This window comes from Heterocephalus glaber, unplaced genomic scaffold (assembly GCF_053883595.1).
Source record: "Heterocephalus glaber isolate CG9 unplaced genomic scaffold, H.glaber_assembly_v1.0 deba00001553, whole genome shotgun sequence".
Lineage (NCBI taxonomy): Eukaryota > Metazoa > Chordata > Mammalia > Rodentia > Bathyergidae > Heterocephalus > Heterocephalus glaber.
This window is the reverse complement of record NW_028258344.1, coordinates 2,152,899-2,224,987: the sequence shown is the minus strand read 5'-3', so window position 1 is coordinate 2,224,987 and position 72,089 is coordinate 2,152,899. Positions and strand designations below refer to the sequence as shown.

At 39.0% G+C, this 72,089-nt stretch overlaps 1 pseudogene across 1 annotated transcript; it reads right to left on the bottom strand.

The window, feature by feature from the left end:
- Nucleotides 1-17,938: 17,938 nt before the first annotated feature.
- Nucleotides 17,939-45,984, bottom strand: LOC147824116 (heterogeneous nuclear ribonucleoprotein F-like; annotated as a pseudogene). The gene is made up of 3 exons (XR_015442700.1): nucleotides 45,927-45,984; nucleotides 33,534-33,706; nucleotides 17,939-33,470 (listed from the first exon to the last, which is right to left on the bottom strand). The product of XR_015442700.1 is annotated as a heterogeneous nuclear ribonucleoprotein F-like (transcript).
- Between the last annotated feature and the right edge of the window lie 26,105 nt (nucleotides 45,985-72,089).

The following is a 72,089-nucleotide window of genomic DNA, read 5'->3' as shown; positions in this document are numbered from 1 at the left end:
TAAATCCCTGAGCTAAATCCCTGGGCCCCCAGCCCTATGTTTTTAAAGTAAAAATTAGTTTTGATGGGATTTTATTTCTGTGAAATGCTTCCCTCTCCCCCAATTCTCCTCTCACTTCTTTTCTTCTCTCTCCAGTGCTGCAGACTGAACCCAGGGCCTTGTGCATGCTAGGCAAGTGCTCTACCACTGAGCTATACCCTCACCCCTTGAAATGATTTCTTCCAAAAGACGATCTTGTGGTCTAAAAAGAATTGAGATATATGAACTTTAACAATGAGTAACTGACTGAGAAGTATAACATCATCAATACGTCCATATTATAACTTTCTCAAAGTTTTTGTAACATATCATTAAATTTAAAATGCTTACACTTCTCCCTCAATGAGTGTCTTTTCAAATTGCCATATAATTTTGATCATTATTTTGTTGTTAATCCATTTAAGACACCAAATTGAATAATCCTACAGTAAAATGATAGCTGCTAATAGGACAAAGAATGACAAGGGAAAGAAAAGTCATGTGGATAGAAAAAGGTAATGTCTTTGAGCTCAGATTTTATTATATCTTTTTGTAGGAAGCAAAAACCAGGAACTCACAAATAGATAAAAGCCAGAAAACTAAATTAGTGTGAATTGAAGACACCATGTTTTTAAGCACTACAACTAAGGAAAGCAGCAGTCAAGTAAAACTATTAATATCTACCTCTAGGTCCCCAATGCAAATGATAAGGTTGATAGAGAGCTCCGATTTTCTCAGAACCTTAAAAATTATAGCTTAGCTATAGATGACCTTCAAGTGACAAAATATTTTATGATCCTTATACACTAACATTCACTGATTCATGTGGCTGAATCAGTGAAAAAGGCACATGGGAAAGGCAGTATTAAGACCCCATGCTTGATGTGAAATAAAATCACTCACCCATGAAGGTTTTTATTTTAGCTTCTCCTTTCTTTGTTGGACCATTTGATTGTCATCTTAAAACTTCAAAGCTTTACTGCAGTTTTTTACCACTGCTAAACGAATATTCATGGCACTAGTCTCTTACCCTGTCAAAGGCAGTATTTATGTTCATGCAAATACAAAACTGCTGTAACAAGTGAAAATGCCACTGATTTACAAGGGATCAGACTTACAAGGTAGCAAGTTGATGTGCACTGGATTCACCTTGTGAGCTCTCTGATCAAAAAGCTAGGATGAAAAGCAAAAAAGTCTGTTCTTGATGGTTTCTGGACAAAGTATCACTTCACCTCTACCCTGCTCCTCTTACTCTATGGATGCCACCAAACCAAGAACGAAGGCATAACTCCAAGGTGGTGTTCAATTTCCTTGTGACTTCTGCATAAATTCTAGTGCACATCATCAACTGAGAATCATAAAACTTTCTAAGGTTTGAGGAATGAAAATATAATTTGGTTTATTAAACTGAGTGTTCATATTCATAGCATTCCATAAAAAGAAACATAAGCAATTCCTCTACTTACATCTCTTCCAGGAATGGAGAGAACACAGACAATGTAGTATAGAAAAAAACCAAGGAATTCAAAAGTCAGAATTTAACTGTGAATGCTATAAAATCCTGCCTAGAAATATCATTTTATTACGGAAGTTCTAAACTAGATACATTACTTTAAACATCATTTGGACTGGGAATTCATTCTGTAAGTAAAATAATGCAGACAGTAGGGAGTGACCAGGCAAGAGGGAAGAGTTTTTGTTTTATACAGATTCATTCAATATATGTATACATATAGTAATGTGAATAATGTAATAATGTGAGATTTAATGGAGAAATTAAAATTCTGAGTATTCTTTGAAGTAAAATTTGAAATATTTATAATCCTAGCTTATTAGAACAGGAGTAAATATTGACATATGCATTGCTTAAAATATATATCATAATAAAATTTATTTCCTTATTCAATTCCATTTTATCAACATTTATTGGCCCTGTTTCTGAGGCAAGTTAAAGGCTTGAAGAAATATTGGGGACTGAGCTAGGTATTGGGGCAGTTTATCTCTGGTGGCTTCATTCCACAGTTTTATTTTTAGAAAGCTTCAAATTAATTCTGTAAGCCACATAATATTTTCACATTGACAATTTAGCCATTTTAAAAATTTCTTTAATTTTTTAAATTGGCACTAGCCAAGGATAGAGCTTAAAATGCAATAAAAACTTGATGCTCAGTGTTCTTGAAAGTATTTTTTAACAGTACAGGTTTCTCTAAGTAAAGATGATGTGAAAGATCACTATGTAAAATAAATGTAGAGTGGGGTTGGCTAAAGGAGTGCCCTGAATTTCAATCCCTGTCAGTCACAATATCCTTAACACTCTAGGCCACTGAGTCTGACATTCACTGATGATCAAGTTCGTTTGGTCTACTGATGAGCTGATGGCATGGCACTGGTCTCAGTGACACATTTAGTTTTGGAGCTGTGAAAAGTTTGGCTTTTCCAATTATGACCCATCAAGAGAGTCACATTTGTCTTAGGTTTCTGTATCTATTAAGCTAACATTTCACCCCATTCATCAAGGCTGTTGAAAAGGAAGTGCTTTGTAAAATATATAATCCTCCGAAAAATCCACATTTTTATAGCTGCTGCTGGACCTACAGCCGCATTCAGACAGCTGGGAGTGAAGCACAGTGATGGGCTTACCAGATGGCTGTGTGACCCATCCGTAGGCTCAGATGAGGATGAGGGTATGAAGAGCACTGATCTCTTTAAGGCTTATGTGATAAGCACAACTGAAGCAGAGCTTTGGTTAGTGTTAGTCATCTTTCTGTCACTGTGAGAAAAATACCTAAGATAACTTCAAAAAGAAAAGATGATTTAGACTGATAGCTTCAGAGATTTCAGTCCCTGGTCACTCGGTCACATTGCTCTGGGCCTGTGGTGACACAGTATATTAACTTGGAACCATTTCGTTGAGGAGCTCCGTTCATCTCACAGTGGCTGGGAAGCAGATAAAGAAGGGGTGGGTGCACTTCCAGTGACCTAACATCCTCCACTAGGCAACACTTCCTAAAGGCTCTATCACCTCTGAATAGTGCCGTAAGTTGCCAACCAACTCTTAAACACATGGGCCTTTGGAGGACACTTCTGAATCTTTGCACCTGGCCTCAGTAGTAGCAAGTTCTGTTCCTCAGAGAAAACTTCAGTAAATCTCATCTGCCTAAAGAATACTGTATCCAAATAGGAAGAAACTGTTTACCTCCAAAGTCTGTGAAGCACCTGGCAACTGAAACCATCACACCAAACAATGTTCGGCAAAGGTAGTTAAGAGGGACAAATCTACAGCCAGACAAGATGAGCTTGAGTCTCATGTTTTGCCTCATGATGACCTGCTATGTGCCCGTTGTGAAAATTAAAGACAGTGATGCACATAAAAGGCTCTTGATCATGACGAGTCCGAGAAACATGTGATGAGTGCTCAGCAAACACAACCTCCACCATCTTCTACTTGTGCAAATTTCTGTAAGTCATTACACTACAGAGCTGTTACTCCAGTAACATTCCATTGTTTTTACTGGGAAATAAACCACTACTGAAATGTACTCTTAGGAAATCACCATCCATCTCTCATAAGTGAGGGGACTGGAAACTGAAGATGGCAGTTTGTATTTTGTACTTCTCAGTAACACTGCACAACTTCACAACCAAATTAGCAATCTCTGTGGAAGCCTAAGAAGCACAGTGGTCCTACTTATGGAGGAGGGCAAGTACCAATAAATAGATGATTTATTAGTTTGAGGTATGAGAATCCTTCAGAGAGCACTTCAAATCTTGGTTTCAGTAGCCTTTAAAAAAAGATACTAACTAGATGCAATGTCTGATAATTGCAAAATGCTCTGAAACACAGCTGTTGTATTTAAAATTAACAAGACATTACAAAGATATATAAATATATATGCCAAGTATCACCATGACGGTACAATAAGAAACCCTAAAAATGCTGCAGATACGGCATAAAATGTGTTCACTGATCTCTTAATTTCCTGTTATTAATGGAAGATTTAAAGTGACATATTCATGTAATTTTTCCTTATTGTACTACCATCTCTTAATCAAATGCTTAGTAACCAAAGGCTGCTAAAAACAAAAAAGAGATGTTCTCAAAGACTCCAAATGTGCCAATTAACTTCAACCTGACACTCTTCTGACTGCCTTGGAAGGGCTGAAGATTTACCTATGAAGATGACCCCTGTGCACAGACAATGGGCATGGTGTAGTGGACGATGAGCTCTTTGTGCAAATGACCAGTGCCCAAGCAATGCAGCAGGCATAAACCATGGCATACACAATGTAGCATGTTACATAACAAGGACACAGCCTGCGGAAGGTACAGAGTAAGAGTGCCTTAAAATGCTTTACAAATAAATATGCCAGGTATATTCCAGGAAAATTATACTTTTACTCCCTAAAAACCAGTGTGGGGCTTTTTTACGCCTGAGTTCAACACATGTAGTGTCTTTTTGGTTCATAAGCCAATGGTAAAAGTCTTAAATCTATAATCAGCTTTCCAAGATTCTCTCACTGATTAAATGAAGGGATAGAAGCCCTCCCCTCAAATAAAAGGATCATTTTTTCTGAAAAATAAAGTATAAGGGAACCAAGAGTTGAAAGGAGCAGGAAGGGTTGGGAGGGGTGGGAACAAAAAAAGAATTAAGACGTGTTATGTACTTGTACCAACTGCCCATGATAAAGCTAATTGTTACATACTCCAGATATGTACTAACAAAAAATAAAAACTACAGTATGAAATGCTGAACTACAAATAAAAGTAGGAGAGTAAAAGAACATTAAGCCCGGCCTTTTCCTCCTGTGCTTGCTCTCCGCTGCCAGGTTCTTAACATTCATTTAGCCCCAGGTACACTTGGCACTGGAGTCACAGCTTTTAATGGAATGAGGAATGGATTAACATATACAGCTGGAAGCCTGGGTGGGGAGTGGACAAGAGGGACACTGGCCAGTAATCAGTATTCTTCATCAGCTCTGACCTGTGGTCTGTGGAGGTGGTGCCTGTCCAAAATTACAGGATGAAGGCAATTACTGAACATGAGGCCAATCATACATAATAGAATATTACTTTGTGTCGAGAACTTTGAATCCTTAGGTAACATGCAATTGGAGCTAAAACACAATTGTACGTGAATTGAATTCTGTAAACAAAACCTTATTTTAAATCCAGTTGAGAAGACTGTATTCAAAGAGCTTTTTTAATTCTTTTCCCAGTGCTTGCATGGAACCCAAAGCACTGAACATTGTAGACAAGTAGACAAGTGCTGTCACTGAGCTACATTCTGAGCCCTTCAAAGAGCCTTTCAGCTAATTGAGCTAATTATTCCTTGACTACTCTTTACTTTGACTAAAGATTAAGCCCAAGTTCTACAATTCGTTTTGTATTAATTTTCACAAATTTTGTTGTGTATATTTAAAGTATTCAACATGATGTCATGGAAGTCACATGGGTAATAAAATGACTACCGTAGTGAGACAAATGGACACATATCAGTCATCTCACATAGTGGCCCAGTTTTTTCCTCTTGTAGCAACAACAGTGGCAATCTACTCAATTTAGCAAAATTTTTGTGTCTGATTCACTTTTACTAACTATAGTCTTTATATCTATACCATAATGCTCAATGGACAATCAACCACCAACAATCCAATTTTTAGTTTCTTTTCTCCCCACTTTCTGTTTCTGATTTTATTTTTCCCCTTCCTCCTGCAGTGGACCAGACCTCCCTCTTCAGTAAAATCAAGTGGCTGACCTGTCAGACCCCCACAGTGCTGTGACATATCTAAAGATACTAGCCTGAGGAGGGCAGGGACCAAAAAGTTAGATAAGAGACATATAGTTACTTTCTTTCATATTTATCATTCCTATGAAATTCCACCAGCACTTTAATTTCTCTTTATTGTGACAGATTCTGGGATGGATTCTAAAGATTCAGAGTTAAGCCTAATTTCTACCCTCAGCATGCCTGTCATCTGCTAGGCTGAAGGAATCTAGTATAACATAGATCAGATTATAAGTGCCTTTTCTGTACCCACAGATTAAAAAATATACAGGACTAGGATTTAAAGGGACTCTGAGTACACAGAATATGAATTCTGAATAAAACAAGATTTAGGGACAAGAAGTCTGCACACAGGAAAGACCTCAGTGGGTCTTCACCAAAGAGTGGAGTTGTCTGAGTTTTCTACCTAGAGTGCTTCTGGCTCTGTTATTTCCACAAGACAGGCTGTTACTTTCCTCCTGATTATGTTTTCTACATATCCATTAAGATATTACTCTACTATAAATACTTAAGAGCCAACCTTAGCTTCCCATTGTGTGTGGTTGAATAAGAATTTTATTTTCAAGAAGGGCTCCCCAGGTTGGCAAACTGCTGTATTTCTCTTCAGGAAGCCGATCAGTTCACAGAAGAGTGCTGTGCTGTACAAGGATCTAACATCTTTAGGACTGCAATTCCAAACCCTGTTTCTGCAGGACACTATACAGAATGTGTGATAAGGCACTGCTTGTTTGCTAGTCCTCTCTGACACATAAGAGGATTTTGATTTAAAGGAAAATTTTGAAATGAATTCATAATTTGAGATTTAGCATATAAATGCTTTAAACAACAAAGAATAATTTCAAGACTTATAAACACCTATGGTATTATGGTTTGGATGTCAATGTCTTGCAAAGATCCATATGCAAATCCTTGGTTATCAGCATGGTGCTACTGGTTAGTCCTAGAAGTATATGAGGCAGGGCCTTATGAGAGGTCCTTAACTCATTGGGGTGTACTCTCAAAGGTGATTATGGTACCCTGCCTGTTTTCTCTCTTCGCTAATTTCAGATGCAACTAATGTCCTAAATCTACTTCCACCATTATGTGCCTCCATCTGCTGCCCTCACTAGAACTGAGCTGATGCTGGTACCATGCCTCTGGATTTCCAACTTTGGGCATTAAATAAACCACTTTTTTACTTTAGAAGTAGCTTGTGTTAGGTATTTCATTATAGTGATGGAAACTGACTAATATACATGGCATATGTTAAAATGTGAAGGAATTCATTGCGTAAATTAAGTAAATGAACAGTAAAAATTCTTGGACTGTGCTTAAGGTTTTAAAAGTGTAAATTTTGAAAAGGGCTTCAAAGGGACTCCTAGAAAAAGAAAGGAATTTACAAGGGTTTCTAGGCAAGATGCAGTCCCTCACAGGGCAAGGGAGTGGCAGAATAAAGATGCTGAATTTCTGCTGCTGGGACACACAGTGTGAGAGCACCGTTAGACAGCAAGGGTCCAGGGATCACATATAGTGCCCAAAGTCACACCCTCCACAATACACCCAGACACATCCAAAATGTGCTCTCCTAATCCCCTAATGGCTTCCAAGCCAATCAGGGTGGCACATCATGACTAGTGTTCAAACACAGATTTATGAAAAAAATAACAACTGATTATTTAGCATATTTTGTTGTTAGCTCTGAAAGAGACCAGCGTGCACAAGAAACCCCAGTGACCCCAATCATGCAGCCCTGTGAGCACCACGCCTCTCTGAGCTTCTCAGAACTCATGGACAGTTTTGTAGCCACACCTCAAATAGTAGCAGACACATTTTAGATCGAGAAGAAAATGAGGTCTCCAAATTCTAGTTTTTCTCATGGTGGAACTGCAATCACTGTATCTGTCTTCCTCTCTCCAAACTGTGTGTTTTATAGTCTCCTTTCTTCATTTCTTGACTTTTTGATTTCTTCCCTTCTCTTACTAAAGACTTTTAGGGTTTCTGTGGTACACATGCTTCTTCATAACCTTCTCATTCTATCTTCTCCATTCCCTAACGTCCCAGAGACAATTTTCCCACTGTACTTATGACCTCCTCCTCATAAGGAAATCAGTGTGCAAGATCTGATAGTGGTTTGACAGAAGAGCCTTGGGTACACTTGTGTTTAATCCCACGGTTGCCATTTGCTTTGAGGTTTAATCTCTTTGATCCCTGCTACAGTTTCACTGTCCTCCAAAGACCTGTATGTGTCAAAGGCTTGGTCTGTGGGGCTGTGCTATGGGGAGGTGACAAGCCCTTTAAGAGGCAGGGTCTAGCGGGAGGTCTGTCAGTCACTGAGGGAGTATTCTGGAAGGGGACTGTGGGAACCTAGCACGATCCTCCTCTTTTGCTTCTTAAGCACGAGATGAACAGTTTGTTCTGCCACACGTTCTACTTCATAGCCATGTGAAACCCTACCAGAGGCCTACAAGCAATGGGTCTGTCCCATTATGAAGCAGAACCTCTAATACTGTAAGCCAAAATTAACCTTTTATCTTTGTAAGTTAAATCTAAAGTATGTCAATATAGTTGACAGAAACCTGACAAATACAGTCCTATATCCTTTATCTACATAATGTAGATTCTAATACCTTCTTTGCAGGGCAAGTATGACTGCAGATGATTCATGTGCTGCCTCCAGCACTCAGGGCTCAGAGCTCTCCTTCCATGGACCATGGGTTCAAGTGCAGAATGTACTTCTTTCCTACTGACCCTTGTAAGAAAACTGGTAACTATACATTGATACTGATCTGCCTTGTGTTGCAACAGCTATGAATAATCAACCACAACTATGCACACAGTGTACCACACTTTGTGTTTCACTTGATTAGAAAAAAAACCTTTAAATATGCCAAATGACTTAATTGGTAATCTAGCAACTTAAATTGCAATCAATAATTTTTGAGCTTCATAACAAATGTGTTAAATCTTCAGACTCTTTAACTTCTCAATGTGTGTTAAATCCTCAAAATTGAAAACATATTTCCTTTCTGAGTATAGCAGTAATTTGTTTTAGAGAAGGGACCTAACCCTCCATGTATTGTTACAGAAGCCTACACAATTTCTGTGATTAAGGAGAATAAAACATCTAAAGTCCTAGCTGCTTTTCCTAGAGAATACCCTTTCTTCTTCTTCTCCTTAAAAATGAAGCAAGCAGACCTGGCTGGTCAGGGCGCATGGGTCTCATTACTGTGGCCACTGTAGCCGACTTTCCCTGGTCCCTTTTGGAGACCTTGTTCAAGGTCAGCTGAGGCAATGTGGAGGAGAAACCCCACCTGACCATATGGGGGACCTGAACTCTTGCATCAGTCTCCTGGCAGAGAGCTGATGTGGGATGAAGCAAAAGCCAGAGGTGCAGGCTGAAAGGAAGATGAGTAATAGGCAGACCACTCATCCCGGAGGAAACATCGAACTGGAAAAGAAGTGTTTGGGGAAAGTTAGCACATATTTAGGGTTAGGACCACTTAACACCAAAAAGATGTGCAAGGATTGTTTTTGCTTCCAGCAACTTCTCAAGCATCTAGCAACTCACAATATAAAAAAGCAAAAATTATCCTAGAGAAGTTTGGTAAAAAGAAACTTTTAAGAAGAAAGTAATCTTATCAGTTGCTTAAGTTTGAGTAAGATAATAAACTAAAAAGAAAGGGAACCTCGTAGCTTTTTTCCTGAAACCGAAACCACATAAACAAAGCATACAAGTTGCTGTTTATCTATTCCTTAAAAAATGACTTGCATACACATGCTTAGGAGGTTTCATGCTTTAGGATGATTAGCTCAAAAAAGTTTGACCCAAAGAACATTACAATATCATTTCATTTCATGCCTTCATTTTCCTTTTTAATTTCCTTAAGAGGCCACTTAAAAAAAAGAAGACCTCCCCCCCAAAAAAGACCCCATTTACTCTAAAAACAAGGATGACTTTAAACACACTATTGGGAATATTGAAAAATGTTAATGTGTTAATATGTATGTATCCATAAGGCTGCTTATCTGTAATTTCAGAGCTCAGAAAAGAACAAAGCTTTAATTAACTTTAAATGCAATAATAACCTGAAATGTAAGAACATTTGGATAGGGGAAAGAGAAAACTATACCTTTTGCAGCATTCTTTAGAGCACTTAAAAAAAAACAACTGTTTCCATAACATTCATAAGAAATCCTATACAAAACAACTCAAAATTATGTGCACACATTGCCCTGACATTATATGAGAATTAGAATACGGGGTTCAGATTTAGTGCCTGTATCCCAGCTGATGCTATGTACATGAATTATGTAGTTGAATCTTTTTTAACCTTCCTTACACAGGATCCAGCTAAATAATTTTATCCATAGTAATTCTTAAAAAGACTCGAGTTACTTATGCCTGTAAAGGTAACCAGCTTCATATATAGGGAATCAGAAAGGAAAGGACCCACATGCCTCCAGGGCCCATGCTGGACCAAACACCGCCCATTCTCATTTGCTATATGGGAAATTGAGACTTACAGAACTAAAGGAACCAGACCCAGTCCAGCTGCATGGTTCGTGAGCAGAGGAGTTGAGGTTACACTCAAATCTATTCAGCTTTCCAGTTCTCTCCCATCTACTGGGGCTGCATATTCAACCGCTGTCGGTAGCAACCTTAATAGCAGAAGCCCCTGAGGCCATGAAGGAGGGTATGAGAGGTAGTACTGTGTTGTTGGGTTCAATTTTTCCAGGCTTAGCAATGAAAGTCCTGTGTCCCAGGAAAAAGCTCAATGGTAGGCATACTGGGATGGGCAAGTTCCCTAGAATAATGCAAAGTGGAGAACACAAGTACCATAGGAAGGCATTCCCCATTAAATCTATTTTTGCTCCACTGCAACTTTACAACTACAGCTCTACCAGGGTGGAGATAAGAAACATTGAATGCTTTCTATTCCAGCCAACAGGAGCCCTATGCTTTCATGTCAGAACGTAAGTCTGAGATAAGAAGGTAAGAGAAATGGTGGTAAGAGGGAAGAATTTCAGGGTAGAGCACTAAGGGATATCTTTGATTCCCTCTTTCTACAGATTTCAGATTTTCACCTGGCCCAGGCTGATTTTTACTTTGCAGCCTCAGTTAGATTCTGGGGTTCTTGGAGAATGATAATATCCACCTAACAATGTCCTGCATAAGGCAATAATAATAATTTATAGAATGCTTGGTGTGCTGTATAAGCAATGGAGTACTACACATGGATGCTGGAAAGGACGCTGGAAGGCTGTCCATTAATCAAAGCCTGTGACGATTTAGAAGGTGGGCGCCATGGCGAAGACTGTCATTGTGAGGGCTGCTCTTTAGCACTTCTTGACTTGCAGCAGACATGAATTAGCTGAAAAGCTGGCTCCCATTTTCCTGAACTTTCTCAGTCTCCTCATCCATGGTATTAAGCTTAGTCCCTCTGCAGAAGGAGGAAATTATCTTTCCTTGACCACTGCTCACTCATTCACTTCCTTAGCCCCTCTATGGTAACTGAGTCTGTAAAAGAGACCTGGAAAGGCTGTTTCTGGGCTCCCACATTAGTTTATGGAAACGAGATATGAATTTCAGGGTGGCTAGCCACGGGCAAAAGCACTTCACACATTTCCAGGACTACTGGCCCAGCCCGCCTGCAACACCTGCACGGCCCTGTCCGTTTCAGTCTATGGGCTGGTATTCAGGTTCCAGTCTCTCCACTCTACCACTCTTGGTGGCCATCTGCAAAGAAACTTTCAGCTTCCTTGCTGCTGAAACTACCCCACCTTCTCATTCTCCAACCACAGACCTTATACCGTATTTCTCATTCAGGTATAAGGATGTTCATTCTTTAGGTGTCTTCAAATCAACACACATAAATAGGGCCTTCAGAATATCAGGAAGATTACTGACAAATATTACGGTGTTTAACAAACTGTAACTACTAGCAGATATACTGCTGGTGGCTGATCAGACCCTCAGACACCTGACGGGGGCCTGATGAGGAATAAAGAGAAATAGAAACAATATTCAAGATGTACGGGGGACCATGAGGAGCCTGCCTCTAGTGGACAGACTCAACAACCTTCAGGCTGACCAGCTTTTATTAGGCAACAAGAAGCCTAAGGGGTCGAGTGTCATGTGTGGAACAGTAACAGTTGAAAAGATATTTGAAAAATAGGGAAAAGATTAATTTTTACAAGGGGAGTGTATGAAAGGTAACAAGTTCTTCCATATACCCGGATGCTTGTCCAAGTTAATAAGGACTAACATTCTTCACACTGTCCTCAGCAGGTGTTATCCTGCCACAAGAATACCGTGATTGTGAGCATTCCCACACACAGCCAGAAGCACACAGCTTTCCACATGCTTTTCTGTTTCCCAAGGCAGGTCACACTGGCCTCAGGACTGTGGGACACAATCTGGACCCCAGTGTCTCCTCATACAGCCTGGTCCCCAACAATATACAGAAGAGACATCAGTGAAACCCCTGAAAAGCAAATCCATCACGGTATTTTGGTTCTGGAAGGGGCCTTAAAGTTGAGGAACTGACTTTTTCTTTCCAGATAGCAAAATATCTAACCTTGGGCTTTTTGTCTTAATATAATGACACAGGTTTTTCAGAGAGAATCAATATACCTGCTCAGAATAGATCAAAACAAAGTAATACACTTACCTGTAAGATGAACGAGTATTTTATGGATGGCAAGTAGAGGTCAAGGGAAGGCTTCCTTTCTTAAAGGGTTCTCTGTAGCAGGAAACAACTAAAAACACAGGAATAGAAGACTGCTTTTGCTTTTATAATTGACAAAAACAGGCAGACTATTAAATACATGTAGCAACAGAAAATGATAATTCCTTTAAATTGGCCAATAGATTTTTAAAAAGATATATCAATACACCCAAATATGTTAGTTTTTATTTAGAATGCAACTAATTTGCTCATTTTAACTGTTGCTTTCTTTTGATCTGCTTTCAGAGGAAAAATATGACATCAAGTAGGGTGAAGTTGCATAAATAATCTTTCGCACATTGTTACCTCTTTTCTGGAACTGTAATAAAGTGCTAGCTTTTCAGAGGGCCTTAGGGCTCTTACATCTATCTACAAAGTAGGAAACTGAAGCTTCCTCAAGGTAAGGAGCTTCTGAACACTGATCAGCTAGCTGGAAGAGAGCTCTTGATTGCCACAGAGGTACTATAGTATTCCTATGCCAGAAACCACTCATTCATTCATTCACTCAATAGGTACTGACTGAGCATTTTCTACGGACCAAGTACTGTTCAAGGCCAAGGGCCATTAAGACAAAAATATATGGCTTTATTAAATTTACATTTCAGAGAGGAGACAATGAAAAAAATGAATAGCCCACGGTTCATATGGGGGAAGCATATTCTAGGCAGAGGGAACAGCCAAGACTCTGAGGCAGCCTGTCTGGGCTGTCTAAGGAGCTCAAGAGCTCTGCAAGGGAAGGAGAAGAAGGGAATGTTGGTCCAGGTGTAGCAATGGGTGAGCAACCGATGGGAAGCAGGTGGCATGGAAAGGAAGCTTGTAAAGGATCGAACCTTGCAGCATATCTCTTAGGAGGTAGGCCGCAAAGAAGGAGGCTTGGAAAGAACAACACAGGACGATAGAAGGGAGCTGCTTCCTGAAGTCAGCAGAGTCAGAGCTGAAAGGGAATACAGCCAACTCAGCAAATGTGGTAGGGAGAGGACAATGGGAAAAGCAAAGCTGCTCATCTTACTGGTTTTGAAAAAGTACAAATGCTAGGTAAAGCATATTGGAATTAGGAAGGTTCTCTGATACAGGCCCCAGGGAAGTAGGTATGCAGTACCTACTGTTCTGTAAACACTGTATTGGTGGCAAGACCTTGTGAAAATAGGTGATCCTTAAAGTGGAATTACCCTCAAATTTGGCAATCTCTAAAAGATAGCTAAATTCAATATATTAGAAATTATTTTCAAAATGTTCACAGAAAACAGATGCCTGTTTTAAACATAGTAAGGTGAAATCCAACTGTTATAATGCAAGTCCAGATTTTGCAAGTTTGTCTTTGAAGGGCACATATAAAATAAATGACTTTCAAGAATTTACAGGCATCCAAGAGTAGAAGGATAATTTCTGGCCATGCAAACAGTTCTGAAAGTGATCACTAAATAACTTTAGAGTACAACAATAATGAAAGTGTTCTGTAGTTCTTCTACCATGCATTTTTAAGTTATTGGTTACTTTTTAATAAAATTTCAAATCTCCTGATATCGATCTATTAAAAATTAAAATATTTCCAGGCAACAATCTAGTGTATATTCTGAAAAGAGTTAACAGGAGGCAGAAGACAAATGATACTTTACATTTATTATACATCAGAAATAAGAAGACATAGTAACACTTAAAAGCATGCATCAGATATGTGGCCACACCAGCTCCTAATCAGCAGTAACAGTAGTGGTTGTGGTATCAAGATGGTAGGAAATAGTAAGTTCTGGATTGGGTCCCATCGCTTTTCCTGAAACCTTCCCTGACATCCCCATTTCCCCTTTCTAATAAACTGGTCACCTCACTTTGATGTCACCAAGCCAAGTGCCTATGTCTGTTTCATGCATACCCTATTTTTATTTAGCCATCTCTATTCTTCAGTCAGTGCTTCTTTCAGGAAGAGACTATGTCTCTCTTATCTTTCTTTCGATAAATCTTAATACATATACTAAATATCTTAATAGTTGCTCATGGCACATACCCATGATTATAGAAAATAATGCAAGAAAAAAATAAATACACTTAGAAGAGGAGCCTAATGTCTCTTTAAATATCTTTTCAATCCATGCAACTTTAGAAGGGTTAACCCTGAACTACTCATTAGTGGCTGTTAGCAGAACCATCAGTTCTTTCGAGATTGCCAATCCCTAATTCACCAGCCACAATGACACCTACAGGTATCACCTATGGCTAGTAGTCTACACTGTCCCCACTGCTCTTCCTTTTAATAATGCTTTTTCAGACCTTCACCAGACTTGCCGCTTTGTGGTACATCATTTCCTTCCTGAAATGAATTTCCATTTTTAAACTGATCACCACTTCCCATGCTGTGATTATAAGCCTTCAGGAGAAAAAGTTAGAAAGTATCGTATAACAGAAAATGTTTTATGTAGTAAGTTATTAAATGTTTATGTTCATGCTGATAAATCTATTTCTAATTGTCCAGGAATGCCATTTTCTCTTCAGTAATGAGCTATGACATTAGAAAAAGGAGAAAGAACAAAAGTTTAAAGGGTCCAAGAAATTTATGTTTATTTTCTTGCCTCAGGAAGGTGTAAACATCCTCCTTGGTAGTAAAAACAAAACAAAAAAATTAGACGTAATGTATCTAAACATAAAAGTACATATTTTGGTTACTCTGCAAAACCATAAGTAACATTTATTTAGTCCTGTTATGAAAATGTCCCTTCAGGATATGTTAAAAGGCCCTTTGGGATGCTATATAATTCAGGACCTAGGGATGTCCATGTATTACGCAATACATACATTTATATTTAAATTTTTAAGGAGTTCCTTGAGACACAAATTCTTGAAGACCTATCCCCTGAGAATGAGCATTACTGAGATCTACTTCCCACCTCTTTCTCTGCCTTATTTATGCATGGGGTGCTGGATATTCACCTGGGTCCTAGAACCTCACTTATGCTGGGCATCTCTTTACCAGGGAGCCACAGGCCAGCCCCTGCTTCCCACCTCTTTCTCTGACACCCAACACCAAGGGCTCTGCTCACAGGAGTGGGCTGTTTATGCTTACATTTGTCCAATGCTTCGGCAGTGATAAAAGACAGCGACAATTTACTTGTAAGGCATCCTACTGCTTTAGAATTTTCTAAAACCAAGGCAATTTAGATAGCATTTGAGGAGATTTATAGAGAAAGAGAAAAAGAACATATTATGGAATGACTTCAATTTATCCCTCCACAAACAAGTAAGCAAACCTAACTGCTGACAGGCAGAAAGATTTTGTCTCTGTCGTAGTAGGGAGAACAGGCAAAGAATGGCGATGGCCCAGGAGAGGGATGTGGACTTCTGAAGCAAAGCAGAACCAGTCGAGCTGAAAAGGCCCTCTTGGTCCCGGCAAGGCACGACCTGCAATGGGAGGCAGGTGTGGTTTTTATCCCGGCTAGAATATGAAGTAGGACAGCTGATCTCATGTTCATTTTACCTCCCCACATGTTAAATGCCAAAACACCACCAAGTGTTTCAAGCCATACAGACACTACTGCCTCTAATGGCTATCAAACTTTATTCTATACCAGGCTCCATTAAAACTCATGGCAAATTTCATAATGTTCCTTATGTTCTCCCCTTGAAACTGTTATTTGGGTAACCTCTGATATGGGGTGATTTATTACCCCCCAGAATGGCCGAGGCAGGGAATGTTGGGAGGGGGTGAAGCACTACTGATAATCCGAAGTCTTTCTCTAACACAGAATAAACTGAGCCCCTGTAGCCAGGACATAGTTTTAGATCAGAACAGTTATTTTCACAAAACACACAAATTACAATGTTGGGCTTTTCAAGAGTAGGCAAATAATTCCTGATGGCTTTCAGAGACCAGCAGGACTCACCACTGACAGTAGACGCATGGTGGCAGCCAGCCAGCCCTGTGACTGGTGACTCAGTACATAAGTTTCTGTGGACCCCATGGTCTGATATGGGAAGGGCATTCAGTTCGTAAGTGTGAGGACTAAATTGAAGCTAGGGGACTTTAGGCATAAAATAGGACTCTAGAAAAAAAGGTACAATGAAAAAGCAAACATTTATGTTGCATTTGTTTGGGTTTTTTTTAGCCTTAGCCTTACTCGCTTAAATATTTCCCTTCAGAATGTGCTAAGAATTTAAGATTTTTTTATTATTTGATTTGGAAAATTATCCAGGTAACCATTAATAGAAACACACACAAACAATGTTGTCAAATAGTAGTCGAAGTAAGTGGCAAGAAAACTACCTTCCTGCGATGACAACCCCAAAAGCAATATTGCTATTAAACAAAGCCAGAAGTCAAAAATTTCATTTAGGCATAGCTGAATATATACCTATGTATATTTTGGTAGAATGGGATGTGTTAACCTTTTCTGTATTAAAAGGCCTTCCTGCAAACTACAAAAGGTGAGACAAAGAGAACCATCCATAATGAAGGCTGCACACATCTTTGAAGAAACAATAGCAAATTATTTCTGCAAAGATCTAGCATCAAATTGGGAGCACTGCTGCCCTGTCCTAATAAAATGTATTTCATTAAATTTCCTGGATCAGTCATTATTCAGAAGAGTCTGGACTGGATGCAAACAAAGTAAACTGGGTGCTGAAACACACCTACAAAGACACCCACACTGATGCAACATCGGGCTTTTCAAAACAGAAGGGAACCAATAAGAATCACTTCCAAGCACAGGCACCCCTGAATCCAGGTAAAAACAACATTCTTTCTTGAATAGATTAGCAGTTTACCAGGGAAGTTGTCTCTGGGATAATGTATTTCAGTATGGAATGCTGGAATACAAGAATATCAACAAAGGAAGATCAAATTAAACAGAACGATGAACACGCTTCTTTCATGCATGGCTGTGTTTTCTGTAAGAGATAAAGACTTAGAGTAATTACCATGAACTGAGACTCCTTCAATGACTTCCTGCTGCAGCCGGAGGTCCATAACCGCAGACGCTCTACAACAAAGATGTACGCCTGCTCTTCTGTGCCTTATTCCTTCTTTACTGTTACCAGCCAAGCACCTCTCTGTTACAAGAACACAGTACAGTACCTCTGTATCTATGTCTCTAATGCAGCATAAAGATTACTGTGGAAACCTATCAAACAGGCGAGCAGCAACGCCAACTACCAATGAGGAGAAGGCACATGCAGAATCCAGCACATGCTCTCTGAAGCTCGGGCTGTCAGCAGCGCTTAGGAGGCTGCTAATCTAATAATAGCTAGTTTGCTAGCACAGAGCTATTGGAGCAAAGCACAGGAGCAAATTAAATTTTAATAAATTAAACCCTACAGACAAAATCATTTTGATTTCTTGTCATTTTGAGGATTAATGTATCACCTTCTAAACTGTTATTTTTAAAGTACATTCTTATTTTTACCCCCAATCTAGAGAAACAAAGAATGGTTAAGTCAATAGCACTACTGGCTTACTTATATTTAACATGATATTCTTCAGCACTGAAAAATAATACCATGGAAATATGAGTGCTCTAAAATCCAAATCTCACTTTATTTATTCCTATTAGCAATCTGCCAATTATTTATCATAAGGACTGATTAATCTCTCTTCAATATAATTCAAAATGCCATGTAAATTCCTATCCATAGTATGAAAGTGCTAATCAAGGTGCCAAAAATCATAATCTTGACTACAGTGATTAATAATTCAGAACTACAAGGGATGGAAAAGAGATCTCAGAAGTCACTGTCTAAGAAAAAGGAATTTGCCCATAACACAAACTAAATGGCCAAACTATTTCAAGAAGCCAAATCCTGTGAGGGGCAGAGAGATAGCCAGGTGGAAAGTAGGTATTCTGACAGCCAGAAGGCCTAGGTTAAGTTCTCAATCTTCTACTTCCCAAGTCTGACCTTGGGCAAGTGCCTGTGTCTTGGAAATAGCAAGAAGAGCCAAATGGAAGGTTGACTGTGAATGAGCTGTAAGCACTGGCACAGGGTTCGGCACAGGGTGGTTTCTAAGTGAGTTTTAAATTGAGCAATTATTAAGAGTAGTGAGTGACCTGCTTACAACTCTGCACTGTCTTCCTTTCCAGTATCACAGTATTCAAATAAGTGCCTAAACACTTCTCCATTGCCTAGTTTTGTTAGAAGTATCATTCAGAAGTAACAAATGGTGACAGAATAATGGTAGGCTTGATTAATCACACTGGACCATCACTGGTATTCACTCTATGAAGGCAAACTCTTTCCCCTACTTCTTCTTGGCTATGTAACAGTCACTACTTTCACTTGATTCTATATGAACCAATCTTTTTGTTTGTTTGTTTGTTTGTTTGTTTTGAGACAGGTTCTCACTTTGCAGTGCAGGCTGGCCTTGAGCTCACTATGTAGCTGAGGCTGGCCTAGAACTCACGGTGATCCTCCTGCCTCAGCCTCCTGAGTGCTGAGATTACAGGCATGTGCCACCATGTCTGGCTTATGGGAACCAATGTTAAAGGGAATTTTCAGGAAATTACAGGCATCTAATTGTATGCTATTAATAATTTGCAGTATAGACTTAAGTATATACATTTCAAAAGCATTTTCTATGGATTTCAAATTTAGAGATGTTTGTAATGAGAAAATAGATTAAATTTAACTTGACAAATTTATGTGAAAAAGGGAGAGAAGTCAGCTAGTCAAATGCAACTTTTAGCACATTTTCTGTATCTATGTGTTTTTCCTTAAAGTTGTTTCTTTCTTCTCAATACCTTCTAAACAATTAACAGTCCTAGGTAGATATGAAGCAAATCTGCTAATCTGTTAAATGTAGTTTCCATAAGTCTTGGATGTTGGTATGCCTATGAATCAGAGCCATCAAATTCTAGCCTCTCATTTCTGTAGGTTTTCTTCTTTTGATATTTACTTGCAACAATTTACAAAAAACTGACATGCTGTACAGGCATTATGATTTGCCCAAATATTCTTAGGGATCCTTCAGTGGCCACAGATAACAAATAGTGACTAAGGGGCGTGACACACTCTTCAATCTTCAATCTTCGTGTATTACAAAGTATTGGGAAATAAAGCAGCAATAAACTTCAAGAGAAAGTACAGAAACTCATGGCTCATGCACTCCAGCGTGAAAAACCGCAGAAATGCCAACAAGCAGACCAACTCTGAAAAAAAAAAAAGGAGAGAGACAAGCCTGCCAAAGAAAGCCATTGCTGCCTTTGCTACAGTGAAGCATACAGCATGTGGATTATCAAAGAACAATCACCATTATCAGGAGGTAAAACTCCAGGAGGAACTGGGTTCAGCAATTTGGCCTAAGGCACAGCTCTCAGGAGGCTGCCAGGATACAGACTAGTAACAGTTCTAGGCATTTATCTAGGAAACATCAAACAGCTTCTGCCTTCCTCTTCATTTAACAGACTGCTAGCTAGAAATAGGCACTAAAAAGCTGATTAATTTGTTTCATGCTTCTTTTGTGTAAGACATCAAACAGACTTCTAAGGGAAGGAAGCAACTGTCCTTTCTTAGATCTTATCCTCTATCACATTCGGACTCCATACTTGTTTTGAAATAAGTCACAGTTCATTGGTAATCTTTCTTATGGCCACTCTGCTAGGCGTGCATGAATGCATGTGTGTGCAGCTTGGAAATAAGCACTCTTATCTTTGAACTTCAGGGAATTTATCTTTGATGCTGAAAAGTCATTCATTCATTCAGTGACTAGTTTGGAGCACATTCTAGGTGCAAGGACTTGTGTTGAGCCTTAGGAACACTGCACAGGACAATGGAAGTGTTCTGATTCTTGACAGAGCTTCCACCTAGATGAAAGAGACAAATCACTACAGCGATTAACAAATAAGCCATAATGGCCAAGTAAACTAGTGCAGGGCAAGCACTATGAAGAACATAATAGAACTGAAGGTAGGTTTTCCAGTTTCTCTGGCAGGCCTGTGGATAGTGACCTTCAAGAGCTGTGAAGGTCATGGAGGGGCTGCAGAAGCCTAGAGGACAGGATGCAGAAAGGGGGAGGAGATTTAAGAGCACATAAAAGGAGATGAAAAGGTAGCCCAAGTCTGGCAACTGTCTTGATTTGTTCCTTTTAGAGCTCCTTCCTCCTAGTAATTGAGTATAGTGATCGACCCAGTTGAACCATTCTCTGTCCCTATTTGACATGGAGGATGAGAACAAGCGTATTTTATACTTGCTACCCTGAATGAAGAAAAGGAGTCGGCACAGAGACGTCAGCTTCACTACGTGGATTTCCTCAAGTTCTGTTCGGATTGTCTAAGCCTGGAAAATGAGAGCCAGAAAGCAAGTGACCTGTGTTCTCAGAATTTCCATATAGCATCCTGTTATAGTTTTCTCCCTTCAGGAAAAAAAGGTAAAAATACTAAAAATGGGCAGGGAAGTGGGATATGCAGTGGACTGGTGGTTTAGCACAAGCCTAGGTTCCAGCCCACAAGAAGCATGGCAGGCAACTTGGGGTAGGGGCCCTAGTGAGCAGCATTTTCATCACAGGAATTCAAGCCACAGCGTAGAAGCACGCAGGTGGAGCTGGGCAGAGGCCATCAATCAACTCCCCCAGCTCATATGATCACGCCCACACCAAGGAGGAGAAAAGATACTCAGGACGGGAAAGGCTCCTCTGATCACGGGGTTAGGGCAACTGATAGGCAAGGGGCTGGCCAGCTAATGCCCCTTCCTCCTCTGTTCTCAACATCCGAACAGCAGCTTTTCTTCATTTTTGAAGAAACTGGTAGGATCTTCAAAAGACTACTCAGTTCAGGTGTATGTAACATGCTTAGGCTGGGAAAGACTGAACAGGCTGCTGGAAAGTACTTCAACTGTCCCAATGACATGCACAGCACTGGCTCCCCTCCCTCTTCGGATACTCAGTATCTTTAGCTGCTCATCAAGAGGTGACCTCACAGCTTGAGTCCTCTGTGCATCCTCACAGTACACTGTGCGGCTGAGGTCTCAGGATTCCTGGGAAACTGCCCACCAGAAGGATGATGGATCTGGACGATCATCCTGGGATGCTACATGAGCAGTCCATATGTGTTTTCTCTGGGGCACTTGGGTTAGACGCCAGCACTGCACCTAGCTATGTCCTCTCAAAATCTAGCATTTTCTTTTCTTTGATTGGGTTTTTATAGTACTGGTGGAAGGAAACATGAGAGCAGGGAAGGAGGAGCAAAAAGTATTGTGAATTTCCACAGAGGTGTTCTCTGAAAGACTAGTGGAGGCCATCATGTAAAGGTACAGAACCCTGGCTAACCTGGGCTGTCTTTCAACGTCCAACACACCATGTGTACCTATGAACTGAGGACCCACCACAGCTCAAATACCTAAGGGAATTACCAGGAGCTATACATCTTTGCATGGCTGCACAACAAAGGCTGACTGGTGGACTTTGGACCATACTGCTAATGAGGATTGTCTTCCAGGGGCAAGCTCTCACTATTGGCAAGGGTGACTTTTCTGCTTCATGCCTCTATAATAAAATTATGAAGCTTTAAGTGACCTTAGCCCCTCTTGGTGTTTGTCATTCCAACTTAGGTGCCCAATGAATCACAACAGTCAGTACTCTGAAATTTGACATGGCTTTATCAGAGGTCCACATGCCCTAGGATTATCCCAGTTATACCTATGCAACCAAGGACCTGACTCATCCTTATAGTCTTCTAGTCTAGAAGTCATGATGTAAAGAAAAATAAATACTTACATATGGGACTAATCTTCAAAAAAACCTACATAGACAAAATTTATATTGAATATGTCTCATTCTGCTCCTGTGACTTTTTTCTAATAATCTAACATCTTATACCTAGGGTGCAAAAGGAAAAAGAGGCCTCAACTTTAGCAGCCCACATAAATTTGCCTGGTCTTCAAACTTCCCCAAGTCCTGAAATTACTTAACCAGCTCCTGTGTGGCCCAGAAAATGTAACCCCTACTTCCACTTTGGTAATTCTGTAAAAGTACACAAGATACTAACCCTGACAATGAGCACTAGAACCTGTTGAAATCATGGTACCACAGCCTCTGCACAACCTTGACCAAACTAACAGCAACCCACAGGGGAGTTTTGGGCAGGCAGGCAAGAGTAAAATAAAAGCTATATCACAATCATGCAAGAACTTTTCTCCTAAACACTGAAAAAACTAAGTGATTAAGCTAACAAAGTTTTGAAATTTTGATGCAAAAAGCACCTTTTTATGCCTAAGAAACATTCAAGTTAAGAAAAATCTTCATTAAACTGGATTTAGTTAGTAGTTCAGGGTTCTAACTTACATACAATTACTCTTAGAAGTACATCTTTTTGACTGACCTGCCCTCTGGAGCCACTAACTTTTACTTGAACAATGATTTCTTAATTATAGGGTCAAATAATCAATTACAGGGAATATTTTTAATGTCTCACTGCACACAAATTTGAGAACTACATAACAAAAGAACTTCCACTATCTAGAAATAAAAACTCATATTTTCCTTTTATATCTATAGATACACACCCATCTAAAACTTAAGCATGTGCTGATCCAGCTGATAAGACAGGATGCACTTGTATTTCACATATATGTAAATACTTGTTTATATCACAACACAAATGTCCAAATATCACCTAGACAGTACAGAAACCAGCATGAATGAACATTTGGCAATTAAAAAATGAATGTTATGAACAGCAGCAGCAGCAACAATAACAAAAGCCACTGTGGTAGTTTAAGAGTGTAGTACGGTCTGGACCCTAAATGTCCTCCAAAGGCCCAGGTGATGAAGGGTTAGTCCTCATTCATGGCACTACTGGGGGGTGCTGAAACTTTTAGGAGGTGGGGCCTAGTAATAGTAAGCTAGGTCACTGGGCCACGTCCTTGAAGGGGATACTAGGACTTTGGTGTGTGCTTCCCACACCCCTTCCTGACTGCCAGGTCAGGCTCAAAAGCAACAGAGCCTAGAAAACATGTACTGAAACCCTGAGCCAAAATAAAGCTTTTCTTCCTTGTAAGTTGTTTATCTCAGATATTCTGTCACAGCAATGGAAAGCTAACACAGGCTATCAGTGATGTACACATTAATCAAAATTATTTTAAAAAGATTAATCTTTAGGGTTCTAACTTGTAGTCTTACAAAATGGAAATTTAGGACAAAGAAGAGAGGGTTATTTTAGGTGACACTGATTTGCTAATTAAAAAAACTGAGCCCCTTTATGTGATCAATGATTGGGATGTAGATCCCTTGGTACAGCTCACACTTGATTGAGCAGGAGGCCCAGAAATGGGAGTGATAAGGTTCTGTGTGAAGGCACTGAGTTCAACCCTTAGTACTGTATCACACAAAAAGAAAAAAGAAAATCATGCATCAAAAGCACGAGCCAAAGAATGTGCTAGAATGAGGCAGGCAAACCTGCCTCTTCTTTCTTGTGAAAGGAAAACATGCAACAATGCCAAGGATTAAACCTGATCAGGGCTTCACCCTTGACAAGGAAACCTCACGCACATTACTGGCTTTGAGAATACTCCAAATGCTGTCAGGTAGGTAGTTTTCTTATTAATCTCATTTTATAGATGAAGAAACAGGGTGCCCTCAATTACAAGCCTTGCTCAGGGACTCTTCATTCACTCTGTTCCTATTTTGCTTCTCTATTTACCACCACATTTTTTCCTATAGAAAAAATATTGTCCCATGTGCCTAATAATTAAATATTAATCTAATATATAATAGAAGTGTAATAATTAGATATACCAATCTATAATGATTAAACAATATAACAGATATTATCTAATAAGAGTTCTGAATTAGGCTGCAAGAGTCTTGAGCTTTTCTCTTTCCGTCTGGCCTCAAATCTCACCAAGTCCTTGCATGTTCAACGTCTCCTACATGAACAAGTGTTAAGCTCGTGTATAATCTGTTTTCCCTAAAAGACTAAGGACTGGACTTTCTCTATAATGACCAGGGGATAATTTCTCTAAAACTTTATGGGTGAATGCCCTAAATTTTAGCTCTACATCCTAAAGAGGAATACCCACAATTTCAGTTATATGATGGTCCTGCTCATTTTAAATAGTCCTGTACAGTTTCTGAATACGTCTCTGCACTTGCCCACAATCAAGTCATAAAACCATGCATGAGTAATGCATGATGCTATTTTAAGAAAATACTTCATGGGAAGCTTCAAGTTTGTATGTGCATAATTATATTTCAACGAGTAACTTCGAAAGGTTAGACTTTTACCAAACAAATATGTAACTATAGAACATCATTTGTTAGGAAATTCATCTAGGATCTTTGTGAATGTTTTTTTCTAGCTGGTAACCTTGGGTAAATTGCTTAACATCTTATGTTTCAATGTTCTCAAGGCAGCACAAAGATGATGATGACGTGTGAATGAAACAAGTTAATAGATACATAATGCTTTTCCGGAGTGTCTAGTACTTTATAAGTATCACTTAAGCTCTCCTCATTTGGCTGACAGCAAAATCAAAACATCCAGGCCAAGTGATATAATTAGTAAAAATGATTCCTCCTCTGGACAAGAGACATGTAATATAAATATATAAATCTCAAGCCCTCACCACAACCAAGATAAGAACTATGATACTGTTAAGAATTTGATGGTATATCTAGATGTTCTGAGATTCAAATAAGTGTAACTTTTTCCCTACTAGGGCAGTCTGGAAGAAACGTGAAAATTTTATAAATGTGAGTGTGTATACTGTCACCTCAGGCCATTTCACTTTGGGAAAATCACCCCAAAGAAATAAATAAGATATGTGAGGGGAAAAAAGAAAAAAGGCATTTATCACAGAATCCTTTGTAGAGCCAAGAAAACTGAAAAATCTTAATATTCAACAATAGCAAATGGTTAAGTAAATGATGGTGTATAAGTAAGATTAAGAAAACATTATTCAGTTATTCAAAAGTGGTATTATAGATTAACATGTATTAAACAGAAATACAGCTGAATATTAAGTCATAAACTGATGTATAATAGAACTGCATTTTTGTTAAATTTACCCATGTATATACATGTATCTCTGAATATACAAGGAGAAAAGGTCTAGGAGAATTACACAAATACGAACTTCACAGCAGATATGGTTGACTTCTCTGAATTGTTTAGCTTTTCTACCATTATTACTAACATTGAACATAAAAAAAATTGAACATAAATTGTTCATAAAGTTTTGTAATCTTTTCCCATTTCTAATCAATGAAAAGAAAAACAAAACTGTAGGTGCATTTTGTGTATGGAGGGTGGTGCTGGAGATGGAAACCAGAGCTTTATGCATGGTACATATGCATGTGCTTTACCATTAAGCTAACACCTCCTGCCCCAGCTGGCAAGTTTTTAACAACTTGCCAAGTAGCCCCTTGAAAGCCTCAGGCTTGCAGATCTCTCCTGCCTCAGGCCCTGGTCATCTGATCTGGACCATCGCCAGTCAACATAGTGCCACTGAGCTGTGTCATCTACTCTGTAAGTGGCAACCTCAGCAGACAGGATTTTGATGGGTTGTCCACCTCCAGCCGTGACTCAAACCACTAGGCTGGGAACCAAAAGCTTAGTTTGGAACTGTCGGCCGATTTGCTGATCATTATTAGCCAGGAGGACAAGCCTCTGCTGGCACCAGTGCAAGTTCTCATTGCTAAATAAGTCTCAGATATGTCATTCCTTAGTTATTTGGACAACCCTTTCCTTTTACCTATCGATATTATTATACACTTGGAATATATTGCCAGATTTTAGTGTCTGAAAACAAGCCAGTAAGTTGAAGTGATGCGGGCAAATGGAAAATAATTTATTTGGATATAAAGTTAGAAACATTAGCATGACTCAAAATGGAATAGAACCTTCACATATTTCTGAAGCTCTATGGATTATTACTACCATACAGAGAATAAAGCAATTATATTTCAATGTGTCAGCCTATAATGACTACATTTGTACTTCTCCAGTTTTGAACAAGTAACATAATTGTTTATTACTATCAAGTATTATGTCCTGTACATAACTGTATGTGCTACACATGTACACAAATAGGCAGATTTATGAAAGAAGAACCAAACAGAACTACTTGACTAGAACCCAGACACTATCTTGTTATTAAAGAAAAATAAACTTCAACAAATGTGTTCCAGTAATAGGTGTGGCACTTTGGGAACCAACACTTAGTGTGTATGGACTGTATATCAGGCAATACTTTATAGCAGTAAATCTGTATTACTCAGTAATTCTCATAACCCAATGAATTATTATCTTTTTTTATTCATTAAGTTGATTGATACACTTTAGGTACACACTATGATGACATTAATCATTGGGAACTTGTACCTTTACATGATATCACTTGGTTCTTATTTTTTCCCCATTCCCCTGCCCTCCCTTCAACCCCTCCACCTCTCCCTATTTACAAAGACTTTGTTTCCATTTTTTCCTTTCCCTTCTTTCCTTTCCCTTACCCACCCCCATATCCCCTTCATCTTCCCCTTTGGACCTTTTCTTCCTATTTCATATTATCTATTATATATTTTGGTCCTCATTTATACTTTCAGTTTATCACACCAGAGACTTCTACAGTTTCGAAAGTTTTGTGAATCAGTGCTCAGCATCATTAATAGAAAATGATTCAATGGGTTTCAAACATCAGAAAGATATTTCCATTTGTATACGTATGTTTTATGGTTAATTTTACTCTGTCTAGGGACTAATTTTTTAAGCTCCACAACAGAAATTAATGAGCAATTGGGTTTAATAGAAATTTGCCTTCATGCCTATTGAGCTCTACCACATGTACATCATTTGGTATGTAATTACCTGTAAAGGCAAGATTTTTCCTCCCCATGTAATCACACCCCAACCAGTTTAACTTTAGAATAAATTATGACTCTTTTTCTGTATCTGGAGTCCTTATATTTGTCCTGTTTCTATTTCATACAATAATATATGTAGAGACCCTTTTCTATGTTTTCATTTCAACAAGGAACCACTTTTTTTGTAGGCAATCCTGTTAAAGGTAGTGCCAATAATTATAGAATTTTTTCCATCTTCAGTAGTGTTATTCTCCTGGACCATTTATCACCTGGTGATTTTAAAAAGAAAAATATTGTGTCCTTAAAAACTGTGGAAGTTATTTGAAGAGAGAGAATTCTTTGAAAATATGAACCTCAGAATAGTTTCTAAAGAGAAAAATCTGTGTCACTTATTTAGGGATCTTTCTTGGGTTAACAATATATGCTTTAAAGATGTAATAAAAAATAATTTTTAAAAAGGTTCCTCCAAACATTACTGGAACAGTTTGTACATCTCTGGTGACATTTGAAAGCCAGTTTTATAGATGTGGGTTCTCCCTATGTAGGACACCCTTTCTAAGCACAGATATCAGTCTATCAGGGAGAACAAGCACAAAGGAAAAGTAAATTTTATGTCTATATTACTTTTATCATGCGGAGGACATCAGCTTTGAAACTGGAAGTGACTTGAAGGACATTACTTCACATCTTTTTAAGGAACCTTTCTTGGGCTACTCTTTTTCTTTATTTTCAAAGTGAGATTACAAGCTAATTTGAATTTCAAGTATTTGATTGCATTCCTTCTGAATGAGTGCTCAGGGTCTTTGCCAAGTCAGTGATCCCATTCAGGGAGAAGCTATTTTAATTCCATTGCAGACAGGTCTTCTCCTGAAGAAGGGGGTTTAAATTCCTCTTACATGGAAGAGAATATGATGAACATTGTTTATCATAAAGTTTGAGTCAAGCTCACGCAAGTAATTTTTGTATGAATGTATATACAAAGCTTTTAAATTAATGTCCAGAAATGTTCTGTAATAGCAACACAAATGGCCCAGAGTACCTAATGAATTAGCAGAAATGCACTACAGGAGTGCAGCGGACAATGACAGGAATTGTCCACGCAATATTTTGATGATATTATGCACATTTTACAGACTGAAAAAAGCATTTAGTTTTAATCATATTCCTTTAAATGATAAGTATGATCTTCAGGGTTCTATTGCTGTTTAAGCTTGAAAACTATCTGAATATGTAAGAAAATGTCAGGCATCACAAAGATGGTACCTGGTGTCCTATTATAGTGAGCTTTTTGTTATTGTAACAAGTATCTGAGACAAATCAACTCAAAAAGAGGAAAAGTTTATTTTGGTTCACAGTTTTAGGGATTTCAGTCCAGGACCAATTGGCCTCATTGTTTTGGGCCTTTTCCAGCACAGTACATGATGGTGTGAGTATGTGGAAATGCAGGCCAGTTAACTGCATGGCAGCCAGAAAACAAAGGAAAAGAAGAGGAAAGAACTAGGGTCCCACTATCCTCTTTAAGGGACCATCCCTATTGCCCTAAGATTTCTCAATGGCTCTACCTCTTAAAGGTTTCCTCTACCTTCCAATAGAAGGCACCAAGCTGAAGATAAACTAAATACATAAGCTGTGAGTGGAAACTCAAGATCCAATCCGTAGCATTAGCTAATTTTATTTTGTCTACAATGGGCAAAGCTTATCCACAGATAAGTAGATCCTGACCTCTCTGAGTAAAGGAAGTAGAAAATTTTACAGGTTTTGCTCCTCCATCAAAGTGACGGTGATCTGGCTGATGAAAACAAATGCTCCAATTCTCATCCCTGACATGCCCTTGGTGACAGATCCTGGGCAGGATGGTGGACAGGGGCCTTCCGCCTTATACTGCAGCTTGGGACAGGCAGAGGAGGGAGGAAAGACAGAGAAGGGAGAACTTGCTCTGATTTATAACTGTCATTTTCTTAAAATGTTCTCATTTTCAGCAATGGAACATACACAAAATTTCTTCTGTGCCCTTGTTCTTTTTGCAAAATACTTTGTTTTCCCCAAATGTACTGTACACTGTGTACCTTTTGGAGGATGTATTCTAAAAGAAAAAAAAAATCCATTGGCATCCAAGAAAAAGTAACACAAGGCACTGTCATTTAAAATACCGGTTAGTCTCAGTGGTGTAGAATTAACTGGAATTTCAGTTAATCTATCCCTTGTTTTGATTTACTAGTTTTGTGCTGCTCCATACCCTGAGCTCATTCATGCCTTTGTACATATTTCTTTTCAGCATAATTCTCTGACCTAAATTGCAGTGAAATGGAATGTACTGCACCAAATTTTTCATATCTGAACAAACTGACACCATCCAACTGCATTAACACATTCCACCTGCAGAATGCAATGTCAGAATCATGTCTTAGTGGCGTGCATTTTGTGGAATAGTGAGCTATTGTGAGGAAGCCTAGATGGGTTGTTATCAGCACACAGAGTAGTGAGAAAATACCCACCCCTGCCGCCAGGGAAAGATGGCTGAGCTCTTCGGTAAAGGGACTGTCATGCCAACATTGTGCTGTATAAACAGTCCTTGAAACGAGAGGGTCTAGAAATAGATCAGCATATGTACAACTGATTTTGAAAAATATATCCATACAAAACAGAAAATAGCATTTTCAACAAATGACAAAAAATAACTGGATTATCCATTTGAGGAGTAAATTCAGACCCCTAACTCACACTGAAAATAACCTGAGAAAAACCACAGACTTTAAAGTTAAAAACCACACAGTATCTAGAATAAATCAGGAGAATATTTTTTACAACTTCAGAGGAGGTAAAAGTTTTTCAAAGTCTCATAAAAATACCAATTGTAAAAGTGACAAGTTGGTCTCTTAAAAATTTTAAATGTCTGCTCATCAAATGATACTTTTATAATCGGAAAGGCAAAGATTCTAACTGACAGCAAATAAATTCAGTACATATACAATATCTGAAAAAAGATTTAGGGAGAAATAACAAAGGACTGCTACAAATAAGTTACAAAAGCACAATAACTCAACTTACAAAAAGAAAAAAGAAAAAAAAAGAACAAAAGACTTGAATGCTAATTTGACAGAAAAGGAAAGAAAAATCTGTAACCACATGAAAAGGTACAAGGTGGCATTATACATCAAGGAAATGCAAATTAAAACTGCAAGGCACTATTTCATAGACATTCAAACGGCTAAAGACAAAAAGACAATTCCATATGCTGGCAAGGATGATCCAACTGGATCTCTCAGGCACTGCTAATGGGAAAGCTTGACAATTTCTACAGTTACCAAAATATTTGCCATCTGACCCAACAACTCCACTTGTGAATATTACTGAAGATATATGAAAACATATGTCCACAAGACTTTTTCAACAATATTCATAGCAACTTTATTCAAAATGTACAACTGGAAACAATTTGAATATCCAACAAGAAGAGGAGATATAAACAAATGGTGGTATATATACAAGACAGAATATTATCAATAAAAGGACAAGGAAAAGAAATCTTAAAGACATTCTATTGAATGACAGGAACCAGAGCAAAAAGTTCCTGTACAATTTCACTTATATATATTTAAAGACACATAACTGATTTATGATAACAGAATGCAGAACAATGATTTCTTCCAGAGCTGGAAAAGGGGGATTAACTGGAAAAGGGCAATAGAGAATTTTCTGGGATGATGATAATGTTCCCTATCTTTATTAAAACAAGTTATCTGAGTACGTTTGTCACAATATATCAAAGTGTACACTTAAGATCTGTGACTTTTACCTACAAAAGAAAACTATTACATAAAAAAGTTGCCAATATAGTATTACTATGCTTTTTAAAAGGCATTACTTGTTTTTATCATTTTAAAAAGTTAAATTCCACTGAAACTTAAGACCTCTAAACTTATGTATACCATACAAAAATGATAACTCAATTTCATATGCACTTATGACTTAATAGTTTATGTAACTCAATGCCATACTGTCTTATTATATTGAATTACTCTGTAAGGACCTGAGAATAACATTTCCTATTTATACGTAGGCCATAAGGTTGACTGCTGTTAATATCCTCTCAAAACCTTTTCCTGTGATGTTTTCAAACTAGCATTTTTGTTCCTCCAGCTTTTATTTGGCCAATTTTGTCTCATATTCATTCATAAACTATCTTACAAGGAAATTAATGTATATTTTATATAAATACAATTTTATATTTTTATATACAATTTATATTTTATATAAATACAATGCTTTTTTTTTCTTGATTTCAGTATCACTCAAAGTTAGGCAACTTGAGGTCAAAGAATTTTTTTTTCATTGTGAAAAAGTCTTTATGAAAAAAAATTTAGTTAACAAAAATTTTTTAACAAATTTCACTTAGCAAAATACATCCAAAAGGAAATCACATTACAAAGAAAGCTTTAAGTCAAGGCCTCACCAATTCCTACACTATTAGTATTGTGTCTCAATTCTCAAAACTAACTCTTTTTAAAAAGCTTAAACTTAACCTAAAAGATTTATTTAAATGAAAATATAAACTAGAATGAACAAACATGAGAAATGTTCCTCTTTGAATTAGGGATCTAGCACCTTTGAGGTGTCCAAAATGTACATCTCCCCAAGGTGTTCGTGGGTCAGCGACAAGGATCTAAGTTTTCTTAACATACTTAACTACTTAACTCAGGAAACACCACTCCAAGTATACTACCAAATGTTAATCAAGAAAAGTGGAAGGAAGTAAATAGTTTCAGTTTACTTAATATCACATGCTGGAAGGAAAGGTTGCATGAGAAAACACTGAAGAGGTAATTTTTTAATCCAGATTTCACAAACTCATGCTGCAAAATAGGTCCCACAGCTTCCTCTAGTCCTAAACTGCTCCTCACTGCGTGTCGGTTGGTTGCCTGTGACAACTGGATCGAGGACTTCAACCTCCCTAAGCAACTAGTCATCCCCCCGTGCTGTTCTGACTGCTGTAGCGGGCCCCCTAGCAGCCACCCACTGACTGGCTCTCTAGGCCGCTGGAGGTGGCCTGGGCGGCTGACACCCCCGTGCCCTGCATCACCCGGCTGCTGTAAGCCCCGCTGCTGGCCCCGGCCCGCGTGGTGGAACTGAGGAAGAGCTCTGTGCAGCGGTGCTGCCTGCTGGCCCTGTCCTTAGACATGGCTGCCACGGCTGCCCGCCGGCCTCCCCCGTCACTCTGCCGTCAGGCCCGATCTCCAGGTGCCCTCTCGCGGGGTTGAGTGGTGGGAAGAGGTTGTAGACGTCGTTCCCGGTGGCTCCGTGGGGCGGCCCCTCATGTGGACACAGTGGCCAGTGGTCTCTGCCCCGTGACCCCGCCGTCTCCGTATCCGAGGTCGTGCACGCCGGACAGGCAGTGGCCGAGGTCTCTCCCGAACAGGTCGGCGGTGGAGCCGTGGCCGTCGGTCGCTGAGGCCGCTGTACTCCTCTAGCCCGTAACCCGCACTGCAGGCCCGCAGCGCATCCTCCCCAGGGCCGGCTCTTCCCCAGGCCAGGGCTCCCTCCGCGCGGCGCCGGGACGGTCATGGGGCCCGGGCCGCTGCAGGACGCGAGCTTCAGGGCGGACCTGAGTCCGACCTCGCCTCCTCCGGCCGCTCTTGGACACCGCCGCGGACCTGGGCCCGATCCTCTCCCCGGGCTTCCCCAGCGCCTTCTCCGCCAGCTCCTGCGAGGCGAACTGCACGAAGGCCTCACCTGTGGTCTTCCCCTCGGGGTCCACAGGCAGTGCGATCCCATCTGGCACGATCTCCAACCCTGAGAAAAACGGCACGAAATCTTCCTTTGTGCATCCGAATGGGAGTCCCCGGAGCCGCACAAAGCCGCCCTTGGCGCTGTCGGCGCTGTCGGGACCGCTGTGCTTCAACACCCGATCCGTCTCGGTTCCCTGAGACTCGAACACCTCCAGGTACCGGTGCCCCATGCTTTCCCTGTCGTTTTTCAGGGCCATTTTGACATCGTCTTCGGACTCGAGTCCAACAAAAGCCTCACCACTCCGCCTGCCTCCCCGCCGCGAACCGTGCCGTCGGGGAGAAAGCTCTGCGCGTCCTCGGTGGAGCAGGACCAGGGCCAGGGCGGCGCACGGAGCTGGGCCACATCGCCTTCGCCTCCCTCAGGGCCCAGCAGCGCGAGCACCCGGCCGGGCGGGTGCTAGGCGAGCTCGGGCGCAGCTGTGGCTGGGCGGGCACGCGGTCGGGCGTCCGAGGTCGCGACTGGCGCAAGGTCTCCGTGCGGCCGCAACGACTCCCGGGCTGGGGCACGGGCGGCGGGCGTGGGCGCTTTGGGTGGGAAACGGGCGGCATCGAGGAGAGCGATGTGCGGCCTTCGCACCAGGGAGCCGAACTGCGAGCCGAGCCGAGCCGAAGGGGTGGGCGGGCCCTCAAAGACTATTTTTAAAACAATCTGAAGTTGACTGTATGACTAGCTCTTATGAATTTACCTTAAATTAACTGCACTAGGTTTCTTAAAAGTAATTGTCACAGTAACTACTTCATACTTTCAAAGGAGGAGGGGAGTTGAGAGCCAGGCCCCTGAAACTACTAAGGGGGTGTCTTGTCTATACAGAATTTTAAAAACAAGAAAAGGCCACATAGAGACAATTCTAAAACATGTTCATGACAAAATACCCTCTCCATGGGGCCAGCTGTTCCCAGGGTCCCTGCACAGGACCACTCAAAGCAATGCAGGGTGGCGTGGCCCCTGAACACTAAAAGAAGAAAAGCAATGCAAACTCAGAGTGACCTTTATCCAGTGGGGCCTTAGGAACACCTGGCCTTTACGAAATATTTTAAACGTGCCTGGCCCCATGCTAGAAGACAGTCATCATTTCACCCTCGCAACCAAACCATGAAATAGACAGGACTGCCACCGCTTTATCATGCAGAAAAAAACCTACAGAGAAATCACTAACCTTCAGCAGGCCATCAACTGGTAAGAGTAGCATAAGGCACATGCTGGCGGTGAACCCCAAAGCAATTCCTAGAATCCAGAAACCACAGGTCTCTCTCCAAGCTGCCAGGGCTTCCCAGGGACTTAAGAAAGTGACTGAAAGATGAAGGGAGGTGAGAAAATGGCAAACAATGATTTAAAAGTGTGTTTTAGAAAATTTGAATCTTTAAGGTTGGGTCATAGCTTTACAAGAAATAAAAAATTAAGAAAAACATTTAAAATAAAAAATAATATTAGAAGTAATATGCCTTAAGAAAAGAAAGTAGTCTAAAAGTTCGCAATGTTCAGGAAATACAGGAGAGTGGGCTCGCTGAAAATCCTTGCACCCAGCTTCAGAAGTGTGCTCTGTGTGCACACATGTATACCAGTACATGAGTGAATCTGGCTCCTTTCAAGGAGCCTTGGGAACTAGTCTCCAGGCTGCCCTGGAAGAGCTTCCTGAAGGGACTGTGAGCTCATCCACTCAGTGCTCTGGGAGCAAGGGGCAGGGACACACTGTCAGGTCCACTGAGGGAAACAGAGCATCCCAAGCCATTCATAACTAGGCTACATGGCAGGGACACTAGCTGACTATGCTTTCATGGTAGCGAACTTGCTCTTGGCCATACAGTAAATAAATCAAGCAGTAATTAGATTCTGAGACACTGAACAGCATCCCTCAGTGGCCTGCATTTACCAGCTTTGGAGAGCAAAGAAAGACAGGCCATTCCAACTAAAAATGTAGGCTTCCTCACACTGAGCCCTGCGTTCTACTTTACCCCCTAGAGTGACAGTGAGAGAACAATATGCAATAATACCCAGAGCTCAGGGCTCCAGGCTGTGTGATGATACCCTGCAATGACAGCACAGGTTGGGACAGAAAGAGCTCCAGGAGAGCAGGGATCTGTCATTATTACACCAACACACAAGTAGACAACTAAAAGTATACACAACACTGAACATCAGTTTAAGTAAACTCTGCGTGAGTATAAAAATGTAAAAAATATGAGAAAAGGAAAAAATGGAAGCAAAGTCTCTGTAAATAGGGAAGGGTAGAGGGGTTGAAGGGAGGGCAAGGGAACATGTAAAAAATAAGAACCAAGATACATAATGTAAAGGTACAAGTTCCATGATGAATGTAACTGTTCTGTATACCTAAAATGTATCAATAAACTTAAAGGAAAAAATGTAACTATCAGAAAAACATTGAACTCTTCACAGAAGGAAACACACATACATGTACTTATATCAGCATGTGAACCTGAGCAAACTAAGCTTTGATTTGATTTTATTCAAAGCAAATCTAACCTTCACTTAGGCCATAAACATGTCTCCTTGGGGCAATTTATAAGGAAGACCTCATAAGGCAAGTGAATTATGCCCTCACGAAGGTTGTAGTTTTTTTTTTCATTAAGTTTATTGGTACATTGTAGGTATACAATATAATGACATTCATCATTGGAAATTTGTACCTTTACATAATATATTCTGGTTCTTATTCTTATTTTTTCCTCATTCCTCTGCCATCCCTTCAACCCCTCCACCACACCCTATTTACAAAAGCTTTGTTTCCATTTTTTCCTTTTCTCCTATTTTTCCTTTCCCTTCTTTCCTTTCCCCAACCCTTATTTCCCCTACCCCTTTAGACCTTATCTTATTTCACATTATCAATTATACATGTTGATTCTTATTTATACTGTGCATCTATGTTTATAGTTTGTAATAGCTAAAACTGGCAAACAGCCCAATTGCCCATCAACTGGAGACTGGATGAAGATGTGTGTTTTTTTTAAATAAAATGGAGTACTACTCAGCCATAAAGAATGAGAAAATAGAGACATTTATAGCTAAATGGATGCACACTGAGGCCATACTCTTCAATGAAATAAATAGGACACACATGTATAAATACCGAATAGTTTCTCTGGCGTGAAGTTTATAGTTTTAAATGTTATGAAGCTCTCTGATAATAATGGAACTTAATAGTTCATTTTACATAAAATGTCAGTGTTCTCCTTTAGTCTGACTTGATTCTATTTTCCATTTCTCCATATCATCCTTAAGTTAAACATGTTTTAATAAACTTTAAAAATTTAAATGGTACCAAGCCTAAAAACATTTAAATTTTAATCATTTTAAACCATTCTATCTTACTGAGGGACTTGTCCTCACAAATTTTAAAAACTAAAATAGCAATTATTCCAAAACTGTTCAATGACTAAATATTGTAGTTAAAAATTATGTATTCTAGGTCAGAAGTTGGAACATTTTTCATAAAGGGCCAAAGAGTAAATATTTTATGCCTTGCAGGCAATATAGTGTGAAACCAGCTGCAGTCACTGCAGAAATTATCAATTTCATCTATGTGCCAATAAAACTTTATTTACAAAACAGTGATCTGGATTTGGCCCAAAGGCCACAATTTTGCCAACTCCTGACTTTGATTAGACTAAAACACTGTGTGATATCCAATATACTTTCAAAACAAACTTCCCAGCACAAAAGAAATAAAAAATAAGCAACTGGTTACACTAACTGCACAATACAAAATGCAAGCAAAGTTTTCCATGAGTGTTGGGAAGTTGCTAATTTTTATCCTGAAACATGAGATCTGGAAGTATTTGTCCTTTCTTCTACAGACCACATGCTGATCACAGCTGGAAGCAGAGTGTCTCCCATGGGTGGTTCAAGATGGCTGAACAAGTGTTCTACATACAAGAGGATGCTTCATACTACCTGGGTTGGCCCTCATCAGGCCTGGTGCACCCTAAAATGAAAAGAATTAACTTGCGGCACATAAGAGCACAGTTGATTCACTCAACTTCAAAAGAGCAGTGAAAATGCCATGCTTTGAAAAACATACAAAACAGTATGAAGCATGGAGAAAATAAGAGAGGAAAAAAAACCCAATGTGTTCTTCTCAAAGGATACAAAACAAGTTTAAGGAAAGTTAATTAAAATGTAATCTTCAGATCAGGAATAGTAACTATGTAAATGCCAAAAAGGCACATATAGTAACTCCAAAGGGGGAAAAAACAGATATTATATTCAGGCATAAGAAAACTGAAACCACTCAAATGAAGTCTGTTAAAAAAAAAAAAAAAAAAAAGCACTATACATCTGCTGGGCAGACCTGAGCCCAAACTCCCTGCAGTAGCTCAAGTAGATGGTTACTCTGGACTTCTAACACTGAAATAAGAGTACACATAATGAAACGTTGCTGCCTCCCTCACCCTACTGCTGCTGTCCTATGTCACAAGGCCAGCCTGGCTATCTTGCTCCATAACTCAGAGTAGGCAAACTACTAATCTACCCCTCACAGGTCACTGCGTGGAATCCTTTTTGGAACAAGAGAGGATTTGAATGTCTATTTCAGTTCCGAAGTTCTCAAAGATTTTCTATCATTTTCTGGGCGGTTCTTTTAAAAAGGGGATTGCTTGGAGAATTATCTATCAGCTGTGGCAACTCAGTATGAGATTAAATATCTCATTTGATAATACTATGTAGAAAAATGAAAAAGGACTGAGACAGTGTTATGAAATAATTGTTAGGCTATATGAATAATTACATAATTAGTCCCAAGAGAAACTGATGAACTAAAGAGGTTACTTTGATAAAAATAGACCTGGTCATGGGCAGAAGCCTTTCCTTTTGAAGGACTTGATTCTCCCCATTCCTACCATCAAGTATCTAGCTACAAATATACTAGTCAATGTAGATTGCAGTGGGGTCCAAAGAGTAATCTCTCACCTCCTTCAAATGCTTTTATCATCTGCAGTCCACCCTCCTATTTTTGTGTGTTATTTGTTTACTGTGTATAATTGAAGAAATGCAGCAAAATATACCCAGCTAGTAGTGGGGATTCTTTAAGCCTCATTTTGAAAAAACACAGATTGCCTCCCTATTCTACCGTAATAAACTTGAGGATGAAATACAGTTAGCCCTGTGTACCCATGGATGCCATATCGACGGATTCAGTCAAAGAGTACAAAGATGTTCTTGTGACTTAATTTGTTTAATGTCCCTAGACAAAATTAAACTATAGCATTTACAGATGCAACAAAGCTTAATGCAAAGCAGGTACATGATTATCACAAAAGTGACCAATCCAATGCATTATTTTTTACTGGTTATCCTAATAATGGCTTGATATTTATTTGTTGAATTATGCATATAAACCTAATATGCTTTTCTTTATGACAGCTTTATTTAACAATAAAAAAGGAAAAATGTATTCAAAGTGTAAAGATCACAAAAAATTGGTGAGTTGGGAAAACTTTCATAGAGATACTGAGACATGAGTCCAGTGAAGGAAGTTTAGATCTCTTTAATAAAGAACTATATATATACAAGGGTTTCTCCTCTAGCTTCATGCCCTCAACTCCAGAATCCAGTATATAATATGGGGACTGAACAGAAATGAAATATTTTAAAGTGAGCTGAAGTTCCTGAGAGTAAGAGGAAACACCTTTACATCAAACCAAACATCGAACAAAAGCTTATAGTGAAACAAGAACACTGAGATAAAACGACTGAAAATGTTTTACTGGAGTACCAAGGGTCTGCTCCTGAACCCTCCTCTTGCCTAGCTGCACTGAGGGAACCATGGCTTTGGAAGCCATGCATGCTCTAATGACTCCCTCACCTGTGTCTCCTGTCCATCTTCTTCACTGAACTCCAAATTGGCTCATCTGATGGCCACATCAAGGCGTCCATGTGCCTGGCATCAGCTTCCCCAACTGCACTTCTGAACCTCCTCCCAAACTCCTCACCACACACTCTTCTCTACCAGTTACTGTCAACACCTTTCTCCCAGTTGCTTTGGCGAGAGACTCTCTACTTTTTTCTTTTCATTACACCGTACGCCCATGTTGTCATTAAATCCCATACATTCTTTTTTCCAAAGTATTTTGAAAACCAAGTGGATCCTGGCCCAAGCTGCTGTCACGTAGGGTCTCAGCGACAGTACTCTCTTGCTCATAAATACCCTCTTGCTTCTGCAGTCATCTCAGCAGAGCCGCCTCAGAAGATATTATTAAAACCAAGGTCATACCACTCACAAATACAGTGGTGCACTGCTTCACGAACTCAATTCTCTCCCTCAGACTGGTCGCAAACTAAACGGGAGAATCAAATCAAATTTCTCCATAAGGTCAACACTGAACCTAACCACTGAATTTGATTCGGTTCTCATCCAACTCAGTTTGTGACCAGAATCATGGAGAGAATAAAGGTCACGAACTGAGGTACCACTCTAACGTCCTATTACCTTCAAGCAAAAGCCAAAACTTAGGATGGCCCTTCCACTCTGACTCTGAGAGCGCTCTCTGATCACATCACTGGACACTGCCTCTGCACTCACTTACTAAACTGCGTGCTGCCCTCTGGGTTGTTCCTCCACACCTGCCAGGCACTGCTGTATGGGTTTCTCTCTCGGCCTGGAATGTGCCTTCCCGCAGAAAGCTACAAGGCTCATCCCTGCCCTGTCCAGTCTGACCCAAACATTCTAGTGAGGCTTTCCCTGTTCCTGGTGTGTTAGGTTGCTGTTCGTGGGTCACAGACTCTGCAGCCTAAAGTTACGCCCATTTATTACCTCACAGTGGAAGCTGGAGGACTGAACCACCATTTTCCAGCTGAATGTAAGCAGGAGTCATTCTCTTTCTCTCAGAAGCTGCTCACAGTCCCATTCCGCACTGGCCTTTCTAAATGGCAGCTCATCTCTTCAAGGCCAGTAGCAGAACCTCTTCTCTAGTTGTTGAGGAAGGGTTTTATATAAGGTGACCATCACGGTCATGATAGCCATCACTTCACCAAGCTGCATAGCCCCACCTAGCCCACACAAGGGCCACGCAGAACTATGTCCACCGCCCTCTCTTCAGCTGCTACCTGAGCCCTCTATCTATCCCCCCGCTTCACTTTCTTCTATCGCACTTTTTACCTTTAGAGATACTCCATATATTTTTCTTCTGTATTCTCTGCTTCATCTGATACATAAGCATCATGAGCACAGAACTTTCTGTCTCTTCGTGTACTGTTGTATCCTAAGCTTACAGAAAATGTCTGGCTCAGAGCAGGTTGTCAAAAAATGCTGAATGAATTAGTATAATATTTGCTATGTCAGCTTGCTTCAAAATATCAGAACCTCAACATTTCCAGGTCTACTGCTCAGCTGCAGATTTCTATGCCCTCTTATTATTTTCAATGCACATCAGAACTTCATTTAATCACAAAAGATAAAACTAAATATTATCCTTCCCATGGAAAGAAAGTGATGTAGTTTTACTTAGACTTCCAGTTCCACTACAAACATGGAAAATTTTAGCCAACTATGTGGTGAAAACTCGACACTGAGTATTTGTAAAACCAGTATTTTAGACTTATGAGAAAACAGATATATTCACTCTCTGGTTCCCAGGCTCACAGATAATTTTTGCTTATTTTTTTTTTTAGTTAAAAAATTCTTCAGTTAATAGTAGAAGAAATGTGAAGTAAAAGCCAAACTTTCCTTAAATATTAACTCCAAGCAAACCACAAGTATGTGATTTTGTCTGTGATTCAAAGAAAGAAGTATAGATTCCAGAAGCAATGAAGGTCCTACCACTGAAGTACTTACTGTTAGGGATCCATTATCAATCTCATTTAAAAGAATGATGCATTTTTTTGTTAGAGGTAGGGGAAAATGTTAGGCCAAGAGCCATGAACACAAAATGCAACTCCTTGTAAAACACATATTCGGTGTTCATTTTAACCCAGGTGCCTCTAGTTAACAATGTTTTGGAGGTGACTTAACACACACACACCCTTTTTTCCCTAAACCCAACTACAATTGCAAAACAAACTGATGATTTACCTGACAATGTACCCTGAAAGTCACTCCCTACGGTCCCCCCAAAAGTAAGAGAAGACTACCCTGTTATCATAGGTCCTAAACAACACTCTGATGTTCTTTTTCATTCTCTTTTTTTCATTCTCTTTTATTTTAGTAGCATTGCTACTATTAATGTAATTCAAGAACATAATATATTTTATAATTCTGAATTCCCAGTTGGTTTCTGCTTCTACCCTTTACCGTCCACCATCCATACAATTGGGAACTGTGATTTTTCCAAGTTACTCTCCTTTGCTTATCACCTGGGGGTGGTGTCCTATGGCCCAGACTGTCAAACTCATTGTTTTCTCCTGACCTGGCTTGTCAAGTTCTTAACCTAGATTAAGCCCTTAACCTGAGCCAGTTTGGTTTCACATAATTTGTTCCATGATTCTGGTTGCAACCAAAATTCAAGCACATAGAATTGTGGAACAAATTCTACAACCAGAATCATGGAAAGAATTTAGTTTGTGAATGAAGATACCACTGTGTATATGGGGGAGGGGGTGAGCATAACCTGATGTAGCCCAGAGAACCCTAGTCAAATGTTGTGCATCAGAGGCTAGAACCACAGCCTACCCGTGGCTTCCAAAGAGGATGCTGAGGGAGGCACCCATGGAGAACAGGATGAGAACATCATAGATGCTTCTACCCTAGAACAAACATGGCCTATTCCAGGTACAGTTCACATATAACTAGTTTATAAAAACATTACATATTACCAAACCTCACTACCCACATTCTCCTCAAACACAGACTATGGAGCCAAAGAATCAGCTACTCAGTAATTTCCTCTTTTCGACAGATAGGCTGGGCCTCCTTGACTAGGCTGTAAGAATGCTATGTTACCAAATTTCAAAAACTGCACAGTATCTCATTCTTTATAGTTTTCACTGTTTGTACAGGAAAGAAATCCACTGAGTTTCCATTTTCTACTTAATTAGGTTCATTGCTAGAATACTATTTCCGTTTTGTTTGAAAACGTTTCTTACCATCATCAATATTTTTTCTTCATAACTCTTCCATCCAACTTTCTTTGGTTTGAAAATGTATTAACAATACAGATGTCAACATCAACTCTAGAAATCTATCATATTTATACAAATCTCCTCAGCTGAGGATGTGAGATCCCAAGAACCTATATATTTCATGCAAATTCTTTTCAGTATTTGTAAAACCACCAAGCATTGTATAATTGGACCATTAACCACCACAGTAAATTGTGACCCCACAATCACTGTCTGGCAGAACGGCACAGTCTATTACAGACTATAGAAAAGTATCCAAAAGTGGCCACTAATTGTTGCCTACCTTGGCATTAATCACTCTTCTTTTTTTTTTGGTACCAGGGATCCAACTCGGGTCCTTGTGCTTGCGCAGCAGGCGGCGAAACCACCGAGCTAAATCCCCGGCCCTAATCACTCTTCTTATAAGAGTGAGTGTGAACAGATGACAGAAATTGAAGATTGAGAAACGCTGTTATGCTGGGCTGGGGGTGCAGCTCAGTGACAGAATACTTGCCTGGTATGCCAAGGCCTTGGGATTAATTCCTAGCATTAAAAAAAAAAAAAAAAATGATGTTGTTCCTGACGTGAGATGAGCACACAGGCTTCCTTCTTTAGATCCCAAAGCTGAACTGACAAGGAAGAAATTTTACAGGAGTGGATACATATATGTAGATGTATTATATTTCACTAAGACTTTCTAGTTACCTCAGGTTTGTTAATGGATGACTATGTTGTACTTCTGGATCTGCACAATAGAAAGAACACAATACATGGAAGCGTGACTCTTGAGTTTACATCTAACAGTTAATGCCTGAGCCCCTCACACTGTCTGTGTGCCTCTGTCATCATCTATAAAATAGGCACTTTTCAGAATGGCCACAAAATGCACAAATTATATCCAACAACTGAAGTCGTAGTGAAATGAATTATGATTTTATCTTGAGGTCTATTGCTGTATATTAATATTAAGGGTTGGTTTGGACAATTTAATAGCATAAAATATGAAAACTCAATTATAGCTAATCTGATAATGCTAACTTGGCCATCATGCCATGAATATCATACTTTGTTTTTCTTATATCAATAAAATGCTCTTAGCTAAAAGAAGGAAAATTTCTCTGCTAATGTGTAAATGTTTATATTCTTCACAAACTCACATGTTGAATACAGCGTTAGCATGTAGGATCTATGAGAGGTGATTAGGTTCCTAAACATAAGAAACCAGTACCCTTATACAAGAGGTCCCAGATTCCTCTCCCATTTTGCCATGAGAGACCACACAGAAGGTTCCATCAATGAGGAAGGAGCCCACACCTGACACTAAATCTGCTGGTGTCTTAATCTCAGGATTCCAAGCTTCCATAATTGTGAGCAATAAATTTGTTGTTTATAATTTACCCAATCTGATGTACTCAGTTATGGTAGACTGAACAGATTTTGACATCTTCTTTAAAGGAATGCCTGTCTTCTGATATTACAATCTTAGCATAGTTTCATAAGATAAAAATACTCCTTGGTTTATACTCTATACTGCAGTGATTTTCACAGATGTCTCATGGTCCTTGAGCTTTAGTCAACAGATAAAATTATAATTGTTGTAATCAAGAAATGAACATGGTCATCATCAGATGGAACTCAAGGCACAATATAAAATGGGCCCAATTCAATAGAAGATGTCACATATAGTAAAGTTGTGTAGAAACATATGAGCACTATGCCTCTTGAGTACGTACAGTGTACAGTCAGAACACTCAGTATTTCATTCATTTTGTGAAGATTTTTAGAGCGCCTATTAATATCAGGTACCAGGTTCTAGGGATAGAGAAGTCAATATGTAGACAAAACTCTCTGCCTTCAAAATGACAAAGCTGTCATTCTACTAGTTAACTTTGTAACTAAAGAGAGACACATTAGCAAGGGAATGTGACTATGTTGTCAGAGAAAGAGGACTCCCCTTTGGCAGCCTGATTCCTGCTGACACATTCAATACTGCTTTGAGCTCTAAGAAAACAGAATTCAAGTGAGCCACACAGCTTAGACTGAGAGCTATCGCCTTTCCCTTCATGAATACAGAAATAATTACCCTAATTGCACAGACCTGCACCACATCATCTTACTGTCAGATTAAAATTAATTATACTTCACTAATTTTTTAAGTAACTCTTTACCAGATCATTAAACTTTGGCTTTTAACTAAAGCTGCTTAAAAAGTTTCATTTTGGCCAGTTCACTCATTCATAAAACTCTAGTAATATAAATTCTACATAAACTAATAATAAACATATTTAATTGGTAAAACAATTTGAAGATTCTGTTTCCCTTCATTCATAAAGTGTTCTGCTTTTGTTTCATGAGAATTTCCAAGTGCTGCCTGAATTTTTTTTTTATTTTATTGGTACAATTCAGGTATACAATATAATGAGATTCATCACTGGAAATTTGTATCTTTACATAATATATCTTGTTTCTTATTTTTTCCCCACCCCTCTGCCCTCTCTTCAATCCCTCCACTCCTCCCTATTTACAAAAAATTTGTTTCCATTTTTTCATTTTTCTCATATTAATTCCATTCCCTTCTTGCCTGATTTTTAACCACAACTTGTACTTTATTAAAAAGGACCCAAGAATCCCCTAAATCTAACACATTGGTAAGACTTAAAGTAAATCTTTGCTGAAATATTTCAAATTGGCTTTTATTTGGGGTTATACTAGGTGAGTCTATAATTTGCAAAATTACAGAGCTAATTTTTTTTTTTGGCAGGGGGACCAGGAATCAAACTCGGGACCTTGCTCTTCCAAGGCAGGCGGAGGAATCACTGAGCTAAATCCCCGGCCCAAAGCTGGTTATTTTGTTAAGTATTAAGTCTAGGCAACTGATGTCCATCTAAATTAGAAATTAGAAATTAGTACAGATAGTTATTGTAATCTTTCTTTTGCAAACTTAATAGCTTCTCTATTTACATGGCAGTTGCTGCTTTCACATGGATGTTTTAAAATAAATAAATTTGCATCATATTCCTCCACACATTTTTAAAAGATACCTTTAATGCATGGAAGTGAGCTTATAAAACAAACTACTATCACAGGTAATTCAATTTTTCTACCTATTTATAAAAGTTATCTACATAAGGCAGTCAGGTTATAAAGGGCTGCACTTATAGTTCTTCAGGCTACACACTGCACAATCTCAAGGGTATCATGACTATGGTAGTCTACATAAGTGATTTTACTACTTAGTATCTGTGGGACTCAGGGCAAATTACTTTACCCAGAATATATTCAGTATATACAGTAAAACCTTGGTTTGCGAGCATAATTCATTTCAGAAACATGCTTGTAAGCCAAAGCACTTGTATGTCAAAGTGAATTCTCCCATAAGAAATAATGGAAACTCAGATGAATCATTCTACAACCCCAAAATATTCACATAAAAATGATTACAACATAATACAAAATAATAATGAATACAAAATATAAAGAAAATAAATGAACCTACACTTACCTTTGAAAACCTTTATGTCTGGTGTGAGGGTTATTATGTAGGGTGACTCACTATCACTACTATCAATAATGGAATCACTGCTACCTACTGGCTCAATGGAATCTTTTTCTTTTGTGTAACTTTAACAAGGAACCTATACAATGATGCTTGCTTTTGCCACCCTTTGAATATTTCATGGAAACGTGACATTGCATTGTCTTTAAACAAATTCATTGCTTCCACTGTTACAACCTTATTTGGGTGGTGCTTTTCTATGAAATTCTGCACCATTTCTCACATTTTACACATCTCCCTAATCTCACCTGAAGTGAAGAATTCCTCTGTTTTTTCCTCCTCCTCTGCAGACAAGATCTCCTCCATAATCTCTTGCTATTAGGATTACTCACAATCCCATAGCCAGAGAAAGAAGGAGGGAGGGATGGAGGAAGAGAGAGAGGTGCCACTGGTTCAGTTGTGATCATGTAACAGTTGTCATATACCACTCATATGGCAAGATGTCTCTCATTTATCAAGTTAAAAATTATTAGAAATACTTGCTCATCTTGCAGAATACTCGCAGAACAAGTTATTCACAGTTCAAGATTTTACTACATATACAGTATCTAGAATATTCAGAACAGTAACAGTCTGGTAGGAGTAAATAATAGGTGTTTGGATTTGGTATTAGTATTACTAAGTAAGAACATTAAAGGGCCGGGTATCTAGCTCAGTGGATCCGCCGCCTGCCTCACAAGCACAAGGTCCCAAGTTCGATCCCCAGTACCAAAAAAAAAAAAAAAAAAAAAATAAGAAAAGAATATTTAAAGAGATTAACTTATCAGGGGTTTAAGAACTGCTCTAATTCTAGAATATAAATTCGAGAATGATTTACTCTAGAATGAAAAGCTCTTGATACACAGATAAGTTCTCAGAATACCACAACTTTCTGTCAAAGGTAAAGCACATGACTTAAGATAATATACAGTCTGAAAAGCAAACTCCATAGATCTAAATGCTCTGCCTACAAACATGGCCTTCTGCACGTTGTACCTGGGCTGATTCACAGCTGCCTCCAGGACCTGATCTGACATTGACTGCTTGCATGTCCTGGGCTGGGGGTGGGGGCACGGCCACTGGACAAACAACTCCAGTTTGCATAATCAGATGTCCATATATCTTCAGGCCTGGGAGGGAGTAATGGATTAATGTAAACCATTATAAGCCATGGTGAGTTGTCTACACTTTCATTCACATTCTTTAAATATTGGTCAATCCCTAGTGCACTGCCTCCTATCTTGGAAAACCATCTGATTCACTGCAGTGCAAATAGCACCCAGTCCGTGGTGCCCTGGGGGAAGAACAATGTGTTAAGATGCAAAGTTCCCCTGGCTGGAAAGAGCTGGGCCTGTATAAGAAACAGTCAGAAAGCCAGAAATCAGAAATAGTCCTGGTATGTCAAGAGAAGGTACTTTTCATCTATTTCAATTCTTACACAAGGATCCCTGGAAATTCAATATCCAGTTTTGATGAAGATTAGTTTATAGATAGTGGAAAATGGAACAACATACACAAGAATCATTTAATTAATTAAATATACAGAGGCAACATTTCAAGCTTTGCTTATATGAACTGTCTTAGTTAATTTTCTTGTCGCTGGGACACCATACTCAACACGCACCAATCTAAGAAGAAAAGGTTTATTTTGGTTCACAGTTTATAGAGATTTCAGTCCATAGTCAGCTGGCTCCAAGGCAAAGCACCATGGCAGAGGGGCATGGCAAAGAAGCTCATGGCATGGCAGGGGGAAGCAGCGGGAGATGAAGGGAGGAAGCAGAGAGATATACCCTTCCAGGTCATGTCCCCAGTGACCCATCTCCTACAAACAGGCTGTACCTCTCCATATCACATTTAGTTATAAACTCAACAGTGGACTAATCCAGATATCAGACATCTACCAGACATCTAGACATAAACCTTAACACCTACAGCAAACATACTAGATGAGTATAGTCTTACCCATAGAACCCTAGCACATTCGTTCTGTACATGTTACCTGGTTTTTCCCAAATGGTCCAGAGTTTGATTGATTAAAATCAATCACTTGGGCCTGGGATTTAGCTCAGTGGTGCTGCCGCCTGCCTCACAAGCGCAAGGTCCCAAGTTCGATCCCCGGTACCAAAAAAATAAAAAATAAAAAAAACAAAATCAATAACTTAACTAGCTCTTCTCTCTTAAGAAATGAGATGAGAAGATCACAACAGTACAATTAAAATCCACATAGCAAAAATAATTCCAGGTGAACTAGAGGTCTGCCTAACCTAGACGGAGATCCTGTGTGAGACTGCAAAAAGCAGCCACAAGATGAATGGGTCCCAGAGCAACATCTCTTCACCATGCTGACACTGCACCCTCAGTTCTCATTACCAATGGGGTGAGCCAGTAAATCAGGAGGAAGTGTCAAAATCCTCTATGTCAACAAGTTAATAAAAATACATATGTTCTATTTTTAAATTAATTAGCATCTGTGATTTTAGAAATTTTTATCATAAATACAATTGCTACAGTTCATTGGATTAAGTGTATGGTACTGAAAAGAAAGGACAGAGGTTCTCAGTCCAACAGCATTACTGTTCTAATTTACTGCGAATCAATAATCAAGCAAAAATTACTATGTCTTATGTTAACAAACAGACCAGACTCTAGTTTATCCAGCCTCTTCATGATAAACAGGAAGAAAGTAAGGTTTGGACACTTTACATACTGTACCCAAGGCCACATCCTACTACAAAGAAAAGGTGCATCACTTCATACAGGAAAGACCAGGCTCCAAGGAAATGATTTTAATTCCTGTTAGCACTGCTTCCTCGCTGACAGCAGAAGTTAGGTGTCTGTCAACCATTTTCTGGTCAGGCTGCTGCAAGATTACTGAGTACTGTTGAAACTAAGAGACTGGAGAAATATGCGCTAGATTAACAAAAGAATTTACTAGTAAATCATTAACACTAGGAAATGCTATTGATTCCAAATCTTCCTCCACAAATCAGTGTAGGAAAACACATCAATGTCCTCAATATGCATCCATTTAGCTATAAATGACTCTAGTTTCTCATTCTTTATGGCTAAGTAGTACTCCATTTCATTAAAAAAACCACATCTTTATCCAGTTTCCTCCAGTTGATGGGCAACTGGGCTGTTTCCAAGTTTTAGCTATTACAAACCGCGCCGCTATAAACATGGGTGTGCATATGTCACTGTGGTATGATTCTTTTCATTCTTTTTGGAAGATATCCGAGCAGGGGAATAGCTGGGTCAAATGGGACCTCTCTAATCCTGGTTTTCTGAGGCATCTCCATATTGATGATCACCACTGTAGATGTACCAGTCTGCGCCCCCACCAACAATGGAGAAGGGTTCCTTTCTCCCCACAGTCCTGCCAGCATTTGTTATTCACTGATTTCTTGATAGCAGTCATTCTTTCTGGAGTGAGGTGGAATCTCAGTGTTTTTTTCATCTACGTCTCTTGGATGACCAGTGATGTTAAAACATTTTTTCGTATGTTTATTTACTGCTTTTACTTCTTTGTCTGAGAAATGTCTATTCATTTCAGATGCCCATTTTTGAACTGGGTCTTTAAATTTGGTGGGGGGGGCACCAATGTCATAGGTTGGTGAAGTTGTTCACCATCAGGGTGAATGAATTTCATGATCCAGCACAATGACCTCACCTGGATTGACTGTATCTGACTGTGGTATACCTAAAAGAGGCAGAATCTATAGAATGAAGACAAATCAAACGGTGGGAGGGGAAGCTCAGAACATTCGCTAATACACCAGCTGAAATATCTCCACCAATTAACTGAAGGGGCCAATCGCGGATGGTACACATAGCCCTAAGAGGGTGGTTCAGATTTGGATAAATAGGGAACACAGGGGAAGAGGAGGAAACACTTTAGATTTAAAAGGGTGGTTCTACTTCTTGCTGGAATGAACATTTCTGCTAAACACTCACTGATTCAGCTATGCTACTGAGGTGTGTCTAAATAATTAAGATGTTCTAAACGCCCATTACAAAAAGCCACACATACTTTTATCATTACAATTTATTTCAGTAACAAGCCATCATATGTCAACAAGTTTGTTGAAATAAGGATAGCAGAAAAAGGAAAAATACCCTAAGTGGACATTTTTAGCTTCATTAAAAACTGAGTTAAAAAAAGTCACAAATACTGCCCCTGCCTCATTATAATTCATTTTTCATTTCAGTGTAGGTCTCTAGATTTTCAAATTAAACAATTTTTAAAGTTCATGATACAAATGTTAAAAATGTGCAAGTATGTCCTCTTAAAATTTTAAGTGTGTGGAAATAAGCATCATTTCCCAAAATTTGAATACATTCTGTCAGCAGCCTTCTTTATTGGTTTGATGGCCACTGACACCAGGGTTTTCTCTTCCTCTGGACAAATCTAGGGGGAGATGACCTCAGAACACCTGGCCTCTTCTTGTGCCTGTGATGGTGACAAGATGACAGTACAAAAGCTCCACAGTAGCTCTGGGAAAGCGGCTGCCATATCCACATCCCAGTGTTTCCTGGGCCACAGACTCCCATTGCTCTTCATATTTCATGTCAAATGCTTAGAGAAAAGTAAACTGCTTTTGCTTGCTATATGTTCAACAGATGATCACAGAATGCAGATGAATTCACTCTGGGGACAGAATTATTTATGCCTACATCAAGACTCAGAGGTAAATATTTTACAGAAATAAAGGTGGAAAAAACCAGGAAAAGAGTCACCCAAGGGGTGCTGAGGTGGATACAGTATATGAAAGATGTGACCCCAAAAGAGGTCTCCTTCAGAGGAGGAGACTGAAAATCCATGGGAGCTGCAGTGAGACTTTTTCTGCATAGGTAGTAAGAAAATCAATGGGAAGAAAACGAAAATGAAGCAGGGGACCAACAAGTCTTTCTTGGCCCTGAGCACAGGCCTGCAAAGCTTGACCACCGCCTCTGTGTCTGCCTCTGCCCCTGCATAATCAGACGGGGCCTGCATAGTTAGCTTACATCCATTCTGAGAGAAACGGATACCTGGCCACATCAAATTCAGGCTGATGTAAGATGGCACTTTGCACTGTTAGCAAGACCCAAACACAGGCTCTGAGTGCAGAGAGGGTGGATGACTGGAGTGAGGCGGAGCTAGCTACAGGGGCAGGATTGGGAGGGCCGGCCCAGCCAGGCAAACCCCAAACCGATTCTGGGCAAGAAAAGCAACCCTAGGTGGACTGCCTCAGGATGGGAATGCTACTTCAGACTCTAAGGCAGCACTCAGGGGTCGCCCTCAACTCCTTCAAGGAATTTCTGTTCAAAAAACAAACAATCCTGTGGACCATCCAGTTGAATGTTAAACTTATAAAACTGTGGGATCAAATAACAACACAGATTAACTATGGGCTTCTCAAAGTCAACAGTGATACCTTTTCAGCTGGGCACTATGGATGCTCAGTATCTGCCTGTTATGTGAACCAAATGATAAACACATTCAAACGTGTCTGTGTATCAAACTCCTGAATGCCACGATTTGTGCATCCAGGATGAAAGAAATCTGTCCCTTACCAGTGTGGGTAGAGGGGGCTCATCACTTTTAAAATGGCTTTATGCATTTTCATAGCTATTTTACTTGCCTGAAGAATATCAATGCTACAAATAAATTTAGTAAGATACCCTTGCTGTAATCTTATAAACACATTAAAGGAAGGCAACCACAAAGTGATCTCAATTTTCTCCACTGTAAAATCAATGAGTTTACATAAAATATGAGACATATCTCTCTTAAATACTCCATGATTTCATATGCAAAATATGACACAGTTCTGAGCAGAGAGAACAGTCACTGACAATGGTCCCCGGGGTGATGGCTAGAAGTGATGGCAGCTTTGTCATCTGATCCAGAGTCACACCTGAGATTTAATATTAAAGTGAAAAGAAGTTACAATGCATTTATGTGTCACCAGTAGTTCCTCAGGAAGAAAAGACTGACATGTCTTCCCAATGAGTGTGATTATTGTCCTTAGGGTATCTTTTAAAGGGTTAGAAACAAAACTTGGGTGAGCTACTAAGCAGAGAAATCTGGAATTCATTTGGTCCAATGCACTCCGCATTTCAAGCTCAGATGGTCCTTGCCCGGGTCGCTCTGTCGTGATGCCTATCTGCTCAGCTGACAGACTCCAGAGAAAGAAGACCAGCCTGATAAGAAATGCACACTGCAGAAGGTGGAGGGACAGTAGGAAAAATCAAGATATGGAGGCTTGACAACAATAAAAAGAAAAAGCTATTTTCCAATTCTAATTACCTAAGGCAACAAGTCAGAAAATGTTGCCAAGGACCATACCCATTGAAAAGAGATGCTACTAAAATAAAACAGATTGTAAATAATATTTCTCATTAAAACAGAACTTCGTCATTATGACTGGTGCGTGCAACTTAAATTGCAAACCTTTTAAATCACCAAAATAAACAAATTTCCTTTTAGAAAAGGCAAGCAAAATTATACATTTGTATACAAACACTTGTTTAAAAAAGGCTAAACATAAGAATTCTATGTAATACAAGAATTCATTTACTGCAGACATCAGGCTTTGTAGAATGTTAATCAATCTTACTTACAGACTATGGGTGTATCTTAACATACTTGTACCTTCCTGCCACTAATACATGAAAAGCTTATGAATACTTTCATCATCTCAAAAATCTGAAAAATCAAAACATACCATGAGATATTTTTTCTTTCAACTAACCAGTGAAACAAGACACACATTAATAACACAGTATTCCTTCATTATCTATGGCATTATTTTCGGCAGTTTCAGTTACCAGAGGTAAAAGCATGGTCTGAAAATGTTAAGTGGAAAATTCCAGAACTAAATAATTGATAAGTTTGAAATTACACACCATTCTGATCAGTGTGATGAAATGTCACGCTTTCTCACTCTATTCTACCTGGGATGTGAATTATCCCTTTGTTCATCGTATCCTTGGGGTATACAATACTTACCCATTAGTCATTTGTTAGTCATTTACTAGTCATCCCAGTGATGAGATGGCCTATTGTGGTACTGTAGTGTCTGGGTGCAAGTAACCTTGATTTTCCTTAATAATGACTCTAAAGTGAAAACTTTTTGGCAGTATGTTGTTATAATTGTTCTATTTTATAATTAATGATTGTTAACCTCTTACTGTGCTTAGTTTATGTATTAAACTTCATCAGAGGTAAATACACATATAGGAAAACATGGTAAATATTTACCATTTCAAATACTTACTGGGTATCTTGGAACACAGTCCTCACGGATAAAAGGGAACTACAATAATAAGAGAATGGTTGTAGGTCAATCAGGGAAACTTAGTCTAGAGCAAATTATGCCTATATTGCAGAAATTCCAAAATGAAGTACACTTTGCACTTAGAGAATAAAATTCAAATGTTTAGCATGTCAAAGATTTGAAGGATTATATACTACTACATATTAAAGCAGACTAATGTTTAAATAGTTTGCTGTTTGATGGAACTCAAGTTAAATCAATACTGAAACCAAATAAGGAGACAAACTTAAAGGGCGCTGAAATCAAGCTTACCTCTGGAGAGTATACAGTAGGCCTGTGTGGGTGTGGATGTGGGAAAGTCGGTAGTAATTTACCTCATTCAGACCAGCAACTTCACTACTGAAACTTTCACTTAGCACTTCTACACATTTTGAGAGGCAGCTATTATATTCTTTCTCACTCTCAAGGCAAACCATAATCTATTTGAAATCATGTAATAAAGTAAAACTTTAAAGTTATGAAAGTTTACTTTAAAAATTATAATGAAGGGAGACTAGTATCTACTATTAGGAACGACATTTAGCAAGTTCAGTTTTAGAATTCTACCACAAGGAATGAGCACTACCAAGAGAGACAAGAAAGATAAGAAAGGGGCCAGGGATTTAGCTCAGTGATACTGTGCCTGCCTTGAAAGGTCCTGAGTTCGATCCCTAGTACCAAAAAAAAGAAGATGAAGAAGAAGAAAGAAAGGTAATAAGTATTGATTACAGATATAATATAAAACTGGCTGAGCCTGTTCTTTCCTGTAAAATGCACACAGACTTGTAGAAATTCAACCATAATAAAAAAAGGAAAAAGGTCTCTGCCATAATAGTGATGTTAGTAAGAGGCAGAATGTTTTCTTCCCAAACTAGCTGACAGAGGTGTAGCAGAGGACACTGATGAAGCCACTCGGAGAGGCAGACTGAAGTCAGTACCAAATATGTGTCACATGGATTCAGGGCATCTGAGTATACCTGCTGTACCTTGGGCAGGGGCCACAAGGATACAGGGTACATTCACCATGAGAAAACAGAAGTCCTTCCCCAAAACTGGCACAGCTCAATGGTCCTCGGAACACAGAGACAGTGTTTCTGATTGGCCAGTGTATAGACATCCCAAAATAAAGAACCTTGGTCTGGATAGATGCTCCAAGTCCACTCAACTGTCATCTATTGCTTGGTCACTAAGGCCCACTGTGTGCTTTGGCCACAGCAGGGCCTTGGTTAATGAGCTCCTGAGGCAGAAGCTGCCACGGGAGGGGACAACACAGAGATCCAGACAAACATGTGGCCAGTGGGTAGAATGAGGAGTGCTGGAATCACAGTGGTTATGGTTTTGGGATACACTATGAAGGGAATCAAGTAATGAAAAGGTTCATTCTAAAGATATATGAAGGGATTAACAAAGGCAAAAAGGAAAAGATTGTAGGGAATTTAGCTCAGTGGCACCATGCCTGCCTTGCAAGTACAAGGTCTTGAGTTTGATTCCCGGTAAAAAAAAAAGTTGGGGATCTGGGACATGAGGCAATACTCCTCATCTCAGGGGGGGAGGCATGAAGCTACTATAAAAAACAGTCACATCATTGGCTGGGGATTTAGCTCAGTGGTTTCGCCATCTGCTGCACAAGAGCAAGGACCCGAGTTTGATCCCCTGTACCAAAAAAAAAAAAACCAAAAAAAACACCAGTCACATCAGAAGGAAATGACTGTGGTAGTAAGCATATATCTAGCTTCTACTGTTAACTTAAGCATACACAGAAGTTCAGTGAAGGACAAGACTAATGTCTCAAGAACTGCGTGGGAGTGAATGCACTGGAGCTTGGAAGTTCTCTACTCCTGCCTAGCACCCAAATGTAAGGGTGCTCACCTTGACTGGGCAACACCTGCATCCAGGTTCTGTAGGCAACACCTGTATCCTATGTTCCTATGGAACTAGGAAAGGCTGATGTATCAGTAGTGCAATGGCAAATAAGCACTCTTCTACTAAAGTGACTGCAGTGTTCCCCTTCATCTGTAGGAGATATTTTCCCAGATCCCCAGTGGATGCCTGGTACTAAGGCAAGCAATGAACCCTATATATACCACTTTTTTTTCCCATACATATATACCTACGATAAAGTTCATCTTGTAAATTAGACACAGTATGAGATTAACAATGACTAAAAATGAAATAGGATGATTATAACCATATACTGCAGTAAGTTACATGAAAGCAGTTGGTCTCTCTCACTCTCAAAATATCCTATTGCATGTACTCACCCTTCTTATGATGATGTGTGAATGATACAATGCCTACAGCTTGAGGTAGCATGAGGTGAATGACGGAGGAACTGATTTTGTGTGAGGCTACTGTTGATTTTCTCCACTGATCCCCAGGAAGCCATTCTGGATAGGTGATAAAAGCTTGTGCTGATCCTCTCCTCCCACCCAGGAGATGAATCATCCCTTTGTACAACGGAGATACACTGAAAGCTAGTCACAAAGTCACATCTCAGTGACCAGGTCAACAATCTCAGTATCACAGTACATGTTTCCACATAACCTTCAGAATAGAGTACAATTTAAAACATAAATTGTTTATTTCTGGAATTTTCCATTTAATATTTTGGACTATAGTTGAGTGCAGGTAACTGAAACCTCAGAAAGTAAAATAGTGAGCAAGGGGTGGGGGGCAACTATATAAAATATCATCAAAGTAAGCTGAGCTAGCAGCCCCTAACTCATAAAAGTCACCATTTAAACGAACAAGGACCAAGAGTAAGAATTAGCCATTAATATATAGCAAAAATTATGAAACCACCTTTATCCCAAATATTTAAACTTATAGGCACTTATTTCAGACTAAATGCCTTTTAAAAACATTATATGCATGAAGAAAATAATTAAGGTATGCGTATCTTAATTAAACTAACATTTTAGACGGCGAATCACCCCGCTGCAGACAGGCAGGTCTGCCCACGCCCTACCGAGGTCCCGAGTGGCACAGAACACACCAAATCAGCCCACTGTAGACAGGCAGGTCTGTGCACGCCCTACCAAGGTCCTGAGTCGCACAGAAGACACCAAATCACCCCGCTGCAGACAGGCAGCCACCTGGTTCCACACTACAAAGACACAGAGGATACCAGACCACCAGACCAAGGTACTCAGTCCCACTGTTCCCGGCCCACACGTAGGGGCTTCTGAGCCGTCGTCCCACTGCTCCTGGTGCAGAGGAAGGGGCTTCCCGGTCACCATCCCTCCCGCTGCTCCCAGCCCAGAGGAAAGGGCTTTTGGGTCGCCAACCCTACTGCTGCTCCTGGGCCCTGTTCCACCTCTCCCAGCTCAGAGGAGGTAATCCGTGCAGGTGCTAACAGCCCCCCCCCCACTGGTCGAAATGAGAAAACAGGTAAATAAGTCTCAAAACCAGACTTCCAGGTCACCTACAGCAACCCCAAAGGGAAATGAGATGGAACACTCTGATAATCAACCACCTGGACCCACTGAACTGCCAACAAAAGGGGATCTGGAAAAAATGAAATCAGAAATAATTTCTCAGATAACAGGAGAAATTGTGCCCCTAGTGCAAGACATGATTAATACATCTAGAGAGGAGCTGAGGAACATGAGGGAATCCCAACATAAGAAACAAATGGAATCCATAAAATAAATGCAAATAGATTTCCAGGACATGAAAAACTCCATTGAAAGTCTACACAGCAGAATGAGAAAATGTGAGGATAGAATTTCAGATACAGAAGATAAGACTGCAATTAGTGACCAGGAAAAGAAAAATTGCTTCAAAATTATAAGGGAACATGAGAAATCAATCCAGCAGCTGCTAGATGATGCAAAGAAGAATAACATAAGACTGGTTGGGCTCAATGAAGAAACAGGAGACAGTGGAGATGACATAAAAAAATCTCTTCACAGAAATAATGACAGAAAACTTCCCAAGCAGGGGAAAAGAACTTGACATACAGATGGGTGAGGCATATAGGACTCCAAATATCCTTGATCAAAAGAAATCTACACATAGGCATATAATTGTTAAGATTCCAGAAACAGAACAGAAGAACAAAGTTCTACAGGCAGTCAGAGAAAAGAAACAAATCACATACAAAGGAAAGCCCATCAGAATCACAGCAGACTTCTCAACACAAACCATCAAGACAAGAAGAGCTTGGAGTGACATATTCCAAGCCCTAAAAGAAAACAGCCTCCAACCCACATTGATGTACCCTACAAAACTATCTTCCAAAATGGATGGAGAAATAAGACACTTTCATGACAAAGAGCACCTTAGGAACTTCGTGAATACCAAACCAGCACTCCAAAGAATTTTACACAATATCCTAGGAACAGACATTGAGGATCACAACCCCAGGAAGCAAAGCAGAATGAACCCATCTGGCATGAAAAGAAATTAAATGGAAAGGGGGAGAGCCCAACAAAAAGAAAAAGTCATGGAAATGACAAGTCAATATGTTTCAGTTATAACCATCAATGTTAATGGTCTCAATTCACCAATCAAAAGAAATAGACTGGCAGAATGGGTCAAGAAGCAAAATCCAACAATATGCTTCATACAAGAAACACACTTAATTCAAAAGGAAACTCATAGACTGAAAGTTAAAGGGTGGAAAACAATACTGCATGCGACAGGAACCTGAAAAAAAGCAGGAGTAGCTATCCTCTTGGCAGATCAAGTAGATTTCAAACCAACACTGATTAAGAGAGATGAAGAAGGACACTACATCCTTGTAAAGGGAAGAAATCAAGAGGAAGAGATGACAATCATAAATATCTATGCACCAAACACTAGTGCACCCAACTATATAAAACAAATACTAACGGACATGAAAAGTCATATATGCACTAATACCATTGTAGTCGGGGACCTCAACACCCCACTGTCACAAATGGATAGATCAACTAGACTAAAAACAAGTAATGAAATACTAGAACTCAATTGAACTCCTGAACAAATGAACTTAACAGATGTTTACAGAGTCTTCCACCCCACAAAATCAGAATACACATTCTTCTCAGCTGCACATGGGTCATTCTCCAAAACAGACCATATACTCACACCTAGAACATGTTTAAGTAAGTGCAAAGGAATTGAAGTTATCCCCTGTATATTATCAGACCACAGTGCGATGAAATTGGAGATCCATAGCAAAAGAAACTCAAAAAATTTCATAAACACATGGAAATTCAACAGCACACTTCTGAATAACCAATGGGTCACAGAGGAAATTAAAGAAGAAATCAGACAATTACTTCAATTAAATGACAATGACAATAAAACATATCGGAATCTATGGGACAGAATGAAAGCAGTCTTATGAGGGAAATTCATAGCAGTGAATATGCATATTAGGAAAACAGAAGGAGCCCAATTAAACAACCTCATGCTGAACCTCAAGCTTCTAGAAAAAGAAGAGCAGGACAACCCCAAAGCTCAAACAAGGGAGGAAATTATAAAGATCAGCGGAGAAATCAATGCAATGGAGACTAAGAGAATGATACAAAAAAATCAATGAAGCCAAGAGTTGGTTCTTTGAAAGAATCAACAAAATTGACAAACATTTAGCCAACCTTGTCAGAAAAAGGAAAGAAAAGGCCCAAATCCATGCAATGAGGAATGAAAAGGGTGAAATTACAACAGACCCAGCAGAAATCCAGAGGATCATCAATACCTACTTCCAGAACCTATACACCAATAACATGGACAACACAGAAGAAATGGACAGATTCCTAGATACATATGAATGACCAAAGTTGAACGAAGAAGACCTAAAAATTCTGAACAACCCTATATCAACCAATGAAATTGAAAATGTAATTAAAAACTTATCAACTAAGAAAGCCCAGGCCCTGATGGCTTCACTGCTGAATTCTACAAGACATTTAGAGAGGAACTGCTGCCACTACTGTTTAAACTCTTCAATGAAATTGAAAGGGAAGCAATACACCCCAATTCATTCCTGGAAGCAAGCATCACCTTGATCCCCAAAGCAGAGAAAGACCCAACCGAAAAGGAGAACTATAGACCAATCTCACTAATGAACATAAATGCAGAAATCCTTAATAAGATAATTTCAAACAAAATGCAGAAGATCATCAAGAAGATAATACACCCTGATCAAGTGGGATTCATCCCAGGGATGCAGGGATGGTTCAATATACGAAAATCAATCAATGTAATACACTATATCAATAGAGCCAAGGACAAAAACCATATGATTATCTCCATAGATGCAGAAAAAGCATTTGACAAAATACAACATGCATTTATGATAAAAATCCTACAAAAAATTGGAATAGATGGTCTCTACCTCAAACTGATAAAAGCCATCTATGAAAATCCAACAGCCAATATCATACTAAATGGTCAAAAACTGAAATTCTTCACACTATAATCAGGAACAAGACAAGGATGTCCACTATCACCACTCTTGTTCAATATAGTTCTGGAAACATTAGCCATGGCAATTAGACAAGAGAAAGAAATAAAAGGAATAAAGATAGGTAATGAAGAAGTCAAATTGTCATTATTTGCAGATGACATGATACTCTATATAGAAGACCCCAAGAACTCCACCAAAAGTTTTCTAGACTTAATAACCAAATTCAGTCAAGTAGCTGGTTACAAGGTTAACACACAAAAATCAATAGCTTTCCTCTACACCAATGACAGACTCACTGAGAGAGAAATAGGGCAAATAATTCCTTTCACAAAAGCATCCAAAAACCTGAAATACCTAGGAATCATCCTAACGAAAGAAAGCAAAGACCTCTTCTCTGAAAACTATGGCACTCTGAAAAGAGAGATTGAAGATAATATCAGAAAATAGACAGACATCCCCTGCTCCTGGGTAGGAAGGATTAATATAGTGAAAATGGCCATACTTCCAAAACTGCTATATAGATTCAATGCAATTCCAATTGAGATCCCAGAAGCATACTTCATAGACCTCGAGAAAACAATCCAAAAATTCATTTGGAACAAGAAGAGACCCAGAATAGCAAAAGCAATTCTAGGTAACAGAGACATGGCAGGGGGTATCACAATCCCCAACCTGCAACTCTACTACAAAGCTACTGTGATAAAAACAGCATGGTACTGGCAAAGAAACAGACTTGAGGACCAGTGGAACGGATTAGAAGATGCAGAAACAATGCCAGACACACTCAGCCATCTCATCTTCGATAAAGGAGCCAAACATCCTCACTGGAGGAAAGATAGCCTCTTTAATAAATGGTGCTGGAAAAATTGGGCTTCAACTTGCCAAAGATTAAAACTAGAGCTGTATCTCTCACCATGCACTAAACTAAAATCAAAATGGATTAAAGATCTAAATATTAAAATAGAAACTCTGAACCAGTTGGAACAGAGGTTAGGTAGAACCCTTGAAGACATCAGTGTAGGAAAAGATTTTATGAACAAAACCTCAGTTGCCCGTGAACTAGCATAAACAATCAATAAGTGGGATCTCTTCTTATTAAAAGGCTTCTGCACAGCAAGAGAAACCACCAGCAGTGTGACGAGACAACCCACCATGTGGGAAAAAATCTTCACCTGCTCTTCCTCAGACAAAGGTCTACTATCTCGAATCTGTAAAGAACTTAAAAAGATCAGACCTCACAAATTTAAAGACCCAATCCAAAAATAGGCATCTGAAATGAACAGACATTTCTCAGACAAAGAAGTAGAAATAAGAAATAAATACATGAAAAAATGTTCAACATCACTGGTCATTCGAGAGACGCAAATGAAAACAATGCTGAGATTCCACTTCACTCCAGAAAGAATGGCTGCTATCATGAAATCAACAAATAAATGCTGGTGGGGCTGTGGGGAAAGAGGAACCCTGCTCCACTGCTGGTGTGAGTGTAGACTAGTGCAACCACTGTGGAAATCAGTATGGAGATACCTCAAAGAACTAGGACTGGAAGTCCCACTTGACCCTGCTATTCCACTGCTCGGGATCTTCCCCAAAGAATTAAAAGAATCATACCACAGTGATATATGTGCACCCATGTTCATAGCAGCACAGTTTGTAATAGCTAAAACTTGGAAACAGCCCAAATGCACATCAACTGGAGACTGGATAAAGAAAATGTGGTTTTTTTATAAAATGGAGTACTACTCAGCCATAAAAATGAGAAATTAGAGACATTTATAGCTAAGTGGATGCACATTGAGGTGATACTCTTAAGTGAAATAAATAGGACACACATATATAAATACTGAATAGTTTCTCTGGTGTGAGAAACTGAAAGTATAAATAAGGACTAAAATGTATAATAGGTAATGTGAAATAGGAAGATAAGGTGCAAAGGGGAAGGAAGTGGGAGGGCTAGAGGAAAGGATAGAAGGGAATGGGATTAATATGAGAAAATGAAAAATAGGAACAAAATCTTTGTAAATAGGGAGGACTGGAGGGGTTGAAGGGAGGGCTGGCAAGGGTGAAAAACAAGAACCAAGAGAGACTATGTAAAGGTGCAAATTTCCAATGATGAATGTCATTATATTGTATACCTAAAATGTACCAATGATTAGAATGAATAATCCATAATGCAAAATAGGAAGAAAAGGTCCAAAGGGGTAGGGGTAGTGGGAGGGGCAGGGGAAAGGAAAGAAGGGAAAGGAAAAATGATGAGAAATGGAAAAAATGGAAATAAAGTCTTTGTAAATAGGGAAGGGTGGAGGGCGTGAAGGGAGGGCTAGGAATGGGGAAAAAATAAGAACCAAGAGGCATTATGTAAAGGTACAATTCCCAATGAGAAATGTAATTGTGTTGTATACCTACAATGTACCAATGAAAGAATTTAAGAAAAAAAAAATCTAAAAAAAATAAACTATCATTTTCTCTTGCGAGTGACTTTAAAGCATATGGTTGTATGCTACATTTAATTTTTTCCTACATTATAGGTCATATGTTAATAACTGGAAAAAAACACCCGTTCTTACAGCCATGGGGAATATTCACATATTCAGCAGTTGGGGAACAGTACACTGGTGCTGCTTTACTTATCTTATGAGTACTTCTGATTCCAACAGTACAAATTGGAGAAATTTATAAAGAAAGTTCTGAATTCTGAGAAAAACCCATCACAAGCAAATATCCAGGCAAGCTCAGAAGACAAGGAAAAGTGCGTGCGTTTCAGAGCCAACAGGGACAGAGAGGGGGTGTGTGTAAGGCAGGTACAACGACCTGGCTCTTGGCTGGACCAATGGCAGCCAAGTCTGTATTTCTTCATTTGGCACAGGTCGGGGGGGGGCACCATTTTCACACAGGTGGTTTCTCTCAATCACTCTCATGCCTGCCAGGGCACGAGAGAGGTAAAGATAGTTCTAGAGGTGAGGATATCATGAGAGGTCAGCATTCTGTGGGAGGCAGGAATTGCACAAGAGCATGTGTGTTCAAAACAGTGACTGGCTCAAATCTAACTCCACAAACGTGCTGAATGAACACAAAGAAGCAAGAGGAAGGAAGGGCAGGAGGGCAGGAGAAGAGGGGGAAAAAGGAAGGAAAAAACGGAAAAGGTAGAGAAAAAAATTAGAACAAGATATCTCAATTCAGTTCAACATATAATGGGTTATATTAGGTCAGACTTACACATGGATTTAATAATATATCGTACTAAATGTAATTACCTTTTATTTCCCTTTTAGGCCTTACAGACTCCTGCGGCTTCCAATTCAAGAGTCAGGAAAAAACAGGAATGGTGCTTTGAATATCTGATTTGGGGCTTTCTAAAAGGAAATGGATACAGATTAAAAATTACACTGGAGAATACAAATGATTTAAAAGTAGCATTAAAAAGAAACTGATTTTCACTGAATATCTTAGTACATTTCTTAATACACCTGAGGGAAAGTTGGGTTCAAAAAGCCCTTTTCTAATTTAACTGCTCTAGCAAACTTTGAGTTAGTTCCCAAGAAAACAAAATCCAACTATAGGGTAAGCTTTGTTTGTGTATTCAACACAAAACAAATGAAGGACAGCCTGTGAACTGCTGTTAGCCTGGGGAACCCTGGCTCTGCATTATCCCAAACTCAACATTCCCCAACAAGACTTGTAAATCCTTTCAGCTCACAGAATCAGGAAATGGTGAAGCCTCCTCAAAAACCACAGCAAAATAGGGGAGGGAACACAGATACTTGTATTTCAGAAACTTTGTTTATATTGTGAAGAAAGAAAACAATACGTGTTAAGTGCTGTAGTTTGTACTGTCCTCCGAATGTAGTCCTAACTTGAACTCATAACCAAGAACACAGTGTTGCTTGTCCTGGGGCTGCTCTTTCCTGGATCAAGAACAGACCTTGGAGACAGTACGACCCCAGCATTTCATTTTTGGGACGGAAAAAATTAGCATTCTACCTGGCCCAGCACCAACATGACTCAACAATGGTGTGGGGCTGGGGTTACCTTAACGGCCAACACAGACAATGAGGGTCTGTGAGTTGTGGCACTGATTTTCTGTATTTGGACGGACTTGGGTGAATCATGAAAACAACTGTTATCTAGACATCTGGAACACAAAAGAAAATACTGTGGTGGAAATTTTAACTTCTCCTTGTCTTCAATTTTGTCTTCTCCTCTGGCATCTGCTCTTGTAGGTCACTATCAATGCAAAAGACTCTATCTTTGCTTACTTGAAAGTGGGAGCTATCACACAGGGAAGGAAAATCTTCTGGCTGCAATGGATTTATTCCTTATTGAGATTTCTTTCTTTTTCTTTTTGGTACCGGGGATTGAACTCAGGACCTTGCACTTGCAAAGCAGGCAGCAGAACCACTGAGGTAAATCTCCAGCCCCCTTATTGAGATTTCTGATATATTTTGCACGTTTAGAAAAGTAACAAATAGTAAAATATTTGGAGGAAATGTTTAAGCCTCCAATAGAGAAGGGCTAAGAATTATTTCATTTAGATTTATGCTAGACGCTCAACCATCATTATGCCCTTTCTGGAGCAATGTGTAATGAACTAGATGCCTAAAGTTTATTAGTAGGGCTTGAAATCTTGAGCCAGATTTTGTATAGCTTCAAAAAAAATAAAAAGCCTGAAGATGTCTCCTTAAATAACAACTAAGACTGATGCTTCCCACACTCAACTGTAAAACTTTCAAAACAACCTTACTCTTGTTCAATTACTTAACAATGTTCTACAAAAACAAAGTAAAATTTAGAATTAGATTAAATAGAAAGAGTCTCATGGCTCTTTTTGGTTGCTTTAGCACATGCAATTTAGGACTCTGCTGAAATATAGTACATGGGACACCAGGAATTCAAACTAATGAAATAATATATTTATAATATTATTTTAGGGAAATTTAAATCTGTTCTGAACCCAATTTAAATTGATTGTGACCCATAGTAACAAATCAAAGAGTTTCATACTGTAATATTTTACAACCAGTTTTTTGTTTTGGTCAAAATTATCAAAAATTTCTTCTTATCATTATCTTTGCCTTTTCATTCTCATTGTTAAAAGGAGAAAATATAGAAAAAGTAAACCATGACTACAATGATTCAGAGATAGAAAAGTCATGTAGTTATGACTGAGATGGGGAATAATAACACGAAGAAATATGAGATTGGATTTATCTTCAAAATTGCCAGGGGAAACCAAATTACCCTAATAAAAATAATTTGTAGTGTGTGTGCTTAAGGCTTTCAAAATTAAAGGGATATCTGCTCCACTGCACAGGTGACATGAAAGCCCAGAGTGGTTAAGAGCATTCCAACTAAGTCTACCTTAGATTTCAGATTTTCTACATGCCTCAATCCAGTGCTCTTTTAGGTCATAAGTGATCTTTAATTTCCTGAAATAACCTTGTAAGGCCTTATAATTTCATCTTTTTGATGCAAGACAAAAATACTAATCCAGTCAGTGTAAATACTATATGATAAGTCAATACAACTTTATGTCAATATAAACACTGTTCAAAATTATCAAGAAGATCCCAAAGATGAATGTAACTGTATTTTATACCTAAAATGTACCAATAAACTTAATGAAAAAGTAATAATCCCAAACAAGAAAAAAAAAAGAGTATGGATACTCTGCCTTATGCTCCACTGATAAAGTTAAATTAAGTGATTAAGCCCCATGAGAAATCGGAAATAAAAACGTGATATGCTTAGATTGTCTAACCCCGATACAGATGCTTTAAAAATACGATTTCCCTCTCTTATTCATAATCAAATCATAATAAAAGGCCTGCTACAATATACTTCAAGAAACTTTTATAAGTAGCTATCAAGCAAAATAGGTATTCTATAGGCAAAGCTCACATAAGCAATTTTTAAAGTAAGAATTTCAAAATGATTTAGTATTAGATCTATCATATCATAACTTGTATTCTCTAAAAGTCGGGAATTGCTCAAGAGCACTCAATTTACTCCAAACAGAAGATTATTATCCTTAATAGTGATATGCTGACAGCCCATTGTTTATACTGCACAGTGCTGGATGCCTGCAATCCAAAAAGCACGAGATGATGCCCTGCCTACTGTAAACTGATGCATGAGATAACCAAGAGAGACCTAAACAGTGGTTTTGGAGTCAAGGTTTACATGGGATGAGAGTGTGTGTGTGTGTGTGTGTGTGTGTGTGTGTGCGTGCATGCGTGTGTGCTCAGAGGGGTACAGTAGTTAGTAAATCCACAGGCGGTATTCCCAGGGAAGCTGAGTTAACAGATTCAGATGAAGAAAAGAGTGCATGCTAGAAGGCAAGGTAAGATTAAAACAGGTCAGGAGATGACAGAAACCTCTACATATGCCCAAAAGAGCAAAAATGTCATTCAGAAAACAAAATATCCATTAAGGATTCTTTCTTGAAACGATGAAAGTAATAAAATACACCCAGCCTTCTGTATTTGCAGATTCCAAATCTGTAGATTCAAGCAACTGAAAATATTTGGGAAATATTTTGGATCTGTACTAAACATGTATAGCCATTTTGTTATTATTGTCATCACTTCCCCAGCAAAACAATGTAACAGCTATTACACAGCACTTACATCATATTAGGCATTATAAGTCATCTACAGATGATTTAAAGTATATGGGAGGTTACATATAGGTTCTTTGCAAATACTATGCTCTTTATATAATTGACTTGAGGATGCTCAGATTTTTGTATGCAAGGGGCATCCTAAAACCAATACCCTGCAGAAACCAAGGGACAGTGGTAGCTTACTTATATTTCTTCATATAAACTTGCTAATGGTATTAAAATTCAAATAGCCATATTAAATGGGTGGGGATAGCAAGATTTCAATATACATTTTTAACAATAAAATTAAATACTATGTAAGCACAGGAAGAAATATTCAACATAATTAGTCACAGAAATGTAAAATAACTCCTCACTAAGATATAAGAACCTATTGCTTAAAATGGCTAAATGAAAAATTTGAAAACACTGTTTACAATATAATATTGGTGAAAAATTCAAATTTTTATAGGCACTTGAAAAAATAATTAGGTAGTTTCTTATAAAGTACTGCAAAACACACACTTCTCATATAATCCAGCAATTGTATTCCTGGTTATAAATCCAAGACAAATTTTAATGCACAGAGAATACTCACAGCAGCTTTATTCATACTATCCCCAAATATGAAAGAACACAAATGTTAATCAACTGTTGAATGATAAACACATCATGGTATAACACACACATGGGAAAAACTATACAGTATAAAATGGAAAGAGTTATTGATATACACAATATAAATGAATCTCAAGACTAATACATTATGGAAAAGAAGACAAATACAAAAGACTAAATGTATGATCCCATTTATTAAGAAGGCGAAACTACAGCAACAGAAAGCAAATCAAGGATTGCCATGATGGGCGTGGAGGAAGGAACTTCATGCAAAGAGGCAGAAGAAAACATGCTGAGGTAATGGAAATGTTCTACATCATGAGTGTAGTAGTGGGTACATGACTGTGCATATTTGTGAAAATTTACTGAACTATACACTGAAAATCAGTAAATTGTGTATGCATTATACCTCACAAAAGTGATTTAAAAAATAACCTCAGTTCCACCATCACTGAATCTGAAAATTCTACTAACTTCATTGATAAGACCTAGAAGTCCTTCAACAGGCAGTACTAAACATCTTCAATATTTATAAGGATTATAGCAGTAAATGATGACTAAGTATCTGGACACCATTAAAAAAAAAAGGAAAGTTAATAATATTGCTTACAGGAAAACTAAACTATTCCATTGTTCTATAACTTCTAATAAGTTGTAGCCTTTACAAAAAAATGGCCTAATGATATTTAGCTTATAGTCAACCTCTTCAATGTAAGATGATAAACTTCCTAAAACTACTGTTAATCCATGAAGGGTGACATATGGAGGACAAGACCTGTCAAAAAGTGTGTATGGAAAATAAAGTATGGAAACTTGAAGAAATATGAGCACAATTATGAATCAACCCCAGAAGATTCTTAAAAACAATCTCGTACACTAAGTGGGAAACACCTGTTAATGTCACAAGGCTTTGTCCTTGAGTCTACGGAACATACTTATCTATAATATAAATAAAGATAAAAGACAAGTTTATCAAAGTTACAGGTGATTCAAGGTTAAAAATGATTAAAATGTTATGTAATAGAATCATGATTCTAAATGTGCTAAATTGGAATGATTTTACAATATTAACATCAAATGTAAGTCAATGGAATAACCAGACTACATTTATACAGAAAATAGCTCCTGAAGGATCTACCATGTGTTGGTCATTATACTGCATGAAAAGAGACACCAAAATTAGGTAAGAAAATCCTTGCATGCACAAAATTTACCATACAAAAGTGTAAGAAATGCATTCCATGGTAGGGGTTATAAATTAATGTATTTGAGAAAGACCTACAACTTTAAGCTTACTGTTAATTATGGCATAAATACTAGTGAAACTGCAAGCTGTACTCTCAAAAGCACGGAGTTCACCTCAAATACATATAGGTACTACTCTGCTCTGAATTGGTCAATCTGTGAAAGAGTAACGATTAATATTCATACCCTGGATGAACGCATAACAAGCCCACTTCTAAAGCCCAAGTGAAAGTACCTGAATCTTTTTGCGTGTTGTCAACCCTCCACTATTAAATCTCTCTCTTTTTTTGGTACCAGAGATCGAACTCGGATCCTTGTGCTTGCGCAGCAGGCGGAGAAACCACTGAGCTAAATCCCCGGTATTAAATCTTGAATCTAATTTCTGAATCTGGAATGACATTGTATCTATTATATGAACCAAGCTGACCAGATTGTTGAGGAATCCCAGAGCATGACAAACTGAGGCATGGGCAGATAGGAAGGGGCCCTATAAGTACTGTATTAAGATCAATTAAGGAAGTGCCTGGTAGTGAAAGGTGAACTATAGTGTGAAGGAAGAAGCATTCTGGTTGCAGACGTTACAGAAAAGCAATATAACTCACGAGAAAAGCATTCTAACTGCCTTATAATAGATTTCTGAAAAACAGCCTAATAATATTTAGCTTATGGTCAACCTCTTGCATCTAACAGGATAAACTTCCTAAAACTACTGATAACTCATGGAGAGGACATAAGGAAGTACAATCCTTGAGCTTTTTCATGGCTCCCCATCACCTCCAGGATTAAGATCAAACAACTCTAGGACGGCAAACGAGACATCCTATGGATTTAGACTCACTGGCCACTGTCCCTCAGTGTCCCAGCTATTTCTGAGAAAGTACAGAGCCCTCTCACTGGGCTTTCCCACTGTGCCTCCGCCACTTGCTATCTGAAACACCCTTCCTGTGTCCTGCAGTGTGTCTGTAGACCTCAGCTCATTCACCTTCAGTGCAGACAATCTGGCCTTTGAGAAGCATTTTTCTACCAAAGTCTCCAAGCTTTACCCTTCCTCCTCTTAATGCCCAGGCGTCTTACTTACTTGTCTCTGTGAAAACATTCACTCCAGATTAAAAGATTAGTCACAGAGGTACCTCCCCACTAAATCATAAATCCTGCCTGGTTATCTCAATCCCTAGGACCTAGCCCAGGATGTAACACCTCACATATATTTGGGAATGAGTCAAGAATTCCAAGATAGTATATTCCAAGATAGAAGAATTAGCCATGTTTTTATGACCTCTCTGATATTAACCCACGAGCAGTGTACCAACTCAGTTATGTGACAGGTACAGAGGAAGCCTGGGCAAATGCTGTCATCTTGAGGCTATCAAAGACAGAAGGTAGGCAACTCTCTGGAATCCAAGTGCCTTTAGGTGGAACACAGTACAGGAGCCAAAATGATTACGTAATGGTTACTCTTGGGCATTCTGAGGTCATCTAGGTTCAAATCCTGTGTTTGTGCCTCTGTGTAGCCTGGCTAAACAGCTTCACCTCTCCAAGGCCCATTCTCCTGGTGTGTAACACAAAGACAATTATAGCTCTAACCTCAAAGGGTCACTGTGAGGATTAAATGTCAATAAAAAGTAGCAAAGAATTAGCACATCGAACTGTCTCTCTAACTGCTGGCTGACTCTTTAGAAGCAGAACTGAGTAAAGCAGAATTGGGGTTAAGTTCTGGTCACAATTACTAGTAATAAGCCTTGGACAAATCACATCAGGCAATTGGCTTTTTCTTCAAGGAATAGAAATAATTCCTTCCTTGGAGAAAGGTGTTTTAATAAAATAATCTATGCAAATGTGCAAGGCACAAATGAGTAACTGGATTTCTCAATTATCTAGAAAATGTCCTTGCTTTCCGTAAAAGGCAATTAAAGACTTCTTCATGGGGTTCAAACAAACAAACAAAAAATCAGTCACCTCACTGTAATGTTCCTCATATTCCGTAAAAACATCTTAAAAAGAAGGCCTTGAGGCTGGGGGGCTGTAGCTCAGGGGTAGGGCTCTTGCCTATCACTGTGAAAGGCCTTGAGTTTGATTCCTAGGATGGGGGTTAGGAGGAAGAAGGGGGAGGAGGGGCGGCGGCAACGACGGCACTCAAATGGAACCTGTCACTTTTCCTCACTTATTCTCTATAAATAACATGTAGGAACACATATATGGTCAAAGGAATCATGTACAAGAGAGAAATTTCTGAAAACATAGCACAAAGGGAAAATGTGTAAAATGCCTAGGGGCATGTCAATGTCACAGATTTTTTAAAGTACTTAGCTGTAAATTAAGGAAGAAAGCATACAGGGTAAAGAATATACTTCTTAAGAGTGATACATATCTCACATGTTCACTGTTAATACTCCTAAAAACAGTACTTTCACATGGAGCTTATTATACATGTATGATTTTAAAGCCAGTACATTATTAGCTGGATGTGATTCAATGAATAATTTTGTCATTCCCCAAGCTCCTCCAGCTTTCAATGATTATGAGTCAGCAGCTGGAAATAATAATTCATCTTGAAAAGATTAATAAAATTATAAAGCAAAAACAGGTTTTATGTGAACTCCCTAGCCAAAATGCCAGAAGCAGCTGGACGGGTCTGCTATTTAGATCCAGATACTTGAATACAAACAAGAGTGACTTTGATATAATATGTGGCACTAGTGCTACTCTGGGACGGGAGAACAAGGGTCGCCACCTTCCTTAACATTTTTTAGCCTGTATAACCTGTGATTTCCTAAATTCAAAATACATTGAGAGATATTCTTTATAGTCAGCTAAGTTCTTCCAAAGTTACTGTACTCTTTAGTAGAAAACATGTCTTCTGTAGTTGTTACATTTTTTTACATGCAAAATCCCTTATTAACCTACATTATGGAAAATATTTCTTTAAAGAAAAAACACCAGAGTAAAGAACTCATAACCACCTAAAATAGAAAACAGATCTTATCTTAAGCTTGATCTTTAAATTATTATTATTTTAAAATGACTAGCTATTAAATTAGTCATGGTGTTGCTTGAAAAATAAAAATTACTGAACATTCTTTTAATCGCCCTAGAACAGAAGGGGTGAACCTATGGCATGTGTGCTGCTGGGAACTGTTTGTTTGCATCACTGAAAGCTCTAAAAGGTTCACCATCACTGCCCTAGAATATCATGCCAAGAAAGTGTGTCAACAAATTTCTGTTTTCTATGATTACATGCTGGGAAATTTCCATTCTATTAAGCATCTCCAAATATCAAAGAAGAGGATTTTGATGAAATTTTAGTCTCCTTTTTTTGTTTCCTTAAAAAATTAGGAGCGGGATACAGCTCATTGCTAGAGCATTTGCCAAGGCTGCACAAAGTCCCGGGTTCAATCTACAACAGCAAAACAACAACAACAACAACACCTAAACTCTCCACAGTAAATTCAATATTGAGCCCTGATACTCTTAAGGCTATTTGAAAGACACACAGGATCCATAGCTTTCCCACACTGTTCCACTATTTCAGACACTAATCACTAACAACCTCTAAGCTTGGTTCCCTTGCTTATACTAGAAGTACAACTGAAACCTACTCCAAGTGCTTTCCTGAGCAGGTGACAATGAGTTTGGGCCAAAGAATATCTATTGTTGGCTTTTCTGAAGAAAAGGCCTTCCTCATATTAATAAGAAAGTGTACAACAACGCTAATATCAACACTGCTATTTTCTGCTCTCCTACAAATATGAAGCATAATTTTAATAAATGTAACACAATCAACTAGGCACTTGTGTTTTTTAAGGTTTAAATATAGGTTTAACTGAGATATGTTTCATATTATTACATTTTTAGATTGTGATATAACACACATAACCCTAAATTTGCCACCTTACCCATTTCTAGATGTGCTGCTCAGCACCATTCATATTGTTGTCGGCCACCACCAGCACCATCTCTCCCCATAATTGTTCTCATCTAGAGCTCTGTTCCCATTAAACAACTCCACATTCTTTCCTCCCCGGCCCTGGCCACCACTATTCTACTTTCTGTCACCATTTACTACTCTAGGTACTTGGTGTACGTGGACTCATGCTGCGGTATTTGTCCTTCTGGGATGGGCCCATTTTACTTAGCATAGCATCCCCATGGTTCACTCAGGCTGAAGTGTGGGTCTTCTTAATTCTAAGACAGGGGACATTCAGGCTTCAGAACAGAAACACAGAGCCAGGTGCATTGTGCCAGTAAAGCCCTTGTGAAGGGAGGAAACACTATG